Source organism: Ictalurus furcatus, chromosome 22, assembly GCF_023375685.1.
Source record: "Ictalurus furcatus strain D&B chromosome 22, Billie_1.0, whole genome shotgun sequence".
Lineage (NCBI taxonomy): Eukaryota > Metazoa > Chordata > Actinopteri > Siluriformes > Ictaluridae > Ictalurus > Ictalurus furcatus.
The window spans coordinates 13,683,113-13,755,201 of record NC_071276.1 but is presented as its reverse complement, the minus strand read 5'-3'; the positions used below and the strand labels follow the sequence as shown (position 1 = coordinate 13,755,201).

At 37.5% G+C, this 72,089-nt stretch overlaps 1 protein-coding gene across 1 annotated transcript; it reads left to right on the top strand.

Annotated features, from left to right (window-relative positions):
- The first annotated feature begins 18,221 nt into the window (after positions 1-18,221).
- Positions 18,222-67,492, top strand: antxr2a (ANTXR cell adhesion molecule 2a). Its single transcript, XM_053654007.1, has 17 exons — positions 18,222-19,249; positions 22,865-22,936; positions 24,972-25,043; positions 25,282-25,363; positions 25,925-26,029; positions 26,113-26,181; positions 26,523-26,603; positions 29,045-29,105; positions 29,233-29,328; positions 30,219-30,288; positions 32,812-32,890; positions 33,283-33,378; positions 36,756-36,800; positions 36,935-37,030; positions 39,163-39,330; positions 40,702-40,782; positions 64,522-67,492. The coding sequence occupies exons 1-17, from the start codon at positions 19,107-19,109 to the stop codon at positions 64,558-64,560; spliced, it is 1,455 nt and encodes a 484-aa protein (XP_053509982.1). The 5' UTR covers positions 18,222-19,106; the 3' UTR covers positions 64,561-67,492.
- Positions 67,493-72,089: the final 4,597 nt, after the last annotated feature.

The following is a 72,089-nucleotide window of genomic DNA, read 5'->3' as shown; positions in this document are numbered from 1 at the left end:
CATAAACATTCAATTATTATTATTATTATTATTATTATTATTATTATTATTATTATTATTTTCAGTAGTAGTAGTAGTAGTGGTAGTAGTAGTGGTGGTAGTAGTAGTAGTAGTAGTAGTAGTAGTAGTAGTGGTAGTAGTAGTGGTAGTAGTAGTAGTGGTCCCTGGCTTGATCCAGAGCTTGAGTTACAAAGTATTGTTTGTTCTCCCGGCGTTCTGGCTGGGTTCTCTCTTGGTTCTCCAGTTTCCTCCCACCTCCCAAAAAATGGCAGTACTCTCAATTGTCCCTAGGTTTGAATCAGTGTGTGAATATGTGTGTGCATGGTGCTCTGAGATGGACTGGTGTACCAATCAGAGTATTTTTCAGACATTATTATTATTATTATTATTATTATTGTTGTTGTTGTTGTTGTTGTTGTTGTTGTTGTTGTTGTTATATTTTACAATAATATTATTGTTTTATGTTCAGAAATTTCTATGTTTCTGTTATGGACAGTAATCATTAATCTGTTTGATATTAATGTGGTGAATCTTCTAAGGTCATGCTGACGAATTTAAAATATCCTGTCATATATACTCAATTCTAACACATTGATGGCTTTGATTTTCAGCCTCACAACAACTTGCTTTACTGGTATACTTCCTTACTCTTCAGGCTGAGTCACTTCAGCAAAAGACTCCAGTCTCATCCCTGAACTGAAGACGCACATGGGCAGTTTAGTGAGCAGGAAATATGTCAGTTACATATACAACAGTCCCCTTAAATTAAAGGATTGTGTAAAAACCAGCATATCAATGTCAGTGTGTGGGGTCACTATCCACTTACTTACAGACTTCACCATGTAATTAATTAATCTGTAATGGATGATCTTTTTCATACCATAATTAAACAATACCATGCCAACAAGCTCTTGCTGTATTTTGTACATGACATGATATGAAAGTGTTTGCTCATAGATCATTTCTATTATTTTCTATAGCAGTTCAGTTTGTGTTCTATGTAAGACTTGTCTTATTTCTTGCACAAATTTGTGGACCACACAAACTTTTAGTTCTGTGCATATTGTAAAAAAAAAAAAAAAAAAAAAAAAAAGGCTCAACATGTACATTTATTAAATGTTAAATAAGAATGACAGGAGGAAAAGTGATCATTTGTGCAATGCATTATTTTTGAATTGGGGACATTCACTATGACAATGTTTTATCACATTTTTCTGTTTAGCAATGTGATTAAACAGATAAAGCTGATATACATGTAAGTTAAATGTTCTTATACATCATAACTTATTTAATGTAACAGTAATACTTTTGTATTAAAATGATATATATTTATGGAACAGCTATGCCAATAATAAGCCTCACAGCTCCAGTGTCTCTGGTTAGATCCTGAGCTCAGGTTACTATCTGTGTGGAAATTCGCAGGTTCTTCCCATGTCCATGTGGGTTTCCTCTGAGTTCTCTGGTTTTTTCTCACCTCCCAAAAACATGCATATACATGTATTGGCTATGCTAAATTGCCCCTTGGGGTGAATGTGGGTGTGCATGGTGCCCAGCTATGGACTGGTGTCCCATCAAGAGTGTATTCCCATCTCACACCCTGTGTTCCTCGGATATGCTCTGGATCTACTGCAACTCTGACCAGGATGAAGCGGTTACTGAAGATGAATCTAGTAATTAATGCACATGCTCTGTGGTTTAGTTACATTAAACGGCTGTTGCACTGTGTCATGTATGTCCACTTAGACACAGATCTGTAAATGATATATTTATAGTGATTGGCATGAAGAATTAACAAGAAGTGTAATGAGACATAGGGAGGCTTTCATGAATCATGCATTAAAAGTGAAATGAGAAACAACAGATTAGAGAAATGTCAGTTCTAGTGAAGGCCTTCCATTGTTTTTCCAATGGAGGGCAGAAGAGGAAAAGGAAGGAGTCTAAGGCCCTGACAGCAGTGAAGAAGTTCCAAGTGTAGCATGTGTCTCTTAAGAGGAGGGTAAAGAGGCCATTCCCTCTCTCTCTCTCTCTCTCTCTCTCTCTCTCTCTCTCTCTTCCCTCTCTCTCTCTCTATCTCACTCTTTCTTTACCTAATATTCTCACATCACACACAGTCCCCCTGTCACCACCCCAGGTCACTGATTGCTGTTTCTCCCACAATGCATCTTAAATTAACTCTCTCAGACAGATTCACATCAAATGTTTCATCTGGAGGGCAACAAACTAGGGGAAAGGAATAAATTAATAATAAACCACTTTTATACCGGATCCAGCGATTATACAAATGGTGGAAACAGCCAAAAATATTCTGTTATGGCATATGGCACTTCAGCTGCCATATGTGCCAGTTTTCACAAAAATTGGCACCATGGCACATGATGGTCAGTTGTAACTGCCAAAAACACAGCGAGGGCTGTGCAGAGAGAGAGAGAGAGAGAGAGAGAGAGAGAGAGAGATGCTTCAGTGCTTCAGATAAGTGCACTGATGTCCCTGTGCAGTTCCCACTGTATAATCAGGAGTAAATTATCAAATGCTGGAATGAAGATTTAGGCAAGATGAAAAAGTGGCTTTGGGCTATCATCCTTCTCTCTTTCTCCCTTTTCCTCTGCCTGCTTGGTGCTGCAGGAACCTTCGTTCTCAGTCCACCTGGCTGTGCAGCAGAGACAAACTTGATGTGGATGCACAGAAGCAAAAATTGGCTTGACTTTCCAAATCCAGAATGTCATCATTAGCATTATCATTTCAATCAGGCAATCTCGCTGCTCTTTGTTTGTGGGTTCTTTTGTGTGGAATCTCAATGTGTTTTTTTGTTTTTGCACATTGCATTGATGCCTAAAATCATTCTGGTTTTGTTTCAATCAGTCAGGAATTTGATTCAAAAGAACTGGAATCAAACTTTATTATTTTTTTTCTGTAACATGAGTTCAGCTTCACTCTAGTCCTGATTTATACTTCTCATACTGCTCTTTGGCTTCGGCGACAACTGATCAGCTCTGTTTCCTGTGAATCTGGAACCACTCTGAGTTGCCATGAAGTCAATCCAATTTCTATTGGCCTTTCATCCACATACACGTCGACAGCAGGACAAAATTTCATACTTTCAGAACCATAGTGCAATATACAAGAAATAAATGCAGCTGCAATATAAGCATGATTAAATAAAGTCTGAATAGTGCAAAGAGCCAGGACCAGAGCCAGGTTTGTATCTGAGCTAAGCCAATGTAGCAAAAATGGTCCAGGTTTTTCCAGGACTGCCCCAGGGCATATGCTTGCCCCCTGTCAGATAGAGAAGATCTCACGTCTGGCAACAGTGAATTCTGCCAGAACCCAGCGGACCCTATAGGTCTATAGACCATGTATAAGAATATCTTATATATATACAGCATATGGTACCGCATCACACCTAGCTAAGAGGGAATGATATCATAATGTTCAGTAAGTTTGTAGCAGGTTCAAAGGAGATTTAAATGCCCCCCAACCCCCCCAATAAATAAATAAATAGATAAATAAATAAATAAATAAATAAATAAATACAAATCCTGGCAATAAATTTGCTGTATCAATGATGTGATTTACAATTTTATTATAATGTTGCTCACGCAACAAATGTTAGTATTAATATTCATACAACAAGTAAAAAGAACACTTCTGGACATGATGTTACAGGAAAATAATTAATGACAAGGTGGTTAATAATTAACTCACCACCCCAAAGTTGACTATTTTCCAATAACAGCACATCCTGAAGTGTTTTATTTGGCTTACCACAGCAATTTGCCAATAATGTAATTTTTTTCTATATATTCAAGAACAACACATCATGCTTTTATCATTACATCATGCACACATGACCGGGAAACAGTTCTGACATAGCTGATGGTTGATGGTGAACAAAACGCTCTACTCAGTAAACTGCAAAATGATGATTAGCAAACCTTGGTGCTAGTATGCTGTGTACAGAATCAGCTATATGTAATCTAGGTAGTTTTTTTTTCAATATTGAAGAAAAGAGGCATCATGCATTTATAGTTACAAACAAATTAGTTGCTGTTATCACTCACGTTACAGCAACTCTAAATGGTCATTCCCTCATCAGCTGCTCTTTTTCTCTCTCTTAAAACAAACCATTAAAAAAATGCCGCTTGTCATGTTACCAAGAATCTTGCAAGAGCAAACCCCTCTATATTGAAGACATTCCTGTAGCAGAAAAATCACTAACTCTTACCATGCGCTGACATTGGAGACTCCCTCCATATAAGAGAAGATGTTATCAGAAAACTAATCAAAAACACCTACCAAAAACACCTTCTGACCAATCAGAATTAAGAATTCAACAACGCTGTGGTATAAAAAAAAGTTGGCAGGAGATTGTAGGATCTTTCCAAAATTTAATGCCAGAATGATTCCAGAACACAGAGAACTTGACATAGAGAACCAAAAGTTCCTAAAGTTGTAATATTTAGAGAACATTCTGCTAACATAAAAATGGCACACACCACAGCCCAGTGTTTCACTTTCAATGTGTCTTTAAATTAGTACAAAAGATAATGAGAATAAAGATGAAACTGTGTACAAATAAGAAAGTGTTTAAATAATTTTAATTATGCACATTAGGCATTGTATAAAAATACTTCCAATTTATCATTTTTAATTTAACAAATGCATGTATTTTCTTTTAAAGTTCACTTATAATGCTGAACTGTCAGCATTCTAAAAAAGCAACACTATCCCATATATTCTCAAGTTAAATTACTGAGTATTAATTTGTAGCAATATAAAAATTAGTAATTAATGTTCTGGGAACATTATGAACAACCTCTGTATTGCCACTTTCCCTTTTGGGATTAATATTTCAGCCTTTATCAGGCAGCCCAAGGGCTTACAATCTCCCTCATCACTTATTTCTGGCACTGGCGAAGAATCCAGCGGCTATTCTTCACTTACTGAGTTACAGTGTTGTCTGATAAATGACAGCTTGCAGACAATTTATTGAAGATTATGAGCCTACCAGGTATATTACCCTTGTGAATAGAATTTGTAATAACTGCAATGACTGAAAGGGATCGCATTGGATTTCTAATTCTGTTATCTTTCACTCTTTGCCACAACGTTTACCATTTATAATTTTTTATTCTTTAAAATAGCAAGACAATTTTGCTACTGCTGTGCATTGGCAGTGAGCAGCCTTATGTCAACATTGGTAATATGCATAACCAGTATCTTAGCTGGTATGTATGGGTTAGCAGGGCTAAGGCCTCCTTTTATTTTGTAGGAAAAAATAAGTGATAATAAGAGTAATTCTTTGGTACCCACATCATCATAGTGGCTGTTAGCAAATGTCTTATTTTTGTGGAAACAAGAACAACAGCACCACCAATGGTCATAAGTAAAAATACACAGAACGGTAAGAAGTACAGTAGGGATGTAACCAAATAGCTTACAAAAAAAATAGCTTCAAATACAGGTACAGAAAGTGGCATTGCAGTAAAATTATGAGTCTGGGACTGATTTCTTTCTAGCCCAGATTGTAGACTCTAGTGATTACACATGGTGAAAGTATTACTTTCTCAATTACTGACGTTTAAAGAAGCATTTGTAGAAAGTAGAAGTAACTAGACTAAGCAAACATTGTCGATTCAAAGTACATATTAAATAAAGGGACAAACAACAGAATGGTAAGTTTCTTTGTTTGAATGAATCAGCTGGCTAACAGTGAGTGCAGCTTTTCTGTTTGCCATACTCGTTATTCAAAAGAGTTACAGCATAATTACAGACTTGAAACACTTGACTTACAAAAATCTTCCAAAGATTGTGTTCCTCTGTGTAATAGTGTTATGTCTATGATGAGACCCTGTGGTACAATGCTCAGTCCTAATGGGTTTCATAATAATAGTGCTGAGTAACTGGTAGTAGAATTTATAGCCGGTCCATTCAATATGGTGAACAGATGGTACACTGGTATAGATTGACAAAATACACTATATGGCCAAAAGTATATGGACACTTGACCATCACACCCATATGTGTTCCTTCCTGAAACTGTTGCCACAAAGTTAAAAGCACACAGTTGTATAGGATGTCTTTGTATGCCGTAGCATTAAGATTTGTCTTCACTGGAATTAAGGGGCATAAACCTGTTCTTTATGCCACTGTGCATAAAGCAAGCTCCATAAAGACAGGGTTTGCCAAGATTAGAGTGGAAGAACTTGAGTGGCCTGAACAAAGCCCTGATCTCAACCCCACTGAACACCTTCATAATGAACTGGAACACTGACCTCACTAATGCTCTTGTGGATGAATGAGCACAAATCCCAACAGCCATACAACAAAATCTAGTGGACAGCTGCCCCAGAAGAGTGAAAGATTTCGTAATGGCAGAGTAAATCTTGACTGGAATGTTCAAAATGCACATATGGGTGAGATGGTCAGGTGTCCATATACTTTTGGCCATATAGTGTATTACTTAGCTCAGGATTTTCTTAAGCATAAGAAAAATACTGTTAAACCATCAGTTATGTGTTATGTGAACACCACTGCCATGCAACTTTGATTGTTTTGAAATTAATATTTAATACATTTTAGTTACAACTTTTTTGATATCGAAATGCTGTCCACTAGGAACTAGACAATATAGCAATCTCACTGAACTTGCACCTTTGACTATGCCTCAGGCTAAATGATGTTTTTGGCCATAAGCAAGAATCCAGCTGTACACTAGATATGCTCTCGTGGGCATGTCGTGTTTTTTGAAAATGTTTTTTTTTTGTTCTCCCCTTCAGCAAATGCCTTGAAGAGGGGCTGTCAGCACAGCCAGCTACCTCTATAAACTCTGATGGCCCAAGCCGCTTGCGGCAGCATGAATCAAAGTCGGCAGAGAACACTCATTGTGTCAAGGCTCTAAGGACCAGGCCTCAAGTCGGCAGAGTTTTTGAGGAAACTTGAGTGCACAGCTGCAGCGTGCTGTCTCCATGCTGGGTGTAACTTTGCTCTTTGCCTTACAGCATTGGGAGCCATGGTACAGCACTCAGCATAAAGTTCATCAAAGTTTAAACTGTAACAGGGAAAGGAGAGAGAGAGAGAGAGAGAAAAGTAAGAGGTTGACATGTTATGATTTGATTGCTATATTACAGCTGATTGATAACTAAGATATTTCTAAGCATGATCAAATAAAAGAGCAAAGAGTGTACAATAAATCACAAAAGAACTCAACTGGACTCTTGAGAGGATCCAAATATTATTTGCCAGTGAACATTCCTATTTAATGAACATGTATGATTTCATTTTATCAATGCAACACAACAAACTACAACTTTCAAGTAATATGTGGTTCATCAAAATTCCATCACCCCCTTAATCCCTTAGCCCCAAAATGCAACAAACCCATCCCTAATCTCTCAGTGGTCTGTTTTTACTTCTTTCACAAAAGCCTTTGGTTAAATCCATTTCCAGCCTCTGTGTGTGTGTGTGTGTGTATGTGTGTGTGTGTGTGTGTGTGTGTTGTTGAAAGTTTGGGAAACTGTGACAGGACAACCCCTTTGAAGCCAGAATGAGAGACTTGTTACTCCAAAGCTGGCCAGAACTGATGGCAGTGCTTGCCTTTTTTTCTCCTCTAATCACTCCCATACATTTTACCTCAAGGAAAAAAGGCACAGAGAATGATGCTTGAAATGAGACTCAGCCGAAGGAAAGTGTCCGTTCCTCTGTCTAAGGAAAAGGTTGTCACTTCACATTCACTTTGCATTGGTTGAGGGTACAGCTCTTCAGCTTAGTATTCAGTGAAATATTGCATAGATTTCTCAAAAGTTTACTGATTTCATAAGCAGTCATGTTTGTTCTTATTTAGTCTACAATATATTTGGGCTTGGACTGTAGAAGAACATAATCAGCAGCAGCTCTTGACCATAGATTTTGGTGGGGCATGATGACATTAATAATGACGTAGCTTTAAACAAACAAACCAAATAAAGTCAAGAAGCTATCTATCCCACTTTTCTAATGCTATAGGCTAGTATCTAGTATACTTTGAGTAACTTTAAGAGTAACCTATATGAGCCAGTTATCCAGCACACAGTCAAGCAGCTTGTTTGGAGCAGTTTTAAAACGTTGTTCGACTTTTTGATACATCTCAAAAACCTGACAAAAGGACCTAAAAGTAGCCCAGGCATTGGATAAGAGACACACTGTTCTCCTTTTTCATAGCCTTTTCATGGCAAACAAGTACATAAGGTCTGTACATCTAATTTCTGATGTGCAGACCTTATCTACTCCATAATATCCATTGATTCCTGATTCTTGATTCTAATTAGTTTCAATTCTGAATATTTGTTATCAATCAAGATATCAGGAGTATTTTCAACTTACCCAATCTGGTGTAACACTGCCATTAACTGTCCTGTCTGCTGTCCCTCATCCACAGAAAATGTTCACAGAGCAAACATGGGGCAATGACTACGTTTACATGGACAGCAGTAATCTAATTATTGACCTTATTCGGAATAAGACAATATTGTGGTTAAAGTGTTTGCTTTTAGAATACTACTTTCATGTTCCTGTTTTACATGTTATAAAAAGAGATCGATTAAGGGCACACGTCATTACGTCCCCGTGTCACGCCGTCCAACGTTCCCTCCAGAATTTCACGTATCAGCACAAAGTTCGTCTTCATTATGGTACCGTATACAGTTTTGTGTGTTTCATTTCTAAGTTTACGAAAGCTTCAAGTGCAGTTAATTATTTGTCATGCTATATACGACGGCGGATACAAATTCTCCAGCAACAGGCCTCCTCTGTACATTCATTCGGCAACATTTCATTCATGCCACCACGACAAACTTGGAGGTACTGGATGAAAGTACGAAGTAAGGACTGGTGGGACAGAAAAAAAAAGAGACAGAGAAAGCCGTGCTCTCTTGTTTGCCGTAAAATGGTTGAGCACTGCTGTGTGTGTACGTGTCCTGTAGTAAAATATGGTGAAAACTCCCACACGATGTTAATAGTGTGATTAAGGTGTGTACATGTCTATAATGCACGTCGATAATGTGACTAAAATAGGAGTACTCCACATGTCTTAATTCGATTTGTGTTTACTTTGAGTATGGCTTTAGCCGGGTTAAAGTCATCAGAAATCGCTGTTTACATGGTAGTTTCTTCAGAGTTCTTCAGAGTATTGTCTTAATCGGGTAAATATTGGAATATTGTTGACCATGTAAATGTACTGACTGATTCTTAACCCAATTATTAGCGCTTGTTGCAGTTCCTATTTTTGACCAGTAGGTGCAATAATTACTCTATGAAGCTAAATAGGAAAATAACTGCTCTGCCCCATGATTGTGTAACATCTAGCAAGGCAAGCAAATCAGTGGAACAGTGGCTTATATCTGTTAAATAGAAACAATAAAAAAGAAAAAATATTGGTTGTTGGTTATTCAAAAGAGGTAATTAGTATTTCAATGGATTTTTTAAAATATGGATGGAGTTGTGAGTAAGATACTTGAAGATACTGTTAATGAAGATTAACCTTTGTTTTATAGCTGATGTAAGTGGTGTGCCTCTGCCTCACCTGCCCCTATGGTCGAGCCTCCAGTGAGCATAATGGTATTAAAGGTTTACATGAAGAAGTCTATAAGTGTGTAACTGTGGTGAAAAAAAAAGTTACTTTCAAACACAACATTCTCAATTTCCATTGCTCAACACAAACTTCATTGTTTTACATTTGAGCGAGGATAAACACATAACCACGTTCTTTTGAATGTTTAAACATATCCGGGAAATTCATACCCTTTGATATCTGAGTTAAACAAACAACCATGTGTTGCTTTCCTAACAATGTGACACAAACACATGTGTATACATCTCTGAATGAAAAATGTGGCATTTCTTAACAAAAATGTTTTCAGATAAAATACATGGGGGGGGGGGGGCATTTAAAGCAAATGATGCATGCTTATGGTTTGTTTGGCTTATTTTGCAACATGAGGTTTCTACTTGGACAGGAAGAACTAAATCAATATTTGTGAAAAAGCATACAAGCTAAAAGGTTCAAGAAAAGTTGTTGCAGTGTGATATTCACAGAAAACTAGGCAAAGAGTCAATAAAGAATTATGATTGATGGCAACAGTTCAACTCTCCTTCCAAGTCTATACACAATACAGGCCCTGATTTCAGCTTATGGATGCCACCCACTGGCTGTTTGCGCATGCTAATGTGACCAGCCGCTCTTCTAAATGATTGGCATCTCGAAAAGGCAATGCAAAAGGTGTGTGTGTCCATCTGTCTGGAAAATGTGCTGCGTTGGTGTTGGTCCAGCCTTTAGATGTGGAAACCATAGCAGAACAGTGGCCACTGCAGATGTGACTGCATCTCACTTGCTTTGGCCATTTGTGTTATGCTTGGCTGAAATGACTGATATAATCATCTGAGATATGCACTGGCACGGCCACCAGCAAGCGACAGAAAGAAGCACAGATCGAGAAATAATGGCAGATCAAGTATAACTCGCACTAATTTCAAGTGGGGTTTTCACATTAGGGATTCAGTGGCTTGGTTTATTGACTTTGACTCTGTGTGCTCTGCCCAGGCAATCTCAGAACACACAATTACTTCCTCATGTGTCCTTTTTTACACATCCAAAAAAAAAAGAGAAAAGAAGCATGAAAAAGACAAACCATGAAACAAGGACGCATGTCAAAACAGAGAATGTCCTTGAAAACCTCACCCAAAATAAAACTTCATCTTTCGAGCCTTCAAAACATTCTGTGCCACTTTTGGGTTAATCAACAGTGACACAACACTTTTCGGAGCTGGTGAAATCTCCATTGCGAGAAAGCCGAGATAGAAGAATAACAAACGTGGAAAAGTGACTACACAGGCGGCAAGGGTGACGAGGCACTGAAAATGGCAGCTGTCAAGTGAGCTGACGAGGAAATGAGCGAGCGAAGGCCCTCGCTGTCTGAGCACTTTGTCACATGCTGTAGATACTTCAAGGGCCAAAGAGGAGATCTGGGACGGCATTCTTATCACAGTGACTGAAGACCATTTTCATCCCTCTGAATGGGAAGGCATGCGTGAACACCTAGGTAAATACATTACATGAAGTTCCTTTTTAGTCAACTTGCAGTACAGGATAAATGACAAAAACCCCAACTGTCCAATCAAAAGGCAATTTTTTATTTGTTGCTTTAAGGGGAAAAAAAGCTCATAGAAATTAATAATGTATCATTCTAGGGGCTAACATAGCTTATTAATAATTTAGTCCTTCCTTTAAAATAAACCTGGACATGTTATTTATTGTATATTTACTATTTTAAAAATGTGACCTTTCCCAAACGTTGTTCAATAAGAATTAATTCATTTGTTAGCATTAATAATATTTTATTTTATATTACTTCTACTAGGAAATAAATTATATTGTGAATTGCTGGAATCCTTAACACAAGTTGATAAAAGTTGTTAAAAAAATTATGTTTATCACATAGCATGACATAGCAATCTTACACAGTGCACAGAAAGCTGCCTATGGCAAATATAACTGGAGTGTGTGTAAAAATAAATAAATTAGTAAATAAATAAATAAATAAATAAATAAAGCATGATGGACCATTTCTCAACAGGTGTTTTCCGCAAATTAGGTCTAATCCAGTGTAATGGACAGGCTTCGTTAATAGCATGCTTTCCCTCAAGGGGAACAATTACTAAAACTGTGAAGTATTTCTGATACAAGCGTGGCAATACTTGTTGTGACTGAGAAATCTCAGGAAACATTGAGTTCCTCAAAAGAATGTATTATGCTCATGACTATGTGTTGTTTGCACTTTATTTCAGATTGGGATTGTAAAAGGAAGCAAATTAGTTACATTTCCTTTGACGGAGCTACGTCTATATTTGTATGTGTAAGTTGGTTGCACAATTTGAGACAATTTGGTATGTGAGCTTGTGTATGTGAAAATCTCATATTTAGGCCTGCTGTTACATTATGGCTATTTTCTCACAGCAAAAGCTCTTGGGAAATAAGAGACATACAAAACATTGACTCAGAAGGGGAAGCAAAGCATTGCTGACATGAATCCATACAGCTTTAGACAGGAAGTTGAGCAAACAATCAGCAGGAGCAGGTGTCATTTGATGGACAAAGCTGCCAGCATGAGGCTGCTTGTCATGAGGGTAAATAGAAAGATGAAGAGGAGAGAGAGAGAGAGAGAGAGAGAGAGAGAGAGAGAGACAGAGAGAGAGTTTCAAATTGTAGTGAAGTAGGAATTTTATTGGCCTGCCTCCAAAATGGTTTTGGCTGATGTTAATGAAGAAATAAAATGGATTCGAGGAGAGTATTACAAATGCTATTTGGGGGAACGGTTTGTGGGAGTGGCTCAGGAAGATTGTTTGTATTAACACTGTATAGGAATTCATGGCCTCACGAATGCAAATTTGTAAGAATTCAAAAAACAGTTAGAGTCAGGGGTTGATTTATATGAAGCTTGGAAGCTGACAAATGTATTTGAATATGAAGGAAATGTTTTTGAATTATACACATCATATTACAATAGAATACATTATTTTGTATTGTGTTTAGGGTTATTTTTTAAAGGTTTATTGGCACCTGACACATGTGGGACACATATTTGTTGCCACAAAGTTGGAAGCACCCAATTATATAGGATTTGTATAATAATTCTATAATTGTCTTTGATGTCCCAAAACCTGTTCCAGCAAACAATGTCCCTGTGCACAAAGCGATGTCCACAAATACATGGTTTCCCATGGTCTTCCACAGGTTGGTGTGGAAGAACACGAGTGGCATGACGACTGCACTCCAGGCCTCCACAGCAGACATCAGTGCCTGATCTCACTAATGTTCATGGGGCTGAAAGAGCACATATCCCCACAGCCACACTCCAAAATCTTGTGCAAAGCCTTCCCAGAGGAGTGGTGGTTATTACAACCGCAAAGGACGACTAAACCTTGAATGGGACGTTCAAAGTGCACATGAGTGTCATGGTTAGGCCTTTTGTCCATATAGTGAAACTAGTTGGGCCATGCTAAAATCAGCTTTTAGGACTTTAGCTTCTTCAGTGCTCCACTTAACTCTACTCTGGATGCTTCACCTTTGTCAGGGATTTGGTTGAGGCAGCAGATGCAAGTGCAGATTTTATTGAAAACGTGTAACACAAACAACCAAAACCGTGAAACAAGAACCATAAACATAAACACTAGATATAAAGCAACAAGCAGACTATAATCCAGGCTGCAGCACACACGACACCACACACACACAACAACAACAAAAGCTTGATAATGAAGCATATAGAAACCAGGAATTACGTAGGGGTGTTGAGTGCTCACTGAGATGTTTGACAAGGTCATGTGACATGCAGGGGGTAATGGGTAATGTGGTCAAGCGCCGATTTCGGCATGACCATGACAGCCTTTGGCCTAATTTACATGAAATCTGTATTTTGAGATTTGAATTTTTGAGATTTGTATTTAACGTTCAAATTTGTCAAATGATATAGTATTTTTAAAGGCAAATTTTAACCCCTTGTAAAACAAAGAAAAAACACTGGCCAAAATTTACATTTATTAATTAAAATTAAAATTTTATTTAATTTAATGTGATTCATGCAAGTAATTCAAAGAAATATCATTCAGAATCAATTAATTTGGTCAGCTCCCAAGCTCCATAGTATTTAATGCTTCTAGCTATTCATATATTCATATGAGAAGAGAGGGCATGCAACTTAACTTTATATGAAAATTATAAAAAATAATAAATTGTTCTGTGATGGACTGGCATCCCATCCTGAATGTATTCCCACTTCATGCCCAATGTTCCCAGGATAGACCCCAGATCTTTCATGACCATGACCAGGATAAAGCAGTTACTGAAGATGAATGAATGAACAAATGAATGAATGACTAGATGAATGAATGAATAGATGGATGGCTGGATGAATGAATAGATGAATGAATGAATGAATGAATGAATGAATGAATAGATGGATGGATGGATGAATGAATAGATGAATGAATGAATGAATGAATGAATGTATAGATAAATGAATAGATGAATGAATGAAGACCATGAATGGCAAAACCCAACCAAATTTCTGAGCCTTAAACTTTAAGGTCTTATTAGTCACAACACTGCATTCAGCACAGTTTACGTTATCTTTAGCAATACTCCAGTCTCATTCTGGTCAGGTTACTTTTCCGCCCCCATTTTTTCCCCTGCCACACCAACTCTCTCTCTCTTCACCACCAAATACCATTAACTGCACTGATTGAGTCTTCTTTACAGGTCAATCTTCACTTCAGCAGCCCTGTCTCCTTTGATTTCCCCTCATTCCTGGTGCAGGAGTGATCAGGAATGTGCAGGCACTCTGCAGAATCCCCTCATTAGGCTGACGGGCCCAGTCGCAGCAACCATTAACTCCATTCCGGCAAAATTCATCGCACTGCCAGATAAGACAGATGAGAGGAGACACAAGGAGGGTGGGGGCCTGATTTGGACTGGAACTGTGTCAATGCACATCCAGCCGTATTCAGCACATCAGTGATGGACGTCTGTCTGTGAACTGTCCAGCAGCAGAGATTTACGCTGCATCAGCATGGTTTAGCAGAATGAAATTTGCGCTCCATTGCCACTAATTTTGCCACTAATCCTTATTTCACTGTTTGTAGATCACCATTCATCGCTTATCTACTTTGACCATCTGCTGCTCTGGATGATCTCAAATGGATGCAGTAAAGATTTGCACATAAACAGTTTATACCTGTCACACCCTTTTTTCCATGGATAATCTCACCTGGATACTGTAGATTTGTACCTAAGAACTGGTGCTGCAATCATAATAACTGTCTTGTGTTCATCCCAGGACTGTTATTCACAATATACACACTGAGTACTGAAGATGATGGGTTCCCTTTTGAGTCTGCTTCCTGTCAACATTTCTTCCAAATTGTTTCATTGAGATTTTTCTTGCCATTATCACATCTGACTTGCTAATTACATTCATCCATCCGTCCAATATTCCATACTGCTATTTTCGATACCACTTATCATGCGGGAGCCTGGAGCCTATCCCAGGAAACTCAGGGTGCAAGCTGGGGGACACCCTGGACAGGGTGCCAACCCATTGCAGGGCACAATAGCACACACATTCAGACACAACAGACAATTTGGGGAGGGGAGGAGTACCCGGACTAAACACCCAAAACACCCAATGTAACTCTGTGGTTCCACATGGATACCCTAAACTGATATAAAAAGAAAGGTCTTGGTTAAGGACTTCAGTAAACTTACTGTTTGCTGTCTTCAAGGCATGGCACTTTCTGCATGAAATTAATCCTACACCTTCATCTTTTGTCATGGAACTTTACTCTTAATGAGTTTCAACACCTCAATGAATCTTGCAATTAGTTCAATTGTTTTCCCTGTCACTTCTGATTATTCATACCACTGTAATGTCCATGACAAAAGAACTGGATTAGAACTTAGAAACTATGATACATTTTCAAACACATCACCATAATCAAGTGTGGAACTCACATACACTGTTAACAATACCCATACTCCTTAAGAGGCATCAAGTGACTATACTGAATATGATTATTATGCATGTAACAGTGTATGGTGATTAAAAATATTTGATTGTGTTTCATTATCACTCTTATTAAAATGCATTGTGCTTTCCATGGCTTAAAGCATGACATTTTGTAATCACACTGTATTAATCAGAATGCATCTTCAAGTTTTCACTTATGATAAGTCAGCTAATCAGATGAAATGACTTCAATGATCACTTCAGCAATAGATTTAGACAGGGAAAATGTAGTGCATGTTCATACATTTTCATCAAATACTTAAAATGAAATGCAATACAGGACACCTCGAGGTGTAGTGAACTTTTGTGCTGTAGTGTGTGTGTGTGTGTGTGTGTGTGTGTGTGTGTGTGTGTTTGTGTGTGTGTCATAACACTTGGAATGCCATCTTTAGTTTCTTCTCAAATGTAATTGTGTTTGTTTTGTTTAGTAAGTTTTCAGGGTCGTAACTAACCCAATATTCCCAATATGGAACCCAATAATACACCTAAATATTATTACCTCAGAGAAGGTACATGATTTATTTAAAAACATCTATTTTAGATTTTTTTTATATTCTATATTTTTTATATTTTATATTATATTTATTAAGATACAAACCAGCACCATTAGAATTTATTTATGTGCACTGGTACAGAACAGAAAATATTAATAATGGACACTAAATGTCCTTTCTAATATTATTTCTCATTACAGAAGTTGCATTCTTCAGGCCTCATATGCTCATATTAAATATTTTTCTTATTATTTTTGTTTACATTTTTATGTATGTATTTATTTATTTATATTACAAGCTAAATATTGTTATGTTTATATTATTAGTAAATAATAGTATTTTATTACTATTTATTAAACATATTATTTATTAATATTGTCATTACTATATATCATTGCTATTATTTATTATATATATCACAATTGTTCCACTCTGTTTAATGCACCCTAAACTGCATCCAGCTGCTATTTGTACTTCCACTGTAATGAAAATTATAACTGAGCCTACCATTTTCACAATATTTGTATATTAGGATGGTAATTGTTTTGGTTGTGTTGTCTGAGATGTGTGTTGAATGTATCGTGTTGTGACTAAACATCAAGAAATATTGTTAATACATGTAAACGTATAAGGTGAATAAAATAATTCTGATTCTGAAAATAATTTAAATATATCACCTAGTAATTTGTGTTTTTAATCATTTTTTCATTCTAAGCCCATGATAATCCTTTCTGCCCATGTGTGCGTTCTAACTGTCACAAACTTTGACTTGTATTATTATTATGTATGACAGTAGTTAAATAACATAACCTGAGGGTGTGTAAACACTGTGTGCTTAGTAAGGTGCCACACGTCTACATGGATAGGAAGCACTATCAAGTGCAAACATGCCTGTAATCACAGGAAGTTGGTAAGTAATCATGGAACATCCCTGTGGAATTTTCATTAATGTTTTATTGTATATGTTTGGTCACGACTGATGACACAGATTTTGGGTTGGATTGTATGTGGGGGAAATTTGTTTTTGAAGCAATTCAATGTAATTTTATAGCCCAATGCAGTATTTCACAAGGCTTGTAAGATATCCAATACAAGCTCTCAGTTTGATTTCATAATGTATATATGCTAGTCAGTTAAATCAAAGTGATTTCTTTGAATATGCTTCAGGAATTTAGTTTGCACACACTTTAATGTATAGACCCTAGACGTGATTATAGTTCACATATAAAACCCAAAGAGTGTCATGGTGGCACAGTGTGCATTGCTGCCTCACAGCTCCAGGGTCCCTGATTCAATCCTTGGCTTACTGTCTGTATGTAGTTTCACATTTTCTCCCTGTGTGCACATGGGTTTCCTTCAGATTCTACGGTTTCCTACCACCTCCCAAAAACATGCCTGTAAGCAGATGGACTACAATAATTTCACCTAGGTTTGTCTAAGAATGCGAATGCTAAAAGCTAAAAACAAAATAAGTCAACTACATAGAAAAACAATAAAATAAATACATAAAAAGTACAACATACATAACGAACAGGACAAAATAAGTGTATGTCAGTCACATAATGCAAAACAGGAAAAGGAAGGACACAAGTTTAATAATAAAAAAAGACAATGTACAAAAAAGAAAAAAGAAAGAAAAACAGCAGTGTGAAAATCAGATTTTAAAATATAACACGATGACAAGTAAATTAGCTAACTAAAAGAAGCAGTATGCTATGTTTATTGTATACTTAATATGGCTACTTTGAGTTAACTTTTGATAAAAAAATAAAAAAATCTGTTAGATAATGTAGTGCTATGACTCTGAGGAGCCTACAGAAGCATTGCTTTCCCATCACTTTCTCATCTATGCTGATAGCAAACAAGTGATTATCCATCAATTCATCCATTTTCCATACCGCTTATCCTACACAGTGTTGCGGGGGAGCCTGGAGCCTATCCTAGGGAACTCGGGCCAGAAGGAAGGGGACACCCTGGACGGGGTGCCAACCCATCGCAGGGCACAATCGCACGCACATTCACAAGCTATGAATAACTTGGAAATGCCAATCAGCCTACAACGCATGTCTTTGGGACTGAGTGAGGAAACCAGAGTACCCAGAAGAAACCCCTGAAGTATGGGGAGAACATGCAAACTCCACGCACACAGGGCGGAGGTGGGATTATAAGCGAGTATCTTCTATTTATTTACTAGAAAAAAATGACTTGTCTACTATCAACATATTTAGCTGAGGACTGTGAGGTCTTCTTTAACACCACTGACTTCCAAGACTTTATTATGTTCGAAATGATTCAATGTAAATTTCAATTCAAACACCAATCTGACATATTGACTTAAATTATGTCCATTCTTTCTCAGTTCTGCCTTTTTTCTTTTTTCTTTTTTTCAAACCCATTCCAGCATTTCCTGCTCTCAGACTGCACGAGAGACTTAATTTGCGTCAGCATGCACCTTATTAGCGACCTAACTGAACAGTTTTCGGGTTAAATGAAGATATTTTTTACGGAGTAATTCACTGTAAACAAATGTAAACTTATTATTCATAACGTTCGTTTTAGGCGAGCAAGTTTACCGTTTTTTCCCCCCTCCCACATCCTCCAGCTGTTGAGTGCACCACCCTAATCCTTCCTTCCAACATCTGTCTGCACATGCGCATTACAGGTCTGACTTTCCTCAGAAGTAAAAAGTTTTGCATGCCAGCTCGTCAGAAGTTTGTCTATCACTTGATGAAACCGTACGAAGGGTAAACACGGAAGGATGGAGAAATCACGTTAATGACGTTGTTATGCTTATTCATCTACAGGAAGGATTTTATAACTTTGTTTCATAACACTTGGGGCATGTTGCGCCAGAGCAGTACATGTAACCGAGGCGCTATTGTTCTTCTTCACTTGTCACTCTGTTCACTGCATTGACGGCACGGTCTGGTGTATTTTAATTTTAATTTTTTTTAAAAAGATATATTTTTTTTATGATAGACTATTCATAGTGACCAAAAACTCGCAATAGCGTCAAATAATGTCAAAGAAAACTTTTTGCGTAGAGAAACACTTCACTGCGGCCGCCACTGCGCTTCTGCTGCTCGGCTTCATTTCATCATTCAGAGCAGAAACGGCTCCATCCTGTCATGGAGCTTACGACCTCTACTTCGTGTTGGACAGGTTAGTTGACGAGTTCTGCACACTTCATAAGTTATTGTTGATGTCTTTCTTACAGAGCTGTTTTCTGTTCAAACGTGTCACTTACAAACTGTTCAAACGTGTCACTTACAAACTGTTTAAACGTGTCACTTACAAACTAACGGTTTGTTTTTGAAGAACCTGTAAGAGTAAACGTTCTTGCTGGAAATTTTTTTTTTGAAACAATCACAGAAATTCGAATGGTTTCCACTACAAATACCATTACAAACCGTCAACTAACCATTAAAACCATTACCATATTTGGTCCTTAATGGTATCCACTAGGCATAACATGCCACAAGTAGAAGGCAAAAGATTACCAGTAGAATCCCACAGGGACCATTACAGAGTCCCTTAAGTTAAAACCAATACAATTCTCATTATAACCATTAAAACCATTATAAATTCTACAAGGGTTTCTGTCCCCCCTGCAGGGTTTACACCAGTATGACGATATCCTGTGAGAAGTTATTCAGTTCAGTTTGATTTGTAACAATATTTGTCACAAAGCATGGAGCTTTACAGAAATCCAGATGTAAATTTATATATTTATATTCCTATTGTGCAAGCCTGAGGCAACAGTAATAAGGAAAACTCTCTGAGACAACAAGAAGAACTCTTCAGAGGAACTATGGGTGAAACCGGATAGTATGATAATAACCATCTTCCACAATTGTATACTGTAAATTCAAACTGTACTTTGTGAAAGGTGTTGATAAGAGTCCTGGGATGAGCACAGGACAGTGTTTATGATTACAGCAGCAGTTTTTAGGGATAAATCTACTATACAGCATTTGGCTGAGATTGTCCACTGATGCAAGGGTGAGACCTGGGCATCAACTCTGATGTTATGCCTTCAGTGAGTGGTTCTCAAACTCTTTGCATACAGGGACCCTTTTAACTACTAAGTAAATTCCAACAGACCCTCTCAGTAGAATTTATTTTACGAATATAATCCAACAGAGGTCCAATTTGGCCTTATTGAGGCTGATAGTCTGATTTGTTTTTGGGTACATGAGGTTTTTATTAAACATCTTTGATTCAAATAACCAGTTAAGAAGGCTAATAACTATACGAACTTAATGATAAGTACAGGGTGTCCCAAAAGACTCCATATATGGGGGACTGTGTTTGCCAGCACTACGTCGGTTGTACCTTTGTCAGTGGATGTTCGTGGATGTTCGTGGATGTTGGTCCACAAAACTTCTAGTTTTTTGGAATTTGTTAATATGTTTGGCAACAGTGTCGGTGTGATGTGCTTGCCATGTTTCCTGTTACAGTCCATCACAACCTTGCGACAGCTTCCTGATCCAGCATTAGAATGATTACAATACGTTCTTCTTTTGTCAAAGGCACTCTTAAAGGCTATCTGGAAAAAAAAAAAAAAAAAAAAAAAAAAAAAAAATATATATATATATATATATATATATATATATATATATATATATATATATATATATATATATAGTAAACTGAGTATGAAACATTTTGGAAGACATTTTGTAACAAAATGTTTATTTATAAAGTGTCTATGAGTGGAGACTTTTGGGACTCCCTGTATAGTGATATTTGATAACAGTAAGTGGTAATTTAAAAAAAAAAAAATCTGGGCTTCCTGCTTCTTATGCTTCATGGACACCACTTTGAAGACTACTGCCTTAGGCTAGATGTAATTGCATCATGAAAAACTATGATATTTGCCAAAATTTTTAAAACAGTGTTGTTATTGTTGTTTTTTCAAGAGAAATATAACAGGAAATTGTCTGCCTTATCCTGAGTCTATTAAAGGTTAAGAACAACTGTAACGAATCCATTCAACCTCCTTAATACTATTCCAGTTGTAGCACAAACAAACAAACAGCCAAACAAATTCAGTGCTACTCTTTGAGGTCTTTAGCTCAGTACTAAACATAGCTCACTGCAATAACTATAATAACTGGTCTGACAAGATTTATCCAGATTCAGCAGTTTGCAGAGATGTAACAGCTTTTCATTTTCTATCAATTTCTCCCTAAAAGCAACTTGTGCATATTTCTTTATTATTGGGCCCTAGAACATTGTAGTAATTTTAACCAAGTATACAAAGCTGTTGTGAAAGAGAAGGGATGCTGCTTATTAAGGTGTTAAGTTTCCTGCCAGCCAGGTTACTTGAAATGTCTAGTAGTAGAAAATCCAAGGGTTTTTGTCGAAAAGTGTTCAAAATTCTGACATAAATCCAGTTGCCTTGAACTACTCCTACTACTACATATGTTCAGTCTGCAGAAACTCCTTTGAACAGAAACAGTTTTGGGGAATTCTTTATGCTCTTGTTTGTTTAGGGTCATGATTATCTTTATTTCCTTATCTTTTAAGAAATGCTGGTTGGCCACCACCCAGACATCAAGGAAATTACAAGATGCTAACACAAATCTGTGTTAGCATCTTGTAATTTCCTTGATGTCTGGGTCTTTGCTCTGCTTATGAAGTGAAGATACAGACCAAGCTTCTCCATAATGCTAATGATAGCCTCAGTTTATGACTAAACTCATAGATTGACACTGTTTTATGAACACTTTAGTGTTGCAGGCCTGCTGTGATGTAATTTGATTTGAACAATTAACCCACATAAAATGTGCAGTTTTTATTATTTTTTTTCTTCTTACTTTTGTACCGGAATATGGCTTGATCCTTAAATAACAATACAGTAGTTGTTTCTGCTTTTTGTTTTTGAGAGGTAGATACAGTAATTCAGAGTTACTATTCAGCACTAATGTTGCCATGATGGAATTTCCACTGGTGAGACAACTATCCTGTTTGTATGAATCATATTTATTTTCATTGTTGTTTTTTTTTTCTATTTATTTCCAGTGATTTCTTGTCACTATTATACACTTTACCTGGCTGCTTCTGCAATAACTGCTATGTCCATATTTGGTATTAGCTAATCTGCTGAATGCTCGGTTATAGCATGTTATGTTTACATTTATACCATTTTTAAATTATAATGTTACTCCTTGGCACATATCTTTTGCACTACATGCTATATTGGACACTTCCACACTAAAACAGTGTACTGTTCGGCGCTACACTGTCACTTACTGTGCCTATTGTCCTGTTTTAATAGTACTGTACGGTCCTGTTTTGTTAGCACACGCTTGTATGTGCACTTTATGTAAATATGTGTAGATCTTATTTAGTTCTATGTTGTCTCATGTGGTTAGTGTCTTGTTTTATGTAGCACCATGCTCCTAGAGGAACGTTGTTTCGTTTCACTGTGTACTATACCAGCTGGTTGAAATGACAGTAAAGCCACATGAATTTGAACTTCTGTTTAAAAGAATTAGCAAATAAAACTTGACTGAGTCAGCAAGCACACTAAAACAACCACATCAAAAAACCACAATGTTCCGTTTTATTTTTGCTTAAATATACAGACGGGTTACAATTCCTGGTGTTCATGCTCCCAATACAGGTCTAGAGACTTGCAGAATATATGACAAGATGAACTGAAGCTGTTCTGGTGGCTCATGGTGGCATAACACCTTACTTATAAATATACTTATAACCAATATTTCTGTGACCTCCGTTGACTTTGTGTTTTTATCCTCTTTATTACAGGTCGGGAAGTGTCTCGAAAAATTGGGTTCAGATCTATGAGTTCGTGAGAAATCTCGTAGACCGCTTTGTGAGGTAAGAAGTCCTTTATTTTTTCCATAAGAAATATTGAAAGTATATGCAAGATTAATTAATTATAGTGCCTTATACTGTGAAACAGAGTGCACAATTCAGTTCATCTTACCACACATCCGGCTTGGAAATGATTCTGAAAGGGGGAGGGGGATTTCAGATATGGAATAAACAAAAAAAAAAGCCCTGATGAATGTTGAACTTACGTAACGTTGACTCAATGTATGTGCCAGTACAGACGGTAGCGACCTAGCCAGAAGAAAGCAGTCTGCTTGAGAAAATAGCAAAGGGAGCAGGTGGGAGTGGGTGGCAGAGAGGCTCAGTCTTCTGGGCTGCGAGAATGGCCATTTGCACCAAAACCTTCCAACGCCACACTTATCCCTCACACATAACGGGAGGAGAGGCAGAGAATGTACTTTAAGGAATGGCGTGCGAGAGTAGACCAGCACAGTCTGCTCTTGACTTTGACACTCTTCTGTTGCACCATGTGGAATCTGCTGGCCCTTTTCCTGTTCATGCTCTCTCTCTTGTTGTTTCTTTGTTCAGTGTTAGATAGACCAGCTGTATCAAACGTTAATTAAATCATTAGTCCAAAGAGGATTTGCTAGGAGATCCCTAGTTGCCTCAGTATTGTAGGATAAGTCTCAACAATTCTGCCGTGAGAGCTTGAAGTCTGAACTCGGTGATGCAACCTTGAACTTGCTTCACTTAACAGTACATTCACCAGCCTTCCTCATTGTCCATGACTTAATCATGCACTAAAATATTGAAAATGATGATTGACATTTTTTGTCACTAGAGGTTGCCTATTTGAGCATATTGGCTCTATTTTCATGAATAATCTCATGTGGGGGATGATTGCAGGTTGAATGTGTCAGTGAAGTGCGAAAAAGCGGCACCTCTCCTTATGCTCATGAGTCCTGAGACCTGACTAGCTGTGAGGTCTGCAACCCAACATGTTTCGGTGCTGTATTAGCTTTAGTGACAGAAGGTTGACAGAAAGACCAACTGCTTGACGAGCTAGGTTAATAATCAGTAGTTTGTATGCAAAATGCTATTGTTTATTCTTGTCTAGTTCTTATGTAGGGAAATACATCACATATAAAAATGATTTAAGGAACATATAATACACCAGAATGTTGCAAAATAAAGTTGTGGGTTTTATTTATGAGGCGCCACATATATAAAAAGCAGTCATGTATTTTGGATGTGCTGAGTGCAGGGTGAGTCACTCAGCATGGTTTTCATTAATCACTTACTTCCCCCTGAGGGAATTTTTTACAACTATGTCACATCTTTTTATTAGACGGCCATACCGGCATCTTATTCATAGCATGACTCTGTTGAGATCTTAAGCTGTGTTTAGATGTTGACATGGCAGAAGACTAAGGGCTGGCATTATTTTTAGGAACACTATTTAAATAATTATATAATTATTGAATTAACTAAGTGTTAGGCAATGTATAGGAATACATTTCTTATAAATGATTTGAACCATTCTGTTCTATTTGGGTCACTTTGAAGTGGAGCAATATTAATTGACTAAATGACTATTACTATAAGCAAGGTGGCTTAGAGGTTAGCAATTTTTCCTCGCACCTCCGGGGTTGGGGCTACAAATTCCGCCTTTGCCCTATGTGCACAGAGTTTCTCCCCATGCTTCAGGGGTTTCCTCAAGGTACTCTGGTTTCCTCCCCAAGTCCAAAGACCTGCTTTGTAGGCTGATTGGCATTTCCAAATTGTCTGTAGTGTGTGAATGTGTCTGCAATTGTGCCCTGAGATCTCTGGGCATCCAGGCACCACTGTGACCCAGAGTAGGATAAGCAGTATGGATAATGGATGGATGGATGGATGAACAACTACTAGAAACAAATTTTACACTATGAAAGTTTACGTGCTTGACTTAATTTGCCATTATATATATATTACAGATCAGAGAATATGTTTAGCTCTTTTTTTCCCTGAGGAACATAAGGGTTAAGTTGAATTTTGTTTAAATTAAGTATTATGTACAAACTATGTTTATTTTCCATTGCAGCCCCAATATGAAGGTTTCATTCATTGTTTTCTCATCAAACGCAGAAATAATTTTGCCACTCACTGGAGACAGGTACAGTTGTGCTAGAAATACTATTCGAAGTATTATAGTCTATGTTGTATAGATTTAAAGAAGCCAAATGTGCTATAACTGTTCTAAAATGTTTTTTAAATAGAGAATAGCAATATCACTGAATCATAATAGCCAGGAAGTATTATGAAATTCAGCATTTTACCCTGCAAATTTAGCATTTTACCCTGCAAATTCAGCTCCCAATTAACCATTGCCTTTATACGTTATTGCATTCCAGAGCAAAGATTGAGGAAGGCCTAGAGAAACTGAGTAAAGTTACACCTTCAGGTGAAACATATATGCATGAAGGAATTATAAAGGTAAACAAGAATATTTACCCACTAGACTCATGAATGCTTGTGTACTGTAGATGCTGTGGATGTTGGACTGGAAATATGTTCTACACCTGTATAACTGTATCCAATACAATGCAAATGAACATATTTGTGGAACATATTCGCAGGACTGCGTTTAAGTCCTGAGCAAGCCAATTGTAGTGTACGGCATGATTACATCATATTACAGTACATCATATCCTCCTATTTACAGTATATCCCAAATCTTATACATCATTGAAATATAAATGAATAAGTATGATTTTCACTCGATGTAACAGATTATTTCATATCAGTATGTCTGGAATTTAAAGTATACTAGTTTCACTCACATTCCAGATAAGCGATAAGCAAGTGTTCAGGACATGTTCAAGACATGTCGGGACATGATCTTGTTAACACACATTCAACATCTTGGCTCTGAAACTTCACTGTTTACTTTGTAATATTTTTGTGAGTCTTGCATGACTTCATTATTATAAATTACATGAACATACGGTACAGTATATATATACATGATGCACTCCTATGTGTCCTCATCTTCAGGCAACTGAGCAGATGAAAGAACAAACCCAAAAGTCTTCAAGCATCATAGTTGCTTTGACAGATGGGAAGCTTGATGTATATGTCCATGAACTTACTGTAAAAGAGGTAAGGTCATTTATATTGCTGTGACAATGAGTGTGGTGATGCAGGAGAATGTGATACCATGTTCTCTTGTTTTTTTCTTGCAGGCAGAGGTAGCAAGGCAGTATGGAGCTCGTGTATATTGTGTTGGTGTTAAGGACTTTGACAAAGATCAGGTAAATAAATCTTCTGCAAAATGTAGCCCTGCTATGAACAACTGACAATGAAAATGAACACAACATCATCACATAGACATTCTACTTGTGTATGATGCCTTTGAAAACATGAGAAGATGATTTTGTCGTAATATTTTTTAACACGGCCTTCTTTGGTCTTGCACATTTGAATGTGGTTATTTTGCTGAGTACCAGCTTGTACAATTGCTGCTCTTTCTTCCTGTGTGGACATAAGATGAAAGACAGATATTGGAGCGGAAAAGCTTAGCCATGACCAGTGTTTCTGTTACTGAAAGTTCATTCCTGGTCACTGTTTAACTTTCCTATGTTTCTGCCTACAGCTGGCTGATGTGGCTGATAGTACAAATCAAGTCTTCCCAGTCAATGATGGCTTCCAGGCTCTCAAAGGAATTGTTAATTCGGTAAGTTATTTTGTGCAGCTTATGTAATTTATAATGCCGATTTTGCCATTTTGAATTTGAACTACAGAAGTATCCACTACTGAAAATGTACGCTACTATAACTATATCATAGGTCAAGTGCAGTTGTCTCTTTGCAGAAACTGACTTGGACAAATGATATTTCCTAAAATAAAATTCAGAAACATGTTTCTAAAAACTGGTCTAAAAATGCTGTGGGATGCTATTATCGAACTGTACAACCGATTACAATAACTCTGACCCAGTTTTTACATAATGCACTTATAGCAGTTACAGTGCCTTGCATAAGTTGACAGTCCACCACCCCCAGCATTTAATTTTTCCACATTTTGTAACGTCACAACCTGAATTAGGGGCCTTAGGTTAGCACACTTGCCTTACACTTCTGGGGCTGGCGGTTTGAATCCCGGCTCTGCCCTGAGTGCGCGGAGTATGCCTGTTCTCCCCATGCTTCAGGACTTTCCTCCAGGTACTCTGGTTTCCTCCCCCAGTCCAAAGATATGCATTGTAGGCTGTAGGCTGATAGGCATTTCCAAATTGTCTGTGGTATGTGAATGTGTGTGTGTGATTGTGCCCTGCGATGGGTTGCTACCCCATCCAGGGTGTCACACACCTTGCGCCCCATGTTCTCTGGGATAGGCTCCAGGCTCTCCTGCGACCCTGTGTTGGATAAACAGTATGGAAAACGGATGGATTCACAAAATGGAAAAAAAAAATTGATTAGTATTTTATTGTATTATTTTATTATGACAATGATTATTAATGGTGATTTGAAAAAGTAAACATTTATTGATAAATTTCAATAAATCAGTCAATGTCCACGTAAGTCCATTTCAATTCCAGTTTGTAACATTATTAAATTATGTTCAGAGGGGTGACTCAAGGCATGGTAGTTCTATCCGATGTGCTCTCCTGCTTTATTTTTAAAGAGCTACAGTTAAGTAAACTCTGACTGATTGGTTTTACATTGGTTTGGTAACTAATATATTAATGGTGAGATGCGCAAACTTGCGCAAACTTGTCTAACACAAGACTTAGAATCAAGTCAAGAATCAAGTAAAACAAGAAAAACAAGTCAAGAATCTAATTAACAAGGCAGTGTTTGCTTTTTCATAAAGTATTGAATTTATTGAACAAGAAGCATTCTTCTATCATGTCCTATCAACTACTGGCTAAGCCCACTTGGCCAGAGGGAGGTATGAGCCTTGCAAAACAGGCATTCTCCAGTGATTAGTAATCCTGGAGGTTGGACTAGTTGGCCTCATGATGCTCGGTGCTCAGATTTCTAGGATTTGAGATCATCTGTGCAGCTTTGCTGTGAGAGCCTAAAGTAGATTTAGCTGTGACTTCTGCAAAAACGAGTTTAATATTTGTTCAACTCATGAATTTAATAATGTTGCTGGTGCTCTAATATTTATATTCCAATGTCCAGTTGAACAGTACATCTACTTTTGCATAATGAAAGCTATATGTAAGGAACCGTTGTACTATATAAAAGTAGTAGTAAATGTGAAATGCTTCAGTGCATCATTTTGGTGTTATTAGCTAGGAATGTTGCTTTTGCAGGCCCAGCTTGTTTTATTGATAGGAGCAATCTGTTTTTATTTTAACAGTGAGAGAACTCTCTTAGTGAGCACTGCTGTTTTATTACAGGCAGTAAATATGACCCCACCTAAAACAACAGCCTATCATACCTATCTATGCCTATTTAGAAGCACTTCCATTTGAGACATCATCTTGTTGCCAGGACTTTCCTCAGGCAGTGAAAACAGCTTAATTCTTTCATCAACATCTAAACTTGTATACATGTCAAACTCGAGAAATGAACTCCACCACCCCTCTGATACCGCACTGGAGAGTTGTAGATAATAGAGTAACTGCGGTATCTTTAGGATCCTCCATCAAGAATAGATGATGTTTACTTCCCTCCTCTAATGATGGGATTGTTTATCATATGTCATATTTAATCAGCTCTTTTTATACTCTCCCAGCACTTCAGACTGAAGCCTCATCTCCAGCGCTGCTTGTTCCAAACACCATATATTTTGGTTAATATTGTCTTTTTGCCGGTCGTGTATGGAGATTTGCATAGTTTGTCCTCCGTTGATTTATATGGATGATAGGAGAGGTGACTGTAGGATCACACAGGCCTTTTTATATGGTAATGTCAGCCTGGAGTCGCTAATAGAGCCGAAGATGGCCAGTGGTGGCATATCATTTTTCCATAACAGCCGACATAGTTCTTTCTTCACTGCAGTGTATGTGACAGTCTTTTCATTGATCCATATAGTGCTTAGCATGAGCAATGCCAAAGCCCTCTCAGATGTGCAGTGCTGAAAGAAAAAAACTGTGCAGAATAAATTGAGAGCATGTATTTATTTACCCTGATGGTGGATGATGAACTAGGTGTTTTTGCCTTGCAGATCCTAAAACGGTCATGCACAGAGATCTTAACAGTGGAGCCATCCAGTGTCTGTGTGAATCGTGAGTATTTTGAGTCTTCCTATTTATACTGATGTGCACGTGTGTTTATGTGTGTGCGTGACTATTTTGTGGGGTCAGCTCCCAAGTGTGCTTCTCATTATGTCCTCATCTGGTTAATATACCACAGAGTCTTTTGACATAGTCCTCCAGGGGAATGGATTTATGCAGGGGAGAGTCCAAGACGGAGTCCTTTGCAGCTTCCTGGTGGATGGTCAAACTTACAGTGAGTACAGACAATCCCAATCATCCGTGTTAGTGCATCATTAAAAACTAACAAGTGCAACATGAAGCATTCTCAGTCTGAGAGACTAACATATGCACAACGGAGTCAATATAAATTACTTAATATTAAATGATTGAGTATTTCACACCTAAACTGAACGGACACTTGAAAGGCCCAAAAACAATCAAAACAGTGTTACTATGAATGCAAACTTTAATACACTGAAAAAGACACACTATTAGCGTCACATAAATATATCTAAATAAAATTAGTTTCACTCTGCCCATATTTTCCTTTTTTCAAAGCATTCCTTTAAATGTCCATGGAATAATGGTCACCCTACCTTATTCTGAAAAGCCCTTCTGTTAAAATCACTCTACCATTAATAGCATGTGTTATAGTTGCAGCATCTACATGTGTTGCACCACTGTGATGTGCATTAAGTCAATAGGAAGTATAGTTTAATTTATGTCTCTTGTTAAAACTGCTTGTCTAACTGGCAGCTAAGAATAAAAAACTAATAGCTTGGATACTTAATCTGCTTTCCCTGGGCATCTACACTAGTGATTTCTACACCTGTCATTATACTGAATGGATCTGTCTCTGTCCTGGTTTTACATGAAAGCAGTGCACCTTTGATGTTCGAAGCTTCAAAAGAGTAACTCAATTCTGTTTTAAACTGTGTATAGAAATGACTTTTTAGGAAAAAACCCACACATGTCCTGGCACTGGTCTTTGGCCTGCACTGATTACGTCAGCAGTTTTAGTGAACTTGGTTACAGTGACAAATAGTGTAGTGTTATACATATGAGATTGAGGTTATTCTCCAGCTAGTTTGGGGGTGTAATATAGCACCAGCAGACAATAAATTTTCTTTATTTTTTTTCCAGCTGAGAAATCAACCACAGTGCGAGATGACTATGTGCTCTGTCCTGCGCCAATGCTTCAGTATGCTGGACAGTGAGTATTCAAAAGGGGATGGTAGAAATGAATGATGCGGGTGTAGTGGGAGTATTACTTAATAAGCTGGACTATGTTTTGTTTGTCATGGGGACATCTTTCCAACAAATGACATGTTTGTCTGGACTCTTGAATGCACAAGAAAATTTAATATTGCTCATTAAATATTCTCCTTCTCTGCCATTATACATCCATTATACCACCTGACACTGAGTAGGAGTCCCATGTCGTTAATGTGGAACTGAACCTGAGAGCTTATGCTGAGACTTGTGCCTATAATGCAGCATGTTATAACACTGAAACCTCTGTATGTGATCACTATTTAAAGGGTTTGCTTAATTAACTCTTGGCTTGTGACTATGCCCCATTAAGTAGTTAGCTGCTATGGGCGGCGAGTAAACACATCTGGCAGAGGGCTTTAAAAGGATGTGCGACAGATGCAGCGATTCCCTTTTCTATGCTCCAATTTAAATAATTCACCATGCCCTGACAAGCGTATTCACATACCACCTGCATCTTCAAGTATAGGAGCAGTCCCTGTCTGCCTCTCTCTCTCTCTCTCTCTCTCTCTCTCTCTCTCTCTCTCTCTCTCGTTCTCTCTCTCTCAAGACTACAATTTAAATATTTTAAATTCAAATATTTTTGTTTACACCGTTTTACTAAAGAGTTTAAAATGGTTCATATAGACCCAAACAGAACTTTAACAATTCATCTTAAACAATTAAACATGTTCAGCTGAACTGTATCTCGAACCCAACAAAACTACTGTTAATAAAGTAGTGTATAGCTAGGGACTCGTGCGATTTTTAGGGCCCTTGTAATGCAGGACTGAGAGGATGAGAAACTGGCAGTGAGTCTGGCGGTAGTTCCACAATCAGGGTTGCCAGGTCTCAGCAAAATTTCCATCCCAACTGCATCTCTAACTAGCCCCAAAAGGGTCTCAAATTTTTGTCTTTTTCTTTGCGTCTTTGAGTGGGAAACAAGTTCACTGTGGCCCGCACGCGTTTCTGTTTAGCAGTATCTTCAATACAGCGATTATCAATTCCATAATCTTTACACTCCATAATCCTTAAACTTTCCCGTTTGTATGCCATAGGCTATTTTTGCAGAAATTTGTTCAATTCAATTCTGATTATTTGCTTTAAAATAAAGGTTCTTGGTGCTTCCATTGCTTATTTTAAAACTAGCTTTTTCTACCACAACCTTGTTCCAAAACTATCACAATATGAAATAAAAGCCATGACTCTGTCACGCCTGTCCACAATGGTAGCACAGATAAGAATAGACCATTGACCTGATACATGGTCATCTTTAATGTACGCAATGTAGACACCTGGAGTAATGCCAACCTGGTTTCCTTCAGCTCTTAGTGCTTGACAGAGGGATATTTATACACCAAGGTCCCTCAAGGGCATATATATCAAACCTAACAGTCTTTCTTTAAATTGAAGTTCCTGATACTGAGATAGCAGGAGAAAGATGGATGATTAAACATCTGAGAAAGATATTTGCCAGAAGATTCTGTCTCCATGGATTTGATTGGACATATTTGGAGCTACTCTCCCATTCAGTGTCCACATATCCAGCTTGATTAACAATCTGCCTAAAATTTGCATGTATCGAGTATGTCAGCTGAATTAGCCTCTCCTCTGTTCCATTCAGTAAACGCATCTAGTTAACATGCACAAACCTTTTGAAGAATTCCTGCAAGCCGCTGAAGCAATTTACAGCCATAATAAAGCCAGCCAATTAAAAATTGTTTGAAAGCTGCATTAAACCAAAGTTTTGGAGTAAATGAATTTATGAATTACCATGCCATTATAAAAAGTTCAAGCAAGTTGAAATACATCAAGTGCACAATCTATTTTACATTATATTATTGTACATTATATTACTGCTTAGCTGGATTATGATATATTTTAGTCAACAATGTGGTATTTTTTGATACAGCTTGATGGATCACACAAACCCATTGCACAGAATGAGAAGAATGGCCTACTCTTTTTCATATTTCTTATCTTGGAAGGGATCTCAGGCATTCACACAGTTGGTTTCGTACTCATTGATTTTCATTAGCTCCATGATTATTGTCTCTTGCATAATAGACATATGGAAATTACAATGCCGTTCATCATTAGGTATTTAATTACATGCACCGTAGAGCTTCTTATTCAGTAAATAGGTGATGAGATCCTCCTTTTTGTCTTTTTAAAAATCTGTATAAGATTTAACAAGGATAATGGTACTGAAAATGTACAGCAGTAGCAAATTGTAAAAAGTATGAATGCCTTAACTGCTGTAACTGTAAATATATATATATATATATATATATATATATATATATATATATATATATATAAAATAATTTAAATTCTATGTGTTGTGTTGTTAATTATGTCTTGTCTGCTTTTTTTCTTCCATTTTTTGCAGTGAAATCCAAGATCTTTGTTTTATGTTTTGTTTTTATGTTAAGTAAAGTAAAATCATTTGGAAGACCTTGACGCTTGTTTTGCATTTCCTTAGAAAAATGGAAGTTCTCATCAGCTTGAATGGGGGCAAGTCCTTTGTTACAAGTCCCTTCACCATCACTGCATCAACTTGTGTAAGTTTTATTCTGAAGGATGTTAACTAAGAAGAGAACAAGAAAAGTTGTGTAATTACATACTTTTTTTATATTTACTTTCCAAAAATGCGTTAATTCACAGAATTAATATACAGTGTCACACACACACACACACACAGAGAGAGAGAGAGAGAGAGAGAGAGAGAGAGAGAGAAAATTGATCCTCAAAAGGAAAACACATTGTTATGACAGCCATTGCAAAAATGTAAAAATAGTAATATGAATGAAGAGCAGTGAATAGATAAGTAAAAATCAAATAGGAATTAGTGAATATGTAAAAGGGACACTGAATGAGTCAAAATATAAGATATATAGATATGTACATTCCTGAAATTTGAAATGGCACTAAAATGAATTTATTCTTTTATCAGTCGGATGGTACCATCGTGGCCATTATATTTCTGGTGCTGTTGCTCCTCGTTGCTCTGGCTCTCATGTGGTGGTTCTGGCCTCTCTGCTGCACTGTGGTAAGTGTAACAATATCACATGAACATTCTTCTGGGCACTAACAATTCTCCTCCTGATAAAGCTTTGAACAGTGATTTTTCCCAGTGGAACCTTTTTAATTATTATCTCTTCTCATTTACCATTTGGCCTCCTGTTAGCCTTCTCTCTGTAAAGTCTTGTTTAATTTTCTGATCAGATCATCATTCTTTTAAAGTAAGAATGCAGCAGTGAGTGTTTCTCCACTGGTCATTTGCTCTAAAGTAAGTTGAACAGTAAAGTTGGTCTCTCGTAGGTCACATGCGGCTATGATTCACATGCTATGAACTCATCTTTGGTTTTTGTGTGGTAAAAACATTGCCACAGTTAAACTGTGATGTTAGGCAGGTGTGGCAATGCAAAGGAAGGAACCTTCCCACACCCCGCATTTCTCTTTGATGTCAACATTACATAGGGAGGAGATTAGGGTTGTTTCATATGCCAAAGAACAGAAAGAACCGTTTGTGCCATTGTTTGAGTGAAAATGGTACACCTTTTTGGTTAATTTATTGTGTGTTTAATATGTAAGGAATAAAACATGACAGAGCCTTTAGTTAAGATAAGATAAGATAAACTGTACTGATCCTACACTAGGGAAATTCCCTCATTTCAGCAGCTCAATTACACACAACAGATATAAAAATATACATTACATAGGAACTGAATAGAAAAATGTCTAAAAAAAAAAAAAGGAATAGAAAAATAAGAATAAGAGTAATAATAATAGTAATATGTACACCATGTACACCTCATTTTATGTACAGATGAATAAGAATATGAATATATACAGATGAGTAAGACCTCGTTCATATAGAGATAAGTGACAAATGGAATAGTTATAGGGTGTCCTGAATTTTGATTCCACTTATACCACAGTAATAAGCAATTTAGTTCCACTTAAAGTTGTGGAATTTGTGAAAAATAAATTCCTGTTTGCCCTTAAACTCCCTCACTTTCTCTCAAAAAGTGAGTCCGGCATACAAGTCCCCCTGGATTAAGTTTTACCAAAAACCCATATTTTGTAATATAGCCCAGCACTATTATCAGAGCTGAGCTGTTATAGAAAAATAATCAACACCTTCTCACCGATCACAGTTGAGAATTCAGCTCTGCTATAACATGTTATTCTAACCATATACAAAACTGCTGTTCTAAGATATGTAATGGAATGGGGTGAAAAATTCAAACCTCATAGAAGGTAGTACTCACTTCTAAAAGAAGGAAATCAGCAACACTTCAGAGGCTTAACCAGGGAACTATACAGATGGCACACTGTGGAACTATTGCAATTGGCATCACAGCAGCAGCTCAAAATGATATGCGCCACCTCTCTTTGAGAACCTGGTGGGAGCTCATCCAGAATGAGATGGAAGCATATTTTGGAAAACCAACAAAGGCATTAAAATGTAAACCCCCTGCAGCATGTCTGGACCAGGCTCTGCTTGTCTTAGTCGAGGAACTGCTGCTCCCCTCCATCAGGGACCTCCGGCAGAAGAGAAGGGCCATGTGTGCTTTGTTAATATTTAAACTCAGCCCTGCCAGATTTTCAGCAGTCAGATATGTTCAGAAGCATCAAGCCATCCTCCCCCACCCTCCTTCCTTTTCCTATTTTTCATGGGATACTCTGTGGTGCCAGATTGGAGGTCAGTTTGAGTGTGGGTGTAGTGAGTTAGCCTTGATTCTTGGACTCGAAGGCATATGCAAGGCCAAATAATGTTCTAACATTTGTTGTGTGACAGAATTAAGTCTATACAGCAATATAACATAAGAAGTTTTTGTTCTCTACATGGCAACCGCATTACATACTTTAGAAATGTCCATGTAACAAGCCTTCCCATATTATTAAATTAATCTTTTCTCACAAATAGGTTCATGGTAATACCTCATTTTTGTTCAGAAATGTGCTAGCTGCCACATCTGCGATCAGTTGAAGCCAGGAAATAGCTTGACAAAGCATGATGTGTACAGAAGAGAAGCAAACAGATTATAAACTTCAACTGAACAATTATCCCAAAGCCATATGGGGTTGTTGCCTGGGTGACACCTGATTGGTTGATTTTTCGAATAGTGGCTTGTAGCCACTCGGGCAAGAGTCAGATGGCTAAGTATTTAGTGATTTTGGAATTTAATTACAATGCTGCTTCTCTGAGGGTTTTTGTCTGTTGCACATCTGTCCATCAGGTATTTGAAAACCTAACAGCCGAGGGTGTGATTTGTATAATGCCTTATTTATCCCACAATATGTTGGGGAAATATAAATCTGCTGCTTAATTACTCAATAAAAGAGTTAATCCTTTAGCCAAAGATTCACCCTAAAAATATGTTAATTATTGCTATGCAGGGCCCCCCACCAACACATGTTCCTGGGTTTTGCCAACAATCAAAGTGCAATTAATTAAGTCTAATTTATCATTTTCCATTAATATAATGACAACATTGGTGTAATGGTATCAGTGGGTTTTAATGGGAATGAAACAGCTGCTTGACCTATGATTTGTAATAATAAATGAAGATTTTTTTTCCCCCTGAAAACTAATTTGCTAAATGCTTAACCTCAAAGTGGTGGCCTATCCATCTTTCATGAGTAAGTACTGATTCTCGATTTAGAGGGCGTGTGCAGAGTAAAGAGCTGAAAGATGCTAAGAACATATCTGCCAGGAGTCCAATATGAGCTGCAAGCTTCAGTCATAAAAGATATTAACCTTTTGAAAGCACTTTTTATTTAGTCATAATATAGTGAAATACTGAAAACCTTTTCTCCTTGAACCAGCTTTGGCCAAGGCAGATACTGTTTAATGTCACAAATAGTGCTACAGTAAGACCTTTTCCTGTTCATTGTGACAGGATGTGTGTGTGTGTGTGTGTGTGTGTGTGTTTGTGTGTATGTGTGCACACGTGCTTCTTCCTTTCACTGGGGACAAGGCACTCTTCTACCAGACAGGGTCTGGAGTACAGCCTGAGCCTCCCTTCTGCATATCATTGGAGCTAATTAACTCCTTAGGACTTTATGATTGGGGGATTGCTGGGGAGCGCTGAACCTCATCCAATTAATTAAAAGATAAACGGGCTGCCATGCTCACCCCAAAGACTCCCCTGTCAACAAGTTGATTTTGAGCTTTTCTTTATTTTGCACCAGGGGCCCGCTGTGTTGGTTTACAATCACAGCCCTGTAATCAAATGTACACGGAGGTGCTGGGCTCCAGTTGTTCAATTGTAAATCTGCTCCTCTGAGTCTGTGCAAGGACCTAAGAACAATGTTTCTGCATACTGAACATGTTCATTAGGCCTGATGTTTTATTTCATTATTTCTGCCTGTGTCTGCTACTTGAAAATAATTAAACTGTTGTTTGTTTCACGCCAGGTTATTAAAGACCCACTTCCTCCAAGACCTCCTACTCCACCACCTGTTAGTACAATAAATATCATATTTCTCTGATTTTATTTTCTTTATTTATGCATTTGTGGTAATTATGTGGTAATTATGTAGTATTTATGTTTAATTATGCATTGAAAAGAAATGTTAATGCGCTCATTTTCAAGCAACCAGAGGAGAGTCCACTTCCCAAAAAGAAATGGCCAACTGTGGATGCTTCTTATTATGGAGGAAGAGGAGCAGGGGGTATCAGACGCATGGAGGTAAAAAAAAAAAAAACAAAAAAAAAAAACACACAGTCTTTGACTTGTTTATACACTCAGGGCTAGATGTAGGTACATCATGAGATACAGAACAGCTTGATGAAAATGCGCTCACAGTCTATTTGAAATTAAGGTTCAGTTTACTAAGGGTTAGCTCACCATGCAAAATGCACCTGGGTTTAAAATGAAAGTGAAGTAGTGGAATTGGTCAACCACAAAGCCCGCATGGTTGAACAATTTCCTAGTCATCCAGGTGTACTAAAAAATTTAAAATATCAATGGGAATATACAGCAAATATAGTTTTCTCATATAAATTCATAGGGGTGCCAATAATTGTTGCACACCAATATTTAACAAAGATTTTTTTTTTTGATAAACATGTGTTGTGTTTGCAATTGTTTGATATCCATGAGAGCATAGTATTTTTTGTGAATTTCTTGAACAAAAGATCAAAAGGTTAAACAGTAAAGACAATTTTTCACAGCCTTCTTTGCTCATATTTACCCAAGGTGCCAGTATTAGTGGAGGGGCACTGTAGGTCCTAAAATCATTTGAAAATCCTCTCATATTATTATAAAAATAAAAATACACAGTATAAAATGCTCTGCCAATTCAGAAAGATCCCAATCTATTGCCTATAATGCTCAGAGCAACATACCTGGTTTTTGAGGTGGACGAAATTGTACACAAAACTGGCCACCACTACTTGCCCAAAGTTTAGTATATTGAACTGAATAAGTAATCAGTTCCACTTCCCATTTCCTCACCTTTTATTTGCACCTACTTCCCATCTTCTCTCAAATACATATGCATGAGGGAGAGAAGCACACTTTGCATGTTGATGTGTGCATGGTGCTTAAATTGCATGTTTAGGCTCATGCAAAATGCAAGGGTTTTTCCTGCAGAATGTGACCGAATTGTACTTAAAAAAAGACTCATACAGCTTTATACCTCTGGCCATTAGATAGCATATCAGATTCAAGATGGCATTAGTAATTTCTATTGTCTTCAAGCATTATCTTTTGGCTATATTGGTACTCTCAGAGATTTTCAAACCTAAACTTGAACCTGAATAGGCTAGAACCTTAAATGAGATATACTATATGTGTAAAGAACTCATGGAGTTTTGGCTCTTTTTACAGTTTCTGACTGATACAGGCCTTCTCTCATAGTCTGCAAAACTGGTTAGATCACCAGACTTAATGATTTAAAAAAAAAAAAATAGTAAGCAAGTGTTTGGTTTTTTTTTTTTAATGCATTATTATAATTTGATTCATATAAAAGAACATGAAGAGACCTGAAGTTTTCAACAGAAGTCTTTTTAGATCTAGGACACCTTGACTGATGCCTTTAAGATGACAGGCTCCTGCCAGTTCGGCTTCTGCCACGTCCCGTTCTCTTAACTTATGTTGATGATAAAGGATCAAGATCCGCTGTGCTAGCTTAATGAATGCATCTCACAGACGCCCATCTTGTCAGTCCCTGTTGTTCAGCCATAATGCTCTCCTAACTGCTGTCTCCTTCTCAAAAGGAATTGGCATTTTAAGAGGTGCTTGCCATGCTCTGCTACTCTTTCTCCATAGCCCCATGAAGAGGTGGCGTCTCTATGATTTCCCTCCAAAAGCTTAGGAAACTTTTCCCAGGAGTCTGAGAGAGTGCTCGACAGACTTATGGCGTCCCGAGCACCAGCACATTTTCTGTTCCTTTAATGCACAAAGCTTTTATTCATCTAGACAGCCCCATCTCCATTTCTGAAACACTTCTGTGGACCTGGGGAGAGGTGTGCCTGTCTTCTTTCTTTGAATGTAAAATAGTTAGGGAGACCTGTGGCATGGGGAATATTTTATTCATTGAAGAGATTTAGTTTATTTTTTTTTATTTTTTTAAAACTCTTCAGGATATCCAGATGTGATACTCAAAAGCTGTTTTGAATTGTTCTGGCTTAACCTACTGTGTGGCCCATTCATTTAAACTCATACCCTGTTTGCATGATGGAGCATTTACCACCATAACAGATGTGTTGAATTAAAGCATTAAAGACATTAAAGTAATTAACATTGATCAAACATTTTAAAAGAGGTGAATTACTCAATTTAAATGAAATAACCAAGATAATCGGTTGTATTTCCAGGTTCGCTGGGGTGAGAAAGGTTCAACAGAGGAGGGGGCGAGACTGGAGAAAGCCAAGAATGCAGTGGTTTCAGTACCAGAAGAGGTGGAACAGCCGATGATCAAAAAGCCCAAACCATCTGCACCTGCCTACCATCAATCTGAAACTAAATGGTACACTCCAATCAAGGTGAGTTGATCATATACATGACACTGCCTTTAATTTGCATATCATATACATATCATACACAATTCCATTCATAATAGAGTTACAAATGTCTGAGACACTATTTTCATTTTATTTCTATTATTTCATCAAGACCCTGAATCAGGCTTTCTTTTCAGTAATCTGAGACCCTGCCAGTATATCTAAATATTCTTGGTTTGTATAAATTGGGCATCAACCAAGGAAGACACAGACATTGCTAAACATGAGTTGTATGCAAATACAGAGATAATACCCAGGATGTTAGTGAGCCACCAGGCTTTAGCATGACCCTGGATTGTCATATAGTCAAATGACTGATATATAAATTTCCATGCATCGTTTAGGAATATATTTAAATGTATTTACGTTAAAAAAATTCTTGAGTCATTTAAACTTTTTTTGGTTATGTCTTGGTTCACAAATTTGCAGTGTTCACGTCTTACATTTACATTTACATTTATTCATTTAGCGGACGCTTTTATCCAAAGCGACGCACAAATGAGGAAATACAAGCAAGCGATCTATCAAGCGGAGAACAATACAAGTAGTGCTACCGTACAAGATCTTTTAATTGAGTTCTAGGTCTTAGCTAACTTTGTTAACCTGAGGTAATAATAATTAGTCTATTATGTTTAGAATTATGATTCCGGGATGTCATCGCTGCTCGCTCCTCAGTGATGTGTGTCGCCGGTCACTTGCGATAACAAAAAACACGAGCTCATCAAAAAAGCACCACAAACCTTTGCACATTTTACTATTCGTATTGCAAATAAATAGCTGCACATTTAAAAACAGCATTACAGCATTTATTTGTTTGATCCAGATCGATAATATAATGTTCATGTATGATCATGGAAAGCGTGTGTAAAGAACAGAGACTATTTAGTTTTTATGACATGGTAACCTGCCTGTGTACTGTATAGCCTTAATTAGATCCTATTCATATTTACGAACATAAAATAATGCATAATAATGCATTAACAGCTGAGCCATAACGATGGGAAAATGTATGGAATATTTACTATTTATTACTATTAATAAATCTAAATGTCATATCTTAAAATATATTTAAATACAGTTTATAGTACTCAGTTATCACCACACTGCTGTCTTGTTTTCTGTATTAGCATCAGCTTTGTTTATTATTACCAGGTCATTATATTAACACCAGACAATGAACCATTTCGTACTGTGATTTCTGTAATATATTTGATCACTGCTATTGTTTACAGTAAATTATCAACTACTTTTATATCTGTTAGTAATAAATGATTAAATCTTGTTGAAGAATAATTTGGGAACAGTAAATACTTCAATACTTCATAGCAAGGTTTTTTTTTTTTTTTAATGCAGGGTCGTCTGGATGCACTATGGGCTCTACTGCGGAGACAGTATGATCGAGTTTCCCTCATGCGACCCACTACTGAAGATAAGGTAGGCCACAGAAACCTAGTAAGGTTTACCCACATTTGCAAACTGGCAAGGTTTACCTACATTTACAAACTGGCACACAGACATCATGACATTGCTGATAAAACTGGAACCATAAGTCCCAAAGACCAGACATGTGCAGTCAGATATACATAAATAAATTAAAGGGCAGGAAAATTCTGTGTAGCACAGGAAATTGGATTTCTGCATACAGTTGTGTGTGTGTGTGTGTGTGTGTGTGTGTTACATCATGCAACAGCTGCACACACTCAGAACAGGATGACATTCACACCCAAATACGGTAAACCACTGCAGGGTTTTCTTCCTCTTGCACTGCACATAACAATGCAACAAAGTTGTGAAAAACACAGGCACCTATACTCTCCTGAGTGAGATTGCGTTCATGAGGTTATACGGATAAAAATGATATATGTATGTAAGAGCTGAGATTCTTTACACATCATCTAGGATACAATAGTTAAATAATTAGGGAACTTACAACATTTCAGGGATGCAATATTAAGTGTCATAGTGAATACACAATAGCTTAATCATCTGTCTGTTTCAGTCAAACACAGCATACTCTAGGAAGGAGCATAATATGAAGTGTGTGTGTGTGGGGGGGGGGGGGGGTAAGGCTGTTAGCAACAGCTCTGCAGCATTAGCACTGATGACATCCTGCTATAGAAAAAAAACAGACAACCCTTGCTAGTGCACTCATACTTAAAATGGTTTTGTTATCAAAACTAACACATTAGTAATTATTTGAATTATTAAAGCTATAGACTTTAATTATTCAATGAACCATTGAAGAAACATTTTTTTAAGAAGTTACAAACCCTTCATTATCCAATGAACCCTTAAAAACACCTTTTTCGAAACAAGAACCCTTAATTTATACAATCAATTTTTAAAGAACCCCTTTTTGGAAGCTAGATACCCTTAATTATCCAATGAAGCTTAAGTGAGCCCCTTTTGGAAGCTAAGTGCCCTTATTTATCCAGTCAAACCTTAAAGAACAAATTTTCGAAAGCTAAGATCCGTTAATTACCCAAGTGGACACTTAAAGAATCAATCTTGGAAGCCAAGAACCCTTAATTATTTAATGAAACTTCAACAAGCTTCTTTTTTGGATACTAGGAGCCCTTAATTATCTAATGATCCTTTAAAGAGCACTTTTTTTGGAAACCAAAAGCCCTTAATTATCCAGTGAAACCTTAAAAAACCCTTTTGGGAAGTTAAGGACTCTTATTTATTCAGTGAACCCTTTAAGAACATTTAAAGAATTTCTTTTGTTTAGTTCTTTGTTTTGTGCTTTGTTTTCTGGAAAATGCCCGGTTCCTCCATTTTAAAAATTTTTCAGCATATTTGTGTAGTTGAACTTGACACAAAATGAACTTAACCCCTGCTGGAGTCAAATTCCTCTCTGCATTCCCATGTTTTTCTATTCGCCAGGCACATTGTTGGTTTGTTCAGGCTTTTTTGCTAGCTACTGGATTGTAATAGCTTCAGCCAGTAGATAAAACCTTGCACTTGAATAAAATTGTTCCATTCCATGTGTGTATTAAAAAGAACAAATATTAGAAAATATTATGTGCAGGTACAACCAGAAATAACTGGAATAGCAAAGTGGGCACAGAACAAAAAAAAGTGCTGCACACAGCTAGAGTTTGAGCCACTATTCGTGACCTTTCTCTAAACAAAACCCAAAACCTCAACAACTCCAAGCAAGTCCAACCCTGGGGAGCATTCAGAGTCATTGGAAGACTCTGAGCAGGTCCCTGGCACTCTTTTCAAGGCCGCAGTTTGAGCGTACTGACTTTAAAGCGCTTCATCAGGTGCACTGTGCCCAGGCGAGCGTTATCAAAGCTCGAGAAGTCCCCCGCCTGAGGAGAGAGAGTGGGGGCTTTGATGGGCGACAGGAACCCTCCGGGGTCATGAATTTTTCAGTGCTGGATCGCCGGGTTACAAGGACTCATACAGGTGTAAGGAAGCAGGTTGTCGCAGACATCTGTTCAGCTTCTGGACCCTGGGGTCCCTCCCACCATTCCCCTGTTTCTCACTCAACCCCCACTCCAACACACACAAACACACACACACACACACACACACACACACACACACACACACACACACACTGCCTGTAGCCAGACTGCAGGATTCTCAGCAGCTGTAGGTTTTATAAGCAGTCCAAATACTTACTGGTCTCCCATTTTACTGCCTGAGGGGCTCCAACACCAAAGGTAGAGCAGGAGATGGACACAGCTGCACTGCTGCACTTGCCCGGGGCACAAATAAAGAGATCTAATGCACTTTGACTGTGTTGTTGGGGAGATCTGGGAGCCAGGGAGGCACTTCAGAGCCAACTTAGCACCGTAACATCTGCCGCTGAGTTTTTCCGGAAAAGAGCGGCTAGGGACAGCAGGTAGCGGAAAGCGTCAGCGCCTTTTGAACGGCCGCCTGGCTTTCTTGCCCGCCTCCAATCCGACTGGCTTGCTATTGTTTTACAAAGCAGAAGCCTACAAAAAGCTGCTAACAAGCTCCTTTATAAATGATACATTAACATACATTAACCCTGGCGATCTGTCGCAGAAATCCAAAGTCACCGCACACAAACTGAGAGGAAAGGACTGCTCATTTGAGGTGTTTTAAGACTCATGCTTTTTAAATCCCTATGGGCTACAGAGAAAAACTGATCAAGACTGCATTGAAGGTACATTTCCCAGAAAGAGCTCAGTCTAATTCCACAAAGCTTCCAGCTCTTGTTATGGTTCCCTATAGTTATGATTGCTAGTTTCTGTTCTCATAAATTCAAGGAAAGTAATGACTCATTATCCCTTAAATCTACAGAAATTGAGACAGAAGAAGCACGAGGAACATTTCTTTTTCCCCTCAAACAGCAAACAAACAATCTTTTTTGTTCAATGCATGCATATAATGTCGCTTTAGTGTCACCCCTATAACCCTGCACATAACAAATACCTTATTAGCACACAGTCTTGAAGCATCATAATGGCAGCGCTTGTAACGAGGCGGGTTGCGTTTTTTTAAACGGTAGAAATTTTAACTGCAGACAAAGGCAGTCGTGATTCCGTGACTCATGATTTCCGGAGAGTGGGGGTTAAAAAGCAGCCCACTGTGACAGTGTCTTAATTTACCAGCCATCGGCCACATAAACAGTGTTCCAGGAGCATTTTAATTAAGCGACTACGAGCGGGCAGCGAGATGCAGCCCAGTTCTTGAAGAATGCCATTAGAGGAGGGGGTGGATGGGCGTCGAAGATGCAAGGGTAGCAGCACTGGCATGGGCAAAGAGCGTCTTGGCGGAGGAGGGTAGCAGCGAAAGAGGAGAAGCAAGAGATTAAGTCACTGGGCTGGCAGGCCGAGTCCCTCAGGTCTCAGACACACATGGCCAGATTGAGATTTTAACACACATGGCCAGATTTAGCCATGGTAGTGTGTAAGAGCTTGGATCGGGGCATGACGCTCACAGACAATACTGGACTGTTTGTACTGCGCCCAGACGAGTGAGAGAACTCGGGTCCTAATGAACTAGCCAGAGCAGTATGAACTGAAGCCTGGCAATTTCAGCGAGGAGACATTTAATCAGCAGAGTCACGCGCTGTGGCACAGTGCTGTAAATATGGTTTGGAATTTACAAGTTGAGGCAAATGCTGTCTCCTTATATCAGCTGTATGGCTTTGCCCATTCTTATTATAGAAATGTTTAGTCTTTCATGTTATTCTTCAGTTTTTTTTGCAGTGAGGAAATTAATGAAACTGCTCAATTAGATCCTGATTTTCTCCCTGAATCACTGCATTCAGTATTCCATTACAGCCTTTGTTATGCAAATTAATTAGCATTAATTTACTGATTAAATTGCATGATGCACTAGATATTTACATCAAAATAAACCAAAAAAGAGAGGGAGACAGCTAAATAGGGAAAGATCTAACAGCAGAGACTAATAACTGTTTGTAAATACATAACAGAATATATTAACGGTGTATTATTTCATGACAAACACTATACCAAATGCCGTGCTGTATTAAATATAATGAACTGACTCAGTGATGAACAGAAAGCACTCTTGTTGCAAAAAAAAAAAAAATGCAAATGGTGTTAAGTACCCTAGATCAGAGAGCATGAGATTTCTAATTAACAGGGTAATTGGAATTAAACCAGAGCATCACAAATAATGAAGTGTTTCGAAAAGGAGCCGACGTTTGCACACAAGAAGAGTTAAAGCGGCTGATGGAGCACAAACACAATTACCGAAGTTTGACTCCTCCACCTCCTTCTCTCTCTGAATCACCTTCGCTCAGCCTCCTTGGCCTTTTATTGGCTTTAAGTAGCTGGTGTGGAAATGCTATAATGGGAGAATTGTGTTTGGGTGCATGTGGGGGGCAGTCCGAGGGAACAATAGGTGTGTTCAGACTCCTCATTAGCGTTATCAGTGGACGCTCCTGGTTCGCACTAACAAGCGGCATGTCGAAAGCTGACACTTTCATTCAGCCGCTTCGGCCCCAGAAGAGAAGTGACAGCTTTAACGGTGGCAGGGGCTTGCCGATTTCAACGAAATGGCCCCTCGCTTTTTGAACCAGATTAGATCTACCCCCACCTCTTTTTTTCTATTCGAAATATTTCGGCACGCGAACTGCAGAAAAGTAGGGCAGATGTCCGGACGGCTGGTTGTAAATTTGGTAATGTGCGCAGTGTTAAGCTGCAAGGCTCCCCGCGCAGCCAGGCCTGCTGGTAACAGGATTAGATGGGGGACCCCAGTGAGCCCACGTCAGTTTTTTGGAAATGTGGCTCTGGGAAGAAGGGATTGAGTAAAGCAAATAGAGAATAAGATGGTCTGAGCTTACACTTCCTAAGAAAAATTCTGCATAATTGTTGTCCTGGAGTATTTGTGTTGTGCAATAATGATTTATAGAGACAGGATTTTTAATTATTACTCTAGAATATTAAAGGAGATAACTACTACAAGTATGAGAATAACAATGTATTCCATTTCTATTTTATTTAGCTTTTAATAATTATTTTTTGGAAGATTCCTATTCAACTGATTTTGTTCTCCTGTGAAATTTGAACACAATATTTTATTTCTAAACATTTTATGCTATTTTTATTTTCTGAAATAAGTAACTTTTTTGCTGGTGTATCTTTGACTTATGATTATTTTTGTGGGTCAATACCCAATGATTTCCCCTACGTCCTTCTCTTTACTCAGTCAGATATGATATATGTTTAGATTTTTTTTTATTATATCACGGTTGCAATTAACTCGCATTATTGTTAATGTCAGCTTTTATTTTTGTGGGCCGGTTTGTTGCACAGATTTATGTCTCCATGTGTCAGACTTACACAGAAATCACGCAGGGAATCAGTAATGCATTATAATGCCTTCTGCTCTTCATCTGATTAATTTGAATTTTTAATGTGATGAAATGGGAAATATGTTTGCATATATAGATATAAAGAACTTTATTTAGAATGCGTTGCTTCAAGTATCGTTTTATGCACTAATTACAGTATAATGTGAGAGTGAAATCTGCATAATATTAAGACAGAGCATCCAATGAGCAGTATAAAAAAAAAAGCTACAGAATAGTTGTATAAGATAAAACCATATTTCCAGTAATGTATTTGTATTTTATTTAAATAAATTTTCATTCAGTGCTCAACATATCATTTGGTCATAAAAAAGTAATGTTTTGAAATTATTTTATAAATGTATTTGTCTTTTTTAAAAAAGCATCTACAAAATGTAAACACTTTTTTTTAAAATAAAGTACAATAGATTTGCCATAGCACCTACTTACAAGAACAGTGAAGTGACTGTGTGACTATAAAAAATTAAATATTTTATTGTCGCTTTCAGTTACAACCAGATATGACCAGTACTATTTAGCTTTACAAAATAAATAATTAAATAATTAAATAAATAAATAAATAAATAATAATAATAATAATGCAGTTTATAGCACCACATTGTCTACCTTTTCAGCCTCATGTATAGACACTAAAGCAGCTTTAGAATATGAGTTAGATTATGAGTGGGATTTGTTCTTTAAAAATCATTTTATTTACTGAACATGAATAAAAATCTTTTCTTAACTAGAATCACAATCAGATTGACCTGATCAAATTCAGGCAGATGTCCAGGTTCGGATTATCATAACATTTTCTGCATTGATTATTGAAGTTGCTATAAATATGTAGTTCATTATTGATTGAAATTGTTGAAGAGCTCTTGAACAACAACAAAAAAGGCTTCCATACGTGCTTTATACTTGAAGTTGTGTGCATTGTCTGGAGAAAATTTCCTGCAAAAGCAAAATTCTTCACTGCCCTACAAATTGGGCTGGAATATTACGATATGGCAGAAAAGAGGCATAAATTTCAATCAATATGGCATTCATCATCATCATGATGGATGGCTATGATGCTAATGGTAACAGTTTATAATCTAACCTTAATGATGATGTCAGCCTTAATGAGTTATAGGTAATCTTGTCCCATATATCATTACCTAGTGAATAGCTCAGTTTCACGGACTTTCAGGTCTGATTGGACAAAAGAGTGAGAGATACAAAAAGGGCATTGTTTTCTCTCCTCTGTTTTATTCCAGGCATCTGAATTTGTATCTGCAAGTCTCAAAACAAATGTGTGTATGTAGTCCTGAATCCCCCTCGTTGTGTGCACAGATGCAGATACGCTCTCGTGGTCTTATTAGTTGTAACCCATCAGATGGCCCCAAACCTTTTCAAAGGTGTCTGTCACAAAGCAATGTGAAAAATATTTTTCAGATCGTGTCAGTTATATAGTTATTAGACTGTTATTATGTAGTCATTATATTTCATTATGATTTTGTTTCTATCGTTATAATTTTCTGTTACTTATTTAAGAACACATCCGGACACAGTGGCCACACTTTGTGAAGTAATATCGTATTTTCCACCTCTCTGTCTTTTCAAATTAAGATGAGAGAAACTATCCATGACTGACACCGGCACTAATTAAGACGTAAAATGGTGGTCAGCAGGTTTTTGAAGGTTACTCTATATATACTGAAGAAAGCAATAAAGGATGAGGCCACTGATGACATGTGATGTTTTCACTCAGCCTGATGCAAACTACTATTAATGCAGAAGAATGGAGTCAGGGGACAGAGATACCTTGCTCACGCTGTACGTGTGTGCATGTGTGTGTGTACACTTTCACTCCCCTTAATGAATCTTAATGATTAGCATCAGATGTGGTGTCTATCTCTATTCCGTTTGAATGGAACGAATATCGCTTCACCATTTGTACTGATGGTTGTAAGTGTAATGTTTTGCCATTATTTCGAATTTTTAATGAAGGGAATCTCAGATATTTATTTTAGGGGATTAAATATGACTATTCAATGAGTTATGTATACAAATTCAGGGATTTTCATGGATTTTCTTGCTTATTTGATTGTTATAAAACACACTGTGCAACTATTACATGAAAGTGTCACAGACTTTGCAGGCATGTAAAATAAATAAATAAACAAATAAATAAATAAATAAAGTTGTAGACAAAATTAAGCCAATCTAGAACTCATACCTAGACAAATGTTATGATGGTGTCAGGTTTTATATTATTTATATTAAGTTCAGTGAAGCTGGTTTGTTGGCAGTTGATCAAAGAGGAAGCATCTGCAGTCAGTGTGTGAAAAATATAGAAATCGAAACAGCAATGACGGAATTGAGTCATCGTGCAGCTTCCGCACTTGCAATGGTGCTGAAATATACTATATAAGAAACAGAAATTCTCTTATATTACTCCAGAAACTCCAAGCAGCCTATTTCTGTATTATACTCAAAACCAATGTAAAAGTTACCATACATTTATCATACATCTTGGTAACTTTTTACTGAGAATATGGCACAGGTGCAAACTTTTGTAATGTAAGGACATTTCAGTTTAATTCTTATTTATTCCTACACATTTTAATACTAATACCATCTCTGCAGACCAAATCCTGCTTAAAGTCTCGATTTTTAAAACAGGCACTTTATAACAGAATAGTTTATATTCCTTTTTTCCATGCTTAGAAAAAATACAGGGTATTAGATAAATACAGGGTGTCCCAAAAGACTCCATATATACAGTAGGGGACTGTGTTTGCCAGTACCACGGCGGTTGTGCCTTCGTCAGTGTATGCTCATGGACGTCCACTTCTCGGTTGGTCTCCCAGTCTTTTTGAATTTTGTTTATAAGTTTGGCAACAGTGTCGCATGTGATGCGCTGGCCATGTTTCTTATCAAAATCCATCACAACCTTGCGACAGCTTCCCGATACAGCCACGAGAATGAGTTCAATAAGTTCTCCTTCCGTCAAAGGCATTCTTAAAGGCTGTCTGTAAAAATATATATCATATAAACTAAGTATGAAAACTTTTGGAGGATTAAAAAGTGTTAATTTCCCCTATTTATGGAGACTTTTTGGACGCCCTGTAGTGGTAGAATGTTGTTGTTTGGATTGGTTAAGGATTTAAATTAGGAATGTTTATCAGTATTGTTATTATTATTATTTTTATTAATGTTGTTGTTGTTGTGCAGCATATAGCATGAACAATAATTTCCTTATCATTTAATTTCCATATCAGTATATAGTCACGCTCCTACTTGAAATTCCAGTACATTCGTTATTTACATTTACATTTATGGCATTTGGAAGATGCCCTTATCCAGAGCGATGTATAGAAGTCTCTGTCAATATAATCATCCTGATACTGGTTCACTGGGTCATGGACTAAGACCACCTTCAGTCAAAAACCCTATTGGGGAGGTAGTATAGTATAAAAAGCACTTTATTAAAGTGCTAATTTAAGTACTTCCGGAAGAGGTAGGTAGAGGTAGGTAGACGTCATTTGAAGATTGCCAGTGACTCAGCTGTTCCCTGACATCTAAGGGAAGTTTATTCAACCACCTAGGTGCCATCATTATGATGCAACATTAACTTTTGTTGGAATTTTCATAGGACTTTTATAGGTTTTATATGGTTAGAGTTAACAATGGTGAGCCACCAATCAGACTCATGTTAAGCATGTCCAGTGGACCCAGGCTTGAGCTAAGCACTATTTAATCTTGTCTTTTGATAGAGTGTGAACACCACAGACAGGAGCCTGGCTAAAAAGTATTAGCACTTGGCCTTCAACACCTTGCCCATTAGCCAGCATGAGCCACCTACAAGACTCGAGCTAAGCAGTTCTAGCGGTGGCCCTGTTGGTGGCCTCTGTCAGCCCACCTGGGAGAGAGACAGCTGTCTCTGCAGAATCCAGCGTGTGTCAGCCATAATGACTCACAGCTGACACCTCAGCGCAGGCCTTCCGCTTTAGTCTGCCATGTAGCGCATTAGAATAATTACTCCCTGCCATCCTCCATTTAATAGGCGCCCCTCCCCCAGTTCACACACACACTCTCACATTCATGCAGTCGCACTCCCCTCGTTTGCAAACACACACAGGAGCATACACACCCGCAGTTAGACACCCGCTGTTGGTGAATGGTGGCATTAAAACATTGAGCAAATACCCTTGCCCTGCTTGTCATTTGCCCTTAGCAAAATAAATAGCATTTTCCAATTGCAAGTTCCATTTAAAGGGAGTGAATGAAGCTGCCGCATGTATTTGGTTCAAGGGGTAAACAAACTGGCATGTGCACACACGCACACACGCACACACACACACACACACACACACACACATACTTGCAGATAGAGACATTTGCAGTCCTAGCAAGGCAAGTCCGAGGAGGCATCTCATTATCATGACATCTGCATATCTGAATGCACACTCAGTGCCCTCGGAGGTTGTGTGGACGCTGGCATGTTAGCTCTGGTCCACAGTGAGCTATGAAGCAGAGGTGTAGCTGTGGGGGATTTTGAGGTTTGAACTTTCCCTGAAATATTTTAACATTGTTCTAAATGCTCATTTGTGAGCGTTAACATAGCACACATACAGTGCAGCTGAATATATACATGTCAACATTTTTTGCATAGTAATTGTGCTATAATGGTGTTAAAAGGTCAACAGAGTAATTATTACAATTCCATATTTAACCACCAAATGATTTTATGTAGTATTTTTCCTAATCAGCCTTGAAGTTTATTTTTGGCTTTGCTATTGCTAGGAAGCATGAGGATTTCCAAAGGAGTTGCTGTTTCAGAGAAATTCAAAAATACTTTGTCACAAGTTTATGACCAAGCCTACTCTTTGTATAATGCTTCCTTTTCTTTATGCATCTGGCCAGTTCCTTTTATGTAAAAAAAAAAAAAAAACCCCTATTTTTCAAGCGACATTATTTTCCATGGCTTTATATTTGCATCATACTCCCATATCTCAATCATCCCAAGAAAAAGAAGATCACCTTTCTGCATTTCTTTACTGTATCATTCAATTCTTGGTTTGAATTTCAAAATACAATAAATAGACATACATAGACATAGATATAATGACATAACTTACATGGGATACTCTGGACATGGCAAACTAACAAAAATGCAGAAATAAAAATATATGCAGACAAACCAACTATGCAGATATACAAATTCTTGACTGATCTGTGTCCAAGATTACATGACCAATTAACACCCATCTATGATTAAACATTTACCCGAAAAGCCATCAATCCACTTTCCATATCGCTTATCCTACACAGGGTCGCGGGGGAATACCAGGGAACCCAGGGCACAAGGTGGGGGACACCTTGAATGGGGTGCCAATCCATCACAGGGCACAATCGCACATGCATTCACACACTATGGACAATTTGGAAATGCCAATCAGCTTACAGCACATGCCTTTGGCACGGGTGTATGAAACCGGAGTACCCGGAGGAAACCCCAGAAGCACGGGGAGAACATGCAAACTCTGCGTAGACAGGGCAGAGACAGGATTTAAATCCCCAAACCCAGAGGTGCGAGGCAAGTGTGCTAACCCCTCCTCTGAAAATCTTGTTGTTAAAATAAACAGTATCACAAAGTATCTTAGCTTAGTCTCCTGTACACTTGTTCTTGTCTCATTGAGGATCCTTATTGTATTTGTTCGTGTTAGGTGTGGAAAATGACCTTTTGTCTCAAATATTTCAAATGGTCCACAAACATATTCAATTAAACAGTCTCAGTATACACGCGGTTTGCAGTAAGGCAATTTTCTTAAGAACTTTCATACAGCATGTTTCATACACTGTGAAAAAAATGGGCTTTGTTTTCAACATTAACTACTGCATTGCATCACTACTTCCCCTTAAAGAAGATACAGCTTTCAGTAACCTAATAGCCCAGTGCACAATATATTTACTTAAGGAAACAGGATGACCAGCTTTTGAATACATTTACTGTAACCATTTGTTTATTGGTGAACAGATTGCATTAGTCTTGCCTTAAAGCACATTACAACCGCACACAATCGTAGCACATTTCAGAAAACATATCGGAGAACATTACTGTAAACATCTGACAATGACTGAGCTTCATTTTAAAATTTCTGTCTTTTGCTAGGTCTTTCTTTTCAGTTACAAACGTTTGTAGTCTTTCAATAGTCAGTCTACTGACTAGTTTACTGTACTGGAGTATGTAATTACACGTCCAGCTGTACTGCTTGCCACAGCAACATGCCCGCTTGCTGACCTCACGGGAGTCACTAGCATCATGGCAGGACATTGGCATTTCTGATTCTTGAGGTACAGTGCAGGAGGCGGTTGCTTTTTGGCACCACCTACAAGTAACACCTGTTCTTTTAGTGTTACACCCCCTCAGCAGTTTCCACTGCATATGGGTGTAGAGCTGAGCCCAGATACTAGACAACATCTGGAGTAGTCCACTATTTCTGTCTCATTTAACCAGCATGGGCTTTTTATTTGTCTATTCATTTTGTAGTTGGGACACCTGATTACAATATTCTTTGCAATGAACAAGTTGTTCTGATACTTCTTTCCATTTACAGTCCAATAATGGATAGTCATAGAGTGACCTTTCAAAGATCGTTAGGTGTCATAACTCTTGTAGCTGTTGACACAGCTCTTCCTGCATTACTCTGGGAATAGTGAGTGCTAGATGATCTCTCATACTGTCAGCTGAGGTCCCTCATTAACACTTACTCTGCCCTATCTTTTGCAAAAGTGGCTTTCAGTTTGATGACAACCTCGTTAACTGAAGGAGTTAGCAAGTGAAAGATTTCAATAACCTACAGCGGTAGTCAGATACTTGTAAGTAGCACTGGAAATCCATTGCAGTTTCCTGTATGGTCTTGAAGGAAAGTCAAAGGGTATGATTAGCTCCTTTCAAGGCTTTCAGTAGAATGCCCTCTATGTGTGATATGATTTATTGAGATTCAAGTCACCGTACTGATGAGTACTTTCTCTATATTGTTCACACCCCTTGTTCCCAAAAATTAATAATCATTACATTCAAGGTGTATTTTTTATTTTATTTTCATTGTATATCCAAATTCAAACAGGTAGGAGTGTAACAGCCCAAGGGTTCTCAGTAAAATACCATTTACAGTTTGAATAAGAAAGCCCTGAAATGATAAGAAATTGAAAAGAAGCAGATGGGAAGGAAAACAGAGGACTGAAGAAGAGTGGCTCTGGAAAGTGTTATGCCACAACTAATGTGTAGTCTGTTGTGCATATTATTCCAGAAGGTCAGTGCAGTTGCTGTAATAAAGGTCACAGTGCATCTTTGTGTCAAGAGGTGAGCAAAAGAGGCAGAAGTGCACACATCACTATAAACAGTGGATGCTCTGATTGTGCAAATGAGACAGCTTCAGGTCTAACTGCAAGTGCCAGTGTCAGAGTTAGTTACATGTAATACTAGGTGGGGTCGTATGTACAGTAGTTCTTGGTATAAATGGTCAGATTCAACAGCGCAGCACAGGAACCTGTAAACATGTGTCTATATGGAATTAAAATACACAAATATTCTATTCCACAGCTAATACATTTGTTTACTCACCAGTGTCCTCTTTATCTCATCATACACTCCTGCAGTAATGCGCATACATGTGAGAGCATTCTGTACACTCTGACCAGTGTGTTGTCTGAGCAGCTCAGGTCACATTAACCCAATTCAAACAGCCTCATGCCTATTCCATAATCTGCCTAGCCTGGAGCGGCTTCACACTGCTACGTTTTCTCTGTGGCCATGGAGCAATCGTGTTATTTACTGCTTATATTACCATGCGGCTTGATAAGCATATTTTCCTCAGTAGACACAACAAGATGCTTTATCGTCGAAGCTTTCCACTGAGCATAGCAGCTCGAGCAGCCTGGGTGTATTTTCATACTCATGTGCTTTGTGGTAGTAAATAACAAACAACTTTTCGGTGTCGTAATTTAGAGGTACAATTTTGCCAAGGAAACGGAATGAATTAACGTCTTAAGACAACCCCGAGTTATAAATTAAAGACTGATTTGCATGGTTAATTTTGTGTAAATAAACAAGGGACATGAGTTATTAACACTCTCTAACAACACACTATTTTATTCCCTTGATGTTAGAACTCAACATATAAAACACAAGTGAACTTTCTCCATTCTAATATGGCTTTTGAGTATTTTAGTGAAAGTTTTCGTGAAAAATCACTTGGTATATACACTAACTGGCCACTTTAATAGGAACAGAGGGACACCTGCTCATTCATGCACAATCATGCAGATACAGGTCAAGAGCTTCAATTAATGTTCACATCAAACATCAGAATAAGAAAAAAATGTGATCTCAGTGACTCTGACCGTGGCATGGGTGTTGGTGCCAGACGGGCTGGTTTGAGTATTTCAGAAACTGCTGATCTCCTGGGATTTTCAAGCATAACAGTTTACACAGAATGATGCAAAAACATCCAGTCAGTTGCTGTTCTGAGTGCGGAAATGCCTTGTTGTGATAGAGGTGAGAGGACAATGGTCAGACTAGTTCAGAAGACTACAGTAACTCAAATAACAGGTAAATAAATCTTTCAACTATGGTGAGCAAGAATGCATCTCTGATGAAGCAACATATCAGATCTTGAGGCAGATAGACTACAACTGAAGAACACATCTGGATCCACTCCTGTCAGCCATGAACAGGAATCTTAGGCTACAGTTGGCACAGGCTCAAGAAAACAAGACAGTTGGCTCTCACTGTGGTTCTTTGGAGTCCCTGAGCCTTTGAAATAGCTTTGTAACCCTTCCCAGACTGATAATTTCTTTCATCTTTGACATAATGTGTTACTGGGTAAGACCTTTAATCAGTTTCATGCTGTTGAAAAAGTTGTGCTGATTGATTTGATTGAACAGGGTTCACAGTAATCAGGCCTGGTTGTGTCTAGTCCAAATGAACCCCATTATGAATAGAGTTTAATAGATTTGAGGAATTAGTAACTCAATTTAGTATGAGGTGTACAGAAAAACAGAAGAAGTTACAATGGGGGCAAATACTTTTTCACAGCACTGTAACTAGTATATATAGTTAATACACCTGCCAAAATATAAGACGGCAGATGGACAATAGAACATTTCGCAGTACGTCGTGAATGCTGGTAATAAAAGCACTACAGATATTACAGTCTCAAACAGATGACTCAAAATGCTGATTGGGTTCTTCTCGCTTCTCTGATTCACGTCAAGACAAAGCAATACATGTCTTAAAAAAAGTTTGCAATTTCTTTGTAATTTCTTTGTTGTTTATCAAATATTTATGCAATTATTATTAATGTGTTTTATGAAGGCTTAATGTAGGTACCCTTCAAATGAAATGCTACTCCTTTTAGCATCTATTTTCTATTGACATGATGTGTAATACATTATGATTGCTTCTGGTATATTTTTTTTACTTGATCATATGATCTTAATTAAGAATTTATTATAAATATAAATTTAAAACATTTGGACTCTGTACTGTAAAGATAATCAATAGATAAGCTACACCTTGTATCCAGTATAACTTCACGGAAAATCCTCATGTGATGTTAGTCTGAGCTTTACATCAGGTGCTGTACATTTGCCTTTACATTCAGGCTCCTCTGATAGGTCAAGGCATGGAACCCACATGGGCTGAGTGCCAAGGCCATTTCTGCCCACATTAGTCTCATCACAGGCTTTAATGTGTGCCACCCCATGGGAGGGCGGGCTTCCTGGCACATGTGCACCGATGTGTCCAAATGGCAGGACTCTTGCACACATTCACCGCTGCTCCATCCTGACAGCTCCCTCCAATTATCGTTGCCCTTGTCGCATGACTTGCTCTTCCCCCTCGCTAAGATCGTATGCGACCCCTGACCACCATTGCACTGGTGGAAGGCAAGGGAGACTGGGGACTGTGCACCCACCGACACACACACACACACACACACACACACACATACACATATACACACACACACACACTTCTGCACAAATTCAGTTGAGTACTCAATTTAACATTGTGTCTGCCTTGGTCATGACCCCTTACTGTATTAAATAACATCAGAACAGGAGATATAATGTAAAGAATAAAATGCATTCACATGATGTTGGGCAAACCTGAGAAAGAGTTTTAATTCTTACACTATATGCTTTCCACCTACTTGTCCGATATTTGTTTTGGAATTGACTGTGAGGTTTTATGTATGTATGCTTTTTGGAGGCCAAGCCATGGCAGAGGACTCAGCCTTGAGACAGTATAAAGCACTGATGAGCCCATAGGCAATTTTTTTGGATGCTCATTTGTGTCTTGAGCGTTCTCATAGGAAATCAGGAGAAGTAGGCAGACATGCTGAGAGGGCTGAAGCAGATGTATTTACTTAATATGATAATGATACATGAAGTAACTTGGTAGAACATCCTGTAACATTTTTGTAGAAAGAAAAAAGTGTTGCTGTTTGCTTTGATGGTGGAAAATACATCGAACATTATGTATATCTCAAAGAGATGTATTTAAGATCGTCAATACTTTTTTTGTCTTATTTCATTGTTCAACAGTAAACTCTAAATTTTATGATAATGCTGATCAAATGAAAATGCACATATACATTACAGAACATCCATCCATACAACTTCTATACCGCTTATCCTCTTCAGGGTCGCAGGGAAACCTGGAGCCTATTCCAGGGAGCATCGGGCACATCGCAAAGCACAATCACATACACATACTACGGACATGCCAACCAGCCTACCACGCATGTCTTTGGACCAGGGGAGGAAACCGGAGTACCCGGAGGAAACCCCCGCAGCACAGGGAGAACATGCAAACTCCTCACACAAAGGGCCACGGTGGGAATCAAACCCCCAACCCTGGAGGTGTGAGGTGAACGTACTAACCACTAAGCCACCGTGCACCCCATTACAGAACAGTGAAATTCTTTTGTTCGCATACTCAAGCATGTTAGAAAGTTGGGGTAAGAGCACAGGGTCAGCCATGATACAGCACCCCTGGAGCAGAGAGGGTTAAGGGCCTTGCTCAAGGGCCCAATAGTGGCAGCTTGGCAGTGCTGGGGCTTGAACCCCCGACCTTCCGATCAGTAACCCAACCCAAGGCCTGGCAGTGCTGAGGATCGAGGATCTTGGGTAACCTGTTTTATGTAAATTAAATGTACTTAAGGGACAATTTGGTGTGTCACATGCATATGACATGCAGTAAGTAATGGACTAGTGGGTGGGAACCTCCGTCCATGCAGCTGAAGCTGATTCGTCATTTGTGCTCATTTTAAATGTCATTTTGATAATGCACAACAATTTAATGAATCAGGTTGCTTCTTGCATCATTCTGTACTCTTCTACGAAATGTTCATAAATACGAGCCCCTTTAAAGAGTGATGCCATCACAAATTCCTCTAAATTGTAGCCCAAATTAAGTAACATCAGTAACCTGGTTGCTTCTGCCAAGAGGTTAGTACTTGGCCATGGACGGATCTTTCAACATGTTATCCCCAATTATACATACAAATAAACAAATATAATTTTTAAATACCCTAGTCTAAATTGAAGAATGCTATTTGTAAGATAACCCCATAATAATACTTTAAATGCTCATAAACAGGCAACCAAAACATTTATGTTTGTCTACTTTAGTACATTTATTTAACTAAAAAATCAATTGCATTTCCATCTGATCCAGCAAATTCTTTTCCAAACAACACCCCTGCCTTCATCATGATTATTTTATCACTTTAAATTCTTTATGCTTGAAGCACTGCAGCAGTAGCCCCACTGGAAGATTGTATGGGGGCCTGGCTTCCACCGCAGCTATTTGGAATGACGCTTCCTCTGCGGCTCGGTCCCGCTCCCTCTGTTGGATTTCACTTGTCCATTAGTGCCATCTGTGCCCGGCTGTGCCGTCTGTGAGTGTCCGCGCTCCGCCAAAACGACTGGCATTTTCTCTCAAACAACCAGGGGATGGTGCCCAGAGCTGTTAGCTGGCAATGATGTATCCTTACCCTGACAAAAATATTCGGGGGAAAGAGGCAGGGTAGTGATTAGGAAACATCTGCATGATTTCTGTGACGTAGCCTGTGCAATTTTTTTTTATGGGAAAAGGCTTTCTGTGCTGATCTGTTTACTAGCTGGTGGTGCTTGAGTGAGACGTTTTAGTTACTTTTGAACTATTTTAGACATAAACCGAAAATGCAATAAAATGTCTTGAACACATAGCACTGCTGACTGAAAAAGCTGATTTAAGCTTTATTGTTATGCATTTTCTTTTCATGCTCATTAAATATACACAAGATCTCTTTAACACAGTGGTGTAGTGCAGAGGTGCACTGTAAAAAAGAAAAAAGAAAAGTTGACTTAACTTAAAAATTTCAAGACAGTTTGCTGCACAGCTTTTTTTTTTGTTTTAACCTTTAAGCAAAGTAGTTCACTTAACTCAATTTTTAACCTTGAGCTGAGTAAACTCAAAAAATCTGTCCAGCAAGCTGCCTTGAATTTTTAAGTTAAGCCAACTTTTCTTTTTTTACAATGTGTGCTGGGGCAGCTTTGTGGTAATATGGGTTTTACCAGAGGTTGAAATGTGGGTTAAAGGAAGCAACAACTTCCTGTTACTGAGTCAACATCCTGCCACTCAGCCTGTGGTGAGCAATGATGCATACTTACATTTATTAAAAAATAAAAAACATTCAGAGCTTTATGAGAGGAGCTGAATTACCATGAATATTTTTCACTGCTGCTTTTATTGCTGTATTGTGTACTTTTATTATCTCTGGTTAATGCTTTTTAAACACCTGCTGTCTTGCAACACATGTTTGTCTTTCCACACTTTTTCAGGCCAATCATTATGTCTATTTGTCAGAATTGCCCTGACAATTTTTTTCTAGTCAGGTATTGATCCTTATGGCCCCTGTATTAGATGACAAACCAACAGCTCTGTTCTGTTTCATAATGCTGCTCTTAAACATTTCTGTTAAATAGGTTCATTATCTTTGGAATGTATATCCTAGCTTTATTGGGTTAAGGGCCTTGCTCAAGAGCCCAACAGTGGCAACTTGGTAGTGTTGATTAATAGCCAAAGTCATAACCACAGAGCTTGATTTTAAGTAATAATTCTGGTAGCAATTTGCAATACAGTTCCTTAATTAATGCTAACTTAGCAGTAAGTAATCAAGTGTTACCAGAGTAGTTCCTCAGTAATGACTAACTAATCACTGTAATAAACTACTGTTGACTAAAGTGTAATGATTTAGTAACTAATATTAAATTACTATGCTGATAAAATATGAACTATAATATAACTATAATAAATTGGTCTACTCATCACTCCTACGCTGAATACTAGAGATTATTTTCCCGTCAAGACACAATGTATTGATACTTATATGTATCAACAGAAAAATCAACCGCTCTGTTCTGCTCTAATGCTGCTCTCAAACATTCCTGTTAAATTTTGTATGCATATATTTACATCCTACAATCTTTTGACAAGTTTTTAATGTCTGCGAACTTACGGTGCATTGTGTTTGTCAGTGCACTCAGAAAATCATCCAAACAACCATCTGACTAACTAAACAATAAATCGATCAAATGGAGAGATAGGTGGCCAATATCTTAATGCCACTGAGAGTTACTGTGTTTACCCTCAATTCTGCCTCTGTCATCATTGCAAATATGGACATGGTGATAAACTATATGCAAATGTTATGCTGCTAGATGCAAGGATAACAGTTTTTTATGATCAGCTCAAGATTAAAAATCATCACTTCCCTTCATGTCTCCTGGTTTAGTGCGGAACTGGTCAAAGCTTGATTACTGATCATATGCCACAATATTTCCTCTTTTTTGAAAGGATTCTGAGATAAATTGTATGTTATGCTAGCACAAGGTGCTAGTTTATGTATTTGAATGACACATATTACTATCATGCATAAATCAGTACACGCCTGTTATACTGTTATACAGGAACACTTAGAGTATGTGCCGCTTAAAGAAGAAAAACCCTTTACTGTTACTGATCAAGTTCAGTACAGTGAAATTCTTTTCTTTATATATCCCAGCTTGCTTAATTTATGGGCCTTGCTTAAGGGCCCAGTTAGTAGTGTTGACTGGTAGCCATATTTAACCACTGAGCTTGACTTGTAACTAGAAGTTCATGTAACACTTTACAATACAACTCCTCAATTAATACTTAAGTACTTACTTACTTAACAGTAAGGAATCAAGTGCTACCATAGTAATTCCTCAATAATTACTACTCACTGTAATAAACTACTATGTACTTAAGCATTAATTAAGGAACCATATTGTTCATATTACCAGCGTTTCTTATTCCTATACTTAGGGCCATTCAAAGTTGAAGACATAAATTGGTGACTTAATCCCAAAGTTACATCAGTATTTATGTTGGGAAATTTGTGAGTATTCAGAGATGGGTTAAGCATAAGGCAATGCTTAAGTCAATTTTCTGGGAACCATATTCAGATTGACCTTCATGTAGTTTGTTCCTCTGAGGTTACCAGATTTTTCTTGTGTAGAATCATGAGAAATGGAGTTTTCAATAAAAAAAATTATACATAAAACTTTTTTGTGCACTTTAAGTAGACAATACTATGAATGAATGAGTTAATAGTGTTTGTTGGAGGTTTTTGTTGTTGTTGTTCACAGGTACGGTTTGTAAAGAGGTTCGATCAATTATATTCGGCCATGTATCAGCTGGACTCCCTGCTCTATCAGACACAGTGACAGTTAAAAACTTATGAAACTGCAACAACAGTATTTATTAGGTATATTTACACTCGAGCTAATACCATGAAAGATAAGTCGGAGATTTGAATTGTACATAACTGAGACGCACTGTTGTTTTATTCAAACTCCATCCTGGCTGTATAATTCTTATGTGTGACCTTTGAATACTGATGTGCACAAGTTTGGTGTTAAATCCTCACTACGCACACATAACTCAACTCTGTATACAGCTGACACTGTAAACATTTTAGAGTAACTTTATTCTCAATAAGATATTGATTCTTCAGTGCCTGGTGCTTCTTCTGGGTCTAACCATACTTGCAGCTGTAGTTCTTGTCCCATGTTGAACTTTTAATATGTTCAATATGTGGAGTTGGTGCTAATGTATCTTTCTGCATTGCACCATTACAGATTTTTTTTTATAGAGAGATGCCCAATGAAAATGAACATTACAGTGTTAATATTTGTTCTCTGTATTGATTACAGTATACAGTAGCAAAATTATGTGTAATGAGTATTTTATTTCATATTTATGTTATTTATTTACACAAACTTTTTTTTTTTTAAAAAAACCTCATTATTGTTCCCTAGTATTGTTGACTCTATTGTTGACTATAATTTTATAGAAACATTTAAACATGGAAGTATTTTATTCAATCATTTTAAGATGAGAGGTTAGAGATATGTGAATAAGCCAGAATTAATTGGACAGATCCTGTCTGCACTTCATGAATCTCAGTCTCAGAGTGCAGGGAATTGCAAAACAGCTCCTCAGAGAGTTCTAACGTCAAGAGAATCAAGCTCTACTAGAGCGCGGGTTTAGCAGAAGATGAGATGCAAACTTGCAGATGGACTGGTCCATTGGCCTGGTGCCCCAACACACGGCACATTCAGCACATGACATGCTCTCTGAAGCCTGATGCTATCAACATTGCGTGCTATGGAGATGGCTCCAAGCATAAGAACATAGAAAAGAGATGATGTCATAAAGCCTGAGTTTGACTGACCTCTATAGGTGTTACATGTGTTTTGAAAGGGGGGAAGTCTTTTGATGAGACTGAGGCTTTTATTTAAGATGGAGGGAAATCAAATTGTGTTTTGGAAGGTTTTAATAAGATGTTCTCAGAAATTGTCAGGCACTTTCCTTTTTTCTTCCCTTTTTTTTCTCATGAGATGTATGAAGCTGGTTTGCCTAACAGCAATACAAAGCATATAAGCAGCACAGCAATTGTGTCATAAATTACAATATTCCTTTAATATAGATTTTTTCAAAAGCCTTTAATTGTCAACTTCACAGCCCATCTATCTGATTCCATGACCACTAACATCCAGCCCTCCATCCTTCTATTCTCTTGGCAATGTGATGGTTGGGGCTTGCCCACCTCGGGCCACCATGGCAGAGATTACAGTAGGAAGTGCCAAACCTGAGCCTGCTGCTGTGTTGGAGTGAGTGGTTCAGAGTGGGACTGACCGTATTGTACCACACCTGGTCAGCTCTCTGGGTCTGCAGAGCAGGGCAGCTTTTCAGAGCTCCTACGTCAAAGCTCTTGAAATCCAGTGAACTTAACGGCGCAGTCGGCCATGGCCAAAACAGCATCTGATGCGCCTTATTTGTTGACAGAACGAGATCTAGCACAGAGGGTCTGCCTCACGCGGCTTACATGAGAAGCCTTCCATTCGTGGAGAGTATATGGCACTGCCGGGTTTCATCCAACATGCATTAGCACTTGCAAAAGTAGGGCAAATGACAGCAACTTAAAGAGTTTATTTACTGTATGGTCCTGGCCTATTTTTAACCAAAGATTACATGGCAGTCGTGATAGATTTCATTTGATGAAGCAACAGAGTTAACTTAAAAAACAGGTGTAGCCTAATTGTTACCTAAAGTGTTGACTATTATAGTAATCTTTCTTTGTATGTACACTATAAAGATTGACTGTAAATTTTACAATAACAGGGTTGCTAGTAAAGTACTGTAAAAGAATTGACAATAAATGACTGTAAACATAGTCACAGTAAATTACTGTAATGTCTTACATAGTGTAAAATAACTTAAAAAAAGTTGGTGCAGGATACAACTGCACTGAAGATTAAGGGTCTTGCTCAAGATCCCAACCTATGGCAGTTTGGAAGTTCTGGGATTTGAATCCAGACTTTCCCATCTGTAACTCAAAGCCTTAAGCACTGAGGCACCACAGCTAGATCAACTAGCTTACATTGATTCAACCATTTCTACCACTAAATTAAGTCACACTAAAGACTAGCTGAGATAGCTGCCTAATGAGCAAATATACTGGACTATGTGTTATTTTATACGATGTAAGCTATGACAGTATTTTACTGTATATGTATTTACATGCAAAATACAAACATTCCTCTGAATTGTTGGGGTCACTTTGGGCATTAACTAACGTTAACATTAATTAACTATTAAGCAACAGTGGTAACCAACCATGACCAGTGAAAACTGAAAGCATAAATGTACTATTTTGTGGTTACTGTGGTTACGATTACAGTTAGATTTAGGATTTGGTTTAAATCATTTTTAACGCATATATGTAGTTACATAAAATATGTATGTTTTATATATATATATATATATATATATATATATATATATATATATATATATATGTATATATATATAATCAAATGTCCTGAAAAGTCACAAAAAAAATGTGTGTGTGTGCGTGTGTGTGCGTGTGTGTGTGTGTGTGTGTGTGTGTGTGTGTGTTTGTGTGTGTATACACTTGTGTGCACAGGAATAAGCTGTGTGAGAGCTCCCTCTTTTTGCCAGTTGTTTAAGTGTCTCCAGTGGTCTGAATTGTGCTCTGGAGCCAATAAACTATTTACACTCTGCCACTGAGGGACAGAGCGGCCGACATACATTCACACTAATATATCTGTGTGTCTGCAGGAAACAGAGCAGAAACCATGTTCATAAAATTCTAGCACTCTATCTATGCTTTGTACCGACTAGATCAGTTCATATCTTTGTATACTTTTTTGTCTTTGCTTTTCATATTTAAATGTCTGTCAAAAAAAAAAATAATAATAATAACAATAAATTTCAGCTTTTAATGGTTTAGAGTTCTGTGAGAATGCATCATGATATTATATTTCATAAATAAATTATACTAATAGTTCATTTTCATGTGTGAGGAAAATTGTATGATTAGGAATCCTAATGAATCATGTTAGATCTTTTTTAATAAAAAAAATAAATAAGTGGCCCAGATTTTAGTATAGAGTTTATTTAGTATTTTATTGTTTAAATATTTCTTTTTTCTTTTTTCTTTTTTTTTTTTATTTAAAGAATGAAGACCTGCTTTCACCATCACCTGCATATTCAGATTACATGCAGATTTATCCCATAGGAACATTCAGACTCACTCGTGATTATTTAATCAATTATTTCATTATTTAATCATTATTAATCATTGAAATATTGGAGTAAATTATAAAAAGAAAAGTTATTATTAAGAAATATAAGAAAGTTCATGGAATCTAAATATAATGTTAACTTTCTTAGTGTCAAATGAACTTTTTTCATAATGTCTTTTTCTTTCTTTCAGGGACGCTGCATGAATTTCAATCGAGTCCCTCATCACTAGACAGACTTCAGTCATCAAAATGTATGGATTGAGAAAATATCAGAGAAAAAAAACATAAAAAAACCAGTTTAAGGTGTTTTTTTGTTTGCTTGGATTTTCTTTTTTCTTTTTTTGAGACAATGTCCTTTGTCCATTGGCCGTTATATTACAGCATGTATTAAGTTAATGATCTTTTTGTTGATCATATCGACCATTTCATTCCATCTGAAATTGGGTCCCTTTCTAAAGGCTTAAATTTTGATTTTCCGAATGATTTAAGCTTAATTTCTGAAACATGTTTCAGCCCGATTCGGACAGTATTTTTATGCACACCAAGGGCTTAACATATTCTGACCATATTGTGCCTTATGTGGGGGGCGGGAAAAAAAGAAGAAGCAAATTTTAAGTACACAGACGGAGGCTACTTTAGAGGGGAAAATAAAAAGAGGAAAGTCTGTTTGCCATTGGAGTTAATAATCCCAGTAGGCTTGGTGAGTGCAGAAAGTCCAGTGCCTCTTGGCAATGTCTCACCACAAAGCCACTCCAGTATCTCCCAGTGCCTGGCGGGACTTCTCTGACTGCAGATCCTGTCATTTTAACACTGAGAAGTGCACACGCATGACAAACTATAGACAGAACGCCCTAAGGTCTGGACACGCTAGGACTTTGCCCTTTAGTTTTGTGGAGACACCTTTCCATCATCGTGCACTCAGGAATAGAGAAATTAACAGAGCGTTATTTCACCACGAGACATCACATGACCAAAGCGGCTACTTTTGGTGGACTTTAAGAGCTCTGTGCCTTTTTTTGTCACTTTTTTTTTCTTCAATAATACATTGACTATCAAGATTCATACTGGAAAAGGCGCCGACTTTTAACATAGCGATATAGATATAGCTGTCAAGCCACTGCAAGATTTTTCAAATCTCTGACTTAAAAGTATCATACTTAATTAAAATAATTAAAGGCAAGAGCAAGCAGCAGCCTGCGAAGCATGTGCTCATCTTTTTTATGCCTTCTGACACCGAATGACCCATTACTCTATCTGCATCAAATGGAATTAAAAGACCGATCATGCAAAACCCAAAATGCGAATTCGGAAAGGGTGTCAAATGAACGAGTATTGTTCATTTCCAGATATTATCCTCATCACACACACGCAAAAGCAGGCGATATATAGTATTTGTGCATTCGTCCGACGCGCTGTCATGACGCCGTTCAGGAAATGATGCCAGTACGGATAGAAATGCCATCGGGGGGGAAAGAGGGCAGCAGCTGAGGGGAAAAAAAAGGCTCGAACGATCCAGTCACTTTGGATGCACTACTTCAGATGCAGAATGGATATTCGAGTGGAAATCTGACAAAGCGCGCCAGCTTTGATGGGAAGCAGTATAGACAATGACCAGTGGCTGGGTCAGTGGGATGTCTCGATGCAAGCAGGGAAGCTTATCAAATGACACTAAAAATAAGTTCAACAACCATCAAGTTTAAGGGGGGAACGGAAAAGGGGTGCAGGCGCTTCTATTCGGTGTGCAGGCGAGAGCACGCCGCTCTAATTATTCCTTTGTTGTCTTCATTTGAAATTTAAAAGCCGTGATTTTCTCCTCAGGCCGCAAACCAGAAAAAGTCTTGAAATAAACATCAAAAAATAAAGAAAAGAAAAGAAAAGAAAATGTTTTTGCATTTAGCAACAGCTAAACTAATTTTTAGGATAACGTACAAAAATGTTATTTCTTTTTCTTATTTTATCTTATGTCACGGATTCACGAACTGTTATTCATCATAATTAGATATTTACACAGCGCTAACACAGCTTTTTATTATACTATCTTAGCATATAAAAGTTAGCAGCACATTCTGCCTTGGTCTCTCCAGTGCAATGTTTTGGCACGCTTAAAGGGGTTTTTTTTTGTTTGTTTGTTTCTTTGTATTTTTTTTTTTTTTTTTGGTCATAGCATTTTTTATTTGTAAATGTTTTTTTTTTAAAATATACATACAGAGTATTTTTTCATTCTGTTTTTCTTTTAAATGCATTTTATATTTATGTGTTTCATAATCAACACATTGAGTCTCTATTTTTTATTTGTGCACAATAATTTACTTTCACAGGGATTAGTGGCTTCACTTAAACTGAAATGCCTCATATCCCTGTTTTGCACCTTTTGCATTTACAAGACTGAAATTTAAAAATTATTTCTGTGCGTAAACTTCAGTAAACATCACCATCAGCATGAAAATCTGTCAGTTTTATTATAATGATTTATTGTGATTTTATATTCATTTGAACTAATTCATTTTAAAGTGACATGCAAATCACATGGTAAAAACAAATACTACGAATCAGTATAATAATAATTATTAACAGAAAATGTTAAATATATTTTTTATGAAAATAATCAACTAATTAAAAATGTTCAATTAAAGGAATCAACATAAGAATGCACTATTCTGTTATTACCATTTTTGTTTTTATGAATTTAAATCTATGATAATGCTGTGATTTTAAACACTGAATGTGTAATTTAATTGGCTTCGAAAGAGAAAAAAGTGTGTATTTTTACGAATAATTTATTTATCAGTAACATACAAGTTCATGGGGATCTACTCCAACCTTACATGATACTCCGTTTATGTCCTTTTTTAATATTCCAGTAACTCTCAATCATATTAAATATATGTATCATGAAAATGTGAAAAATGAGTGGAAACAAGTTTGCTGGGTGATGCCTTACAGAGGGCATTGTTTCTGTTTGTAAGTAGCCCAATAAAAGTTTATACATTGCAGCAGTATTCACAGATATAGTACTATGTTTCACGTGTGCTAAAATATCCTGTATTCACAAAATACCGCTATTCATTGTGAGTGAAATCCATCTTCATGGATCTTTGCTGAAACATTTCATTTGCATTATTGTTCTGTCCATTTGTATGAAATAAATGTAGCTATATTTTGCCAAGTGGAACTGTGGTCACTCTGCATAAGCACCCAGATGGTATCAGTGAACACGAACAGATTCATCAGGCACACACATAAGCAGATTAACACTCAGCTGAGCATTTTGTGCAGCTTAAAACACATCACAGTAACATTCAAAGATTCAAACCCGTCTTTTCATATGCTTTTAATTCTCCTCATTTAGGAGCGCTTTATATAAAATATCTTTCAGTCCTATGAAAGAACTTTTTCATGGGGCTGAAATAAAGTACATCATACTAACACCACCCCATACTAGAAACATTTCAATTACATCCTTCTTTACAAACTTCATTTATTAGATTATTTATTTAAAGCAGTAATTTACGCTCTGTATTTATGCACAATTAAAATGTATTATTTGATCATTTTATACATTATAAATAATTCATTACAATACACATAAAATAAAAAATGTATTTAAGGGCAGCACGATGGTGTAGCTTCAGGGTCCACGGGTCGATCTTGAGCTCGGGTTGCTCTCTGTGTGGCGTTTCACATGTTTTCCATGTATCCCACCTCCCAAGAACATGTACAACATGTAGGTGGTTTCGTTACACAGAATTGCCCCTAGATGTGAATAATTGTGAATGTATGTGTGCATGGTGACCTCGATGAACTGGCATTCCATCCATGGATTCCCAGTGTTCCCAGGATAGGCTCTGGATCCACCATGACCCTGACCAGGATAAAGTGATTACTAAATATGAATTGAAAAATAAAATGATTAAATGTCTCTTATTGACTTCTCTCAACTGATTTATCCCATAATACCCCTGCCTGAACCTGCAGGTCTTTATTAACACTATTTCCTGCTTCAGCCTGAAAGACTGTTAAAGCGCACCTATTGTGGTTTTGAAACGTGCCTAATTTTGTTTTATTGTAACAAAACTTATTGTAATATTGTATGTTTGTCTCATAATTTTTGTGGATTTACATGCATCTAAGGACAAAAAACACTTTAATGTGCTCATAACTTCAATTGCAGCATTACCTTTTTTCCCCCAGTGTCAAAAATGACTCGTTCAATGATCCGTTCTGAAGGATTCATTCTAAACTCCTCCTTTCAGAGAGAATACTCTGCTCTGATTGGTCAGATGTCCCAGTCTGCTGTGATTGATCTACTGCTGTCAGTGTGTCGAAAGGAAACGCCCACTACTATAATGAGTTTCAGCTCTGTATGAAAGAAATGAAGACCGGAGGCAGGGCTTTTTGTTACAAACCTACATAGGTTTGTACAGGAAGTAAAGTCTGGAATCACTAACGACTCGTTACAGCTGTTCAGAATCGGTTTCTTCTTTTGGGAGTCGATAACTCCACTTTGATTTTTGAAACTTTGCAGACTTTTTACATTCTCAAACAGTGATATAACACACTACATGAAAGGTAATATTTGAAAAACCACAACAGGTGTGCTTTAAGGAAAAAACTGGAACATTTTCCAACCTGATCCCCATCTACTACATCCGTAGCATATGTGCAATTACCAAAAGACAATTATGTTGACAATTCCGCTATTGAGAAAAGAACGGAAAAGCTGTTTGCTCAGAACTCACTTTTATTGGAGGTCTAAAGGCAGTTGCACGTGGCACATGGTGGCTTAGTGGTTAGCACATTTGCCTCACACCTCCAGGGTCCGGGGTTCGAGCCTTGCCGGGGCCGTGTGTGCGGAGTTTGCGTGTTCTCCCTGTGCTGCGGGGGTTTCCTCTGGGTACAGAGTGTATGAATGAGTGTGTGTATGTGACTGGTCCTGCCATAGACTAGCACCCTGTCCAGGGTGTACCCGGCCTTGTGCCTGATGCTCCCTGGGATAGGCTCCAGGTTCCCCCGTGACCCTGAAAAGGAGTAAGCAGTAGAAGATGGATCTTGTCTCTTTAAGAGATATGCACAGTGATAACAGGAATTGCTCCAGTGTTAGGTAAATATTGATTCAAAATGGATGAAAGTTCATAAGAACAGCTTTGTATATATATCTCATTCTAAGATTATTATTGTTAGAGTATAATGGTTGTAGTGTTGAATTTGTGTAATATACTCAATCATTTTAAACATTTAGTGACAGAATTCAACACCTGCCCTTAGACTTTATTACTAACACTTTTCCTGCTCCAGTCTGCAGGACTTTACGTTTGGCACTCCAGCTAAATCTTGTATCATTACAATGCATGACTAACACCATCTCACATCTCAAGGCCATATATGTCTGAAATGAGGCATGATTGAAGTTTCATGAAGCTGCTTTTAGCAGTAAAACAGCTTCAATGCAACGACAGGTCAAAGGAGAAAATACCATGCCCACGCTGGGAAAGTATTAAGAATTAGTAGCAGTGGATGGCTCATTATTACAGCGTTCACACTGTCTGATGGTTAGCTCATGAGGCGGAAATGTTGAATTACATGGTTTTAAATGAATAACTCCATTTCTGCAGTTGCTTGATGAAGCAGTTTTATCTTCCCATTTTGAAAAATGGCGAAGTTAAAATGATAAATGTATCCTAGAAAGTGGAGCCCTGGACATTTAAGAAAACAAAACTCACAGTGAATTTTTATGTGTAATATGTAATCAAGCTTTATATTAAAATATATCACGTTACAATTATGTGGATATGCAACTTTTTTTTAAAGCCTTAAAAGTGTTGAAGTAGATTATATTTATATGTGCAGTGTATTTTGAAATTAAGATATTTTTTTTGTACCATTATCATCACAATTGCATGGGCATATGTATAGTTAAAAAGCATCTGTCTAAACAGAAAGGGGTGCCACTGAGTTTTCAGGACATGGTTAGCATGTTTGCCACACACCTCCAGGGTTGTGGGTTTGAATCCCACCTCTGCCCTGTGTACATGGAGTTTGCATGTTCTCCCCGTGCTTCAGGGTTTTCCTCCGGGTACTCCGGTTTCCTCCCCCAGTCCAAAGACATGCGTTGTAGGCTGATTGGTATGTCCAAATTGTCCGTTGTGTGTGAATGTGTGTGTGATTGCGCCGTGCGATGGTTTGTCACTCCATCCAGGGTGTCCCCATGCCTTGTGCCCCGAGTTCCCTGGGATAGGCTCCAGGCTCCTCCATGACCCTGTATGGAACATAGATGGATGGATGGATGGAGAAAAAAAATGTAACCATTTTTATGGATTTTAACAAACCAAAAAAAAAATTGGGTAAGTCCTTATTCAGTATAGGAAAAAAAAAGGCCTTTAACTGACATGCAGCTAGAATAAGAACAAGAGACCATATGCTGATTTTATAGCAGTAATAAAATGAAACTGCACTTCCTGTGGTTGGTTTTAAGTGAAATGACTGGCTTAGGCAGCTGTTTGCTCCTAAAGCCTCAGTTGTCACAGTTTTATTTTACAGAATCTTTAGGATCATATAACTAAATGATAACCTTTCATAACGTGGCTGTTCCATGGACGCTAAGACTTCACGATTGTATTTGAAAGCAAATAAAATCTAATCCATCTCATACTGTAAAATATTTTGTTGCTTCTAGGATTATAGATTACACAGATAGAGGATTATACTTTTATGGCTTTCTTGCTCAACAGTTTTGACATTAAGGACGTAATCAGAAAGTTTTGTTAAGTAGCTAAAATGATTTGTGGGACTTACACTGAATTATTGTTATAGACATTCACCTTCAGTAACCACTTTATCCTGGTCAAGTTTGTGGTGGATCTGGAATCTATCCCAGAAACACTGGGCACGAGTCTGGAATATACCCCAAATAGGATGACTAATTTGTTAGTAATTAGGATTGTTCTCTCCTTGTTCTCTCCTCACTGTGCAGAATTATTGTACTCATGGGGCCTTATATACCCAAATATTTAACCATTCACCTAAATTTTCAAAAATTGAATCTTTTTTTATTATTATTATGGACTGAATATGATGTGAGGGTATTTTAACTGTGTGTATTATTGTATTTGCTTCACATGTGTAGGTTAACAGTCATGTGACTCGCTTTGACAATGACAAAATAATTTTATTTTATGTACATTTTATGTGTAAATCCTTATTTGTAAATTTAAAAATGTTTTCTAAAAAAAACTATGATAATATGTTTGCGTTTATTTATATATCTTTTTTTCTGTGGACACAAATAATTTTGGGACACATTAAAAAATATATAAATATTTAAAAATATATGTATTAAGTTTTAAGGGGAAGTTTTGAACCATTGTGTTTTTTTTTTTTACATATTCACTTTTGCTTCATGTAGGGTGCCAATAATTATGGAGTTGTAGAATGAATTAATAAAACTGAACAGCCACACATTTTATTTCATAAACATATTCTTTTGTATTGTAACCCACACTGTAATATGATAGAGACAAAAATTTTAGAGCACAGTACATTTGATTAAACATATTTTTTTGTATAACCATCTATAAAGCAGATTTTGTGATGCTACCTGAATATTAACATCACCTACTAGAAAACCAGACTGCACAAAACAAACCCAAAAAGGCTCAGCACAATATGTGTAGTGAACTACCAGCAGGCATGAGCTGACTCAGACTCCAACACTCACCTCAGTGCTGGAGGGCCAGAGCTCCGTCTGTTAACGCTAAAAACC

What these genes read in the sequence shown, in the direction of transcription:
- antxr2a (XM_053654007.1), top strand. Translation starts at nt 19,107, where the DNA reads ATGTCAAAGAAAACTTTTTGCGTAGAGAAACACTTCACTGCGGCCGCC. An exon ending in ATGAACTTACTGTAAAAGAG is followed by an intron (nt 26,030 to 26,112) that starts GTAAGGTCATTT and finishes TTTTTCTTGCAG; the next exon opens with GCAGAGGTAGCAAGGCAGTA. An exon ending in CCATCACTGCATCAACTTGT is followed by an intron (nt 32,891 to 33,282) that starts GTAAGTTTTATT and finishes TTCTTTTATCAG; the next exon opens with TCGGATGGTACCATCGTGGC.